This window comes from Ranitomeya variabilis, chromosome 1 (assembly GCF_051348905.1).
Source record: "Ranitomeya variabilis isolate aRanVar5 chromosome 1, aRanVar5.hap1, whole genome shotgun sequence".
Lineage (NCBI taxonomy): Eukaryota > Metazoa > Chordata > Amphibia > Anura > Dendrobatidae > Ranitomeya > Ranitomeya variabilis.
Window position 1 is genome coordinate 971,210,156 of NC_135232.1, and position 72,089 is coordinate 971,282,244.

The 72,089-nt window shown below is 44.7% G+C and overlaps 1 protein-coding gene across 1 annotated transcript; it reads left to right on the forward strand.

Annotated features, from left to right (window-relative positions):
• The first annotated feature begins 697 nt into the window (after positions 1-697).
• TLR2 (toll like receptor 2) lies at positions 698-31,340 on the forward strand. Its single transcript, XM_077279364.1, has 3 exons — positions 698-831; positions 1,384-1,501; positions 27,075-31,340. Exon 3 carries the CDS (start codon positions 27,082-27,084, stop codon positions 29,449-29,451), a length of 2,370 nt encoding a protein of 789 aa, XP_077135479.1. The 5' UTR covers positions 698-831; positions 1,384-1,501; positions 27,075-27,081; the 3' UTR covers positions 29,452-31,340.
• Positions 31,341-72,089: the final 40,749 nt, after the last annotated feature.

Genomic DNA, 72,089 nt, shown 5'->3' on the forward strand with positions numbered 1-72,089 from the left:
AAGACGTTTTCCACTCAAAACAAGTTATTACCTATTTTCACTTTTTCTTTCTTTTTTGAGTTTAACATATACCTAAAAATGACATGGTGACACCAAATATGTGTGATATGTGCAGATGCCCACTGTGTCACATAGCGGGCATCCGCCTGGTATGATGAGGTCTCAGCTTCTTCAGCACCATACACCCACTCCGACCACATGCCATAAATTTACGATGTGTGGTCGTCATCAAGTTAATGAATTTAGTATATCCAACTCCAGCTGACTTTACATCAAAACTTGTGTGTAAGTAAAATGCTAGTCTTGATTAATTCTGCCAACATAAGAAGGTCCTAAAAACTGTTGGTAGGCACCATATTTATTCTGCAGCAGCATTAGTTATTGCAGACAATTTTCAGTTTAGCAGCCGTTTGGGGTTTTTACGCAGGCCGGTATCACAAAGGCTTTTTGTGTCGTCTTGTACAGGCGTTTTTGAAGTTCTTCAGTTTTTCTTATAGTATGGGAACATCTGGCTGCAGCATCTAATCTAGCCTAAGACATATCTACCAGGAGCTGAGAGATATTCTAAACATGTCTCACACTTGGCTCAGCATCAAAACCCAGAGTTGTGTCAGCACCACCAAGCGTTACACCCGCCTTCCTCTTATACAGCATTGCTCTAACTGGGATTTCCCAGTAATAAGTAGAAATCAGCTCTGTCCCGCCCCAGTGAAGTGTGGGCTGTGCTGTGGTGCAGGCTCCACACAACTCCAGAGCTGTCTGACACAACACGTAAGCAGCTGTTCCTACAGAGAATGGGGCAATCACCCCTGCACCTGCCCCTGGCCTGTGGTAAGTAAGGACTAGGCGACATTCTTAGGATTGGCCGACTCTGTCCTCTGTGTGCACTGTCGCTGCAGTGTGTACAGGGGGCAGATCACATCAGCACATGCTTTACCCTGCCCTCCCCACATAAAAGCTTGGATTCTCAGCGTGACTGTAGTGTAAACTGATTTTCAGCACAAGACATGCAAAATTTGGGAGTGTATTAAAGCAGATCTTACGGACATCGACAACAGTCGGCATTGTCTGTTATGATCCCGAGAAGACAGTGAACTTAATGGGATCTGGTCATTTAAATGTCGCTGTCAGTGATTGACATCTAAATGGGCATCTAAATAATGGTGAGCAGTGATCGGAGCTACAAAGAGCTTGTTGTCTAAACTAAAAGTGAAAGCAGCAGACTTCTTGAAGTTCTGTGACTGTTTATCTAGATTAAGACACTCCATGATCTAGATTATTCGACAATCTGGCATCTAACAAGCAATATTCACATCAGAATAATGAATAATACTGTATTTATGCATGAAAAAGCAGATTTACATCACAGTATTTTTTTTATAGGACATCTGTAAAAATAACTGGATTACTCGAACAATCATATTTTCTGGAGACAATTTCTTAATAGGGTTAATACCTGCAGCACAGACTGGAGAATAATACTGCGCTTGAATTTTAAAAGGTAAGAGATCCAAGTTTAAGAATTCTTTTATTGCTTTGATTTCACTGGATGAAGAAAATGTTTTATTTTGACATTTCTAGATAATTATTCAATCACTAGGAACCTTAAAGTCAGTCAAAACAAGGGTGCTCTTTCATTGTTTCCTGAGCTGAAGTGACTCCTTATGTGCAGTCACAACTTTTCTGGATCTTCCATATACTTGACTGCACATTTTTTTTTTTAATTTGTTTATTAACCACAAAATAAATTGTACAATATACACATTTATATTCGTTATTGTGAATACAATACAATGTAGAGTACACATATTTGTGTGCATTATTAGACACGGAGGAAGATGCGTACTCTTATTTATGTCCAAAATAATACTTGTAAGGCTACTTTCACACTTCCGTCGGTACGGGGCTGTCGCAAACCGTCGGCCTGACGTACCGACGGACGTTGTGCTAAATTTAGCACAACGGGGGCAGCGGATGCAGTTTTGCAACGCATCCGCTGCCAATTGTGATGAGCGGGGAGGAGGGGGCAGAGTTTCGGCCGCGCATGCGCGGTCGAAAATGGCGGACACATCGCACAAAAAACGTTACATTGAACGCTTTTTTGTGCGTCGCGTCCTCCTTTTTGTGCCCATCCGTCGCGATCCGTCGCTAATACAAGGCTATGGGCAAAAAACGCATCCTGCAAGCACATTTGCAGGATCCGTTTTTTGCCCATAACGACGGATTGCGGCGGAGGAAAAAAGACGGAAGTGTGAAAGTAGCCTATAAAGTATTATAAAAAAGGACAACCAATTGTGCATATCAGATCCTTTACCCCATTCATATAAGCTATATAAGTAGAAACATGAAACCATGAATATACAAAGTTCCTAAACTACAACCATGATAACTACTATTTCGTCCAGGGGCGTAACAACCGTGGTCGCAGGGGTCGCAGCTGCGACCGGGCCCGGAGTGCTTAGGGGCCCGCCCAGTGGCGTATCCAGGGGTTTTCAGGGCCAGGGAGCGGGGGCTGTCTAATTATACTCACCTACTCCTGGCGCGGTCCCTGCAGGTCCCTGGCTGCCCGGCGCCCCAGCTTCTTCCTGTACTGAGCGGTCACATGGTACCGCTCATTACAGTAATGAATATGCGGCTCCACCTCCCATAGGGGTGGAGCCGCATATTCATTACTGTAATGAGCGGTAACGGTGACCACTCAGTACATAGTTACATAGTTATTAAGGCTGAAGGAAGACTTTAAGTCCATCTAGTTCAACCCATAGCCTAACCTAACATGCCCTAACATGTTGATCCAGGGGAAGGCAAAAAAACCCCATGTGGCAAACAGTAAGCTCCACCATGGGGAAAAAATTCCTTCCCGACCCCACATACGGCAATCAGACTAGTTCCCTGGATCAACGCCTTATCAAGGAATCTAATATATATACCCTGTAACATTATACTTTTCCAGAAACGTATCCAGTCCCCTCTTAAATTTAAGTAATGAATCACTCATTACAACATCATACGACAGAAAGTTCCATAGTCTCACTGCTCTTACAGTAAAGAATCCGCGTCTGTTATTATGCTTAAACCTTTTTTCCTCCAGACGTAGAGGATGCCCCCTTGTCCCTGTCACCGGTCTATGATTAAAAAGATCATCAGAAAGGTCTTTGTACTGTCCCCTCATATATTTATACATTAACATAAGATCACCCCTTAGCCTTCGTTTTTCCAAGCTAAATAGCCCAAAGTGTAATAACCTATCTTGGTATTGCAGACCCCCCAGTCCTCTAATAACCTTGGTCGCTCTTCTCTGCACCCGCTCCAGTTCAGCTATGTCTTTCTTATACACCGGAGACCAGAACTGTGCACAGTATTCTAAGTGTGGTCAAACTAGTGACTTGTATAGAGGTAAAATTGTGTTCTCCTCATGAGCATCTATGCCTCTTTTAATGCCTCCCATTATTTTATTTGCCTTAGTAGCAGCTGCCTGACACTGGCCACTGAATATGAGTTTGTCATCCACCCATACACCCAGGTCTTTTTCATTGACGGTTTTGCCCAAAATTTTAGAATTAAGCACATAGTTATACATCTTATTACTTCTACCCAAGTGCATGACCTTACATTTATCCCCATTAAAGCTCATTTGCCATTTATCAGCCCAAGCTTCTAGTTTACTCAAATCATCCTGTAATATAAAATTGTCCTCCTCTGTATTGATTACCCTGCAGAGTTTAGTGTCATCTGCAAATATTGAAATTCTACTCTGAATGCCCCCTACAAGGTCATTAATAAATATGTTAAAAAGAAGAGGGCCCAATACTGACCCCTGTGGTACCCCACTACTAACCACGACCCAGTCCGAGTGTACGCCATTAATAACCACCCTTTGTTTCCTATCCCTGAGCCAGCTCTCAACCCACTTGCACATATTTTCCCCTATCCCCATTATTCTCATTTTATGTATCAACCTTTTGTGTGGCACCTTATCAAAAGCTTTTGAAAAGTCCATATACACTACATCTTCTGGGTTCCCTTGGTCCAGTCCGGAACTTACCTCTTCATAGAAGCTGATCAAATTAGTCTGACATGATCGGTCCCTAGTAAACCCATGCTGATACTGGGTCATGAGGTTATTCCTCTTCAGATACTCCAGTATAGCATCCCTTAGAATGCCCTCCAGGATTTTACCCACAGTAGAGGTTAAGCTTACTGGCCTATAATTTCCGAGTTCAGTTTTTGTCCCCTTTTTGAATATTGGCACCACATTTGCTATACGCCAGTCCTGTGGTACAGACCCTGTTATTATGGACTCTTTAAAGATTAAAAATAATGGTCTATCAATGACTGTACTTAGTTCCTGCAGTACTCGGGGGTGTATCCCATCCGGGCCCGGAGATTTGTCAATTTTTGTGATTTTTAGACGCCGCCGTACTTCCTGCTGGGTTAAGCAGGTAACATTTAATTGGGAATTTTTATCACTAGTCATATTGGCTGCCATGGGATTTTCTTTTGTAAATACTGATGAAAAAAAGTCATTTAGCATATTGGCTTTTTCCTCATCCTCATCTACCATTTCACCCAGACTATTTTTAAGGGGGCCAACACTATCATTTTTTAGTTTCTTACTATTTATGTAGTTAAAGAATATTTTGGGGTTATTTTTGCTCTCTCTAGCAATGAGTCTCTCTGTCTCAATCTTTGCTGCCTTGATTTGCTTTTTACAGAATTTATTTAATTTTTTGTATTTATTTAATGCCTCCTCACTACCTACTTCCTTTAATTCTCTAAATGCTTTTTTTTGTCACTTACTGCACCCCTTACAGCTCTATTTAGCCATATTGGTTTCCTCCTATTTCTAGTATGTTTATTCCCATACGGTATATACTGTGCACAGGTCCTATCCAGGATGCTAATAGTACAGGGAGAAGCTGCAGCGCCGGGAAACCAGGGACTGCATCGCGCCAGGAGCAGGTGAGTATAACGGGGAGGGGGAGCGCTGCGCGATATTCACCTCTCCTTGTTCCAGCTGCCGCTCTTCTGCAGTGACGCTGAGGTCAGAGGGCGCAGTGACGTAGTTAGTGCGCGCCTCTGCCTGAGCGTCAGTGCAGAGGAGGCGGAAGATGGAGTGGCGGCTGGAATGAGGAGCAGCCTGCAGGTGAATATTGAAAGTGTCGGGGGCCTGAGCGACGGAGAGGTGAGTATGTGTTTTTTTTTATCGCAGCAACAGCAAATGGGGCAAATATCTGTGTGGAGCATCTTATGGGGCCATAACATTTATGCAGCATTATATGGGGCAAGTGCCTGTATGGATCATCTTATGGGGCCATAACATTTGTGCAGCACTATAATGGGGCAAGTGTCTGTATGGAGCATCTATGGGGCCCTAACGTTTGTGCAGCACTATAATGGGGCAAGTGTCTGTATGGAGCATCTATGGGGCCCTAACGTTTGTGCAGCACTATAATGGGGCAAGTGTCTGTATGGAGCATATATGGGGCCATAACATTTGTGCAGCATTATATGGGGCAAGTGTCTGTATGGGGCATCTATGGGGCCCTAACGTTTGTGCAGCACTATAATGGGGCAAGTGTCTGTATGGAGCATCTATGGGGCCATAACGTTTGTGCAGCATTATATGGGGCAAGTGTTGTGAATTCCGCTCTTGGGCTCCCTTCGGTGTTTGTAAGTGGCATTTTTTTTGTGCAGTCCTGTGGGACTTGTGCCCGGGCTAAGCCTTGCTGTTCCCGCGCTAGTGGGTTGCTTTTGCCTTTGCCTGTCCCGGAGAGGCCTTGGACGCATATTTCCATGGATTTTATTTCGGACCTTCCTGTGTCCCAGAGGATGTCTGTTATCTGGGTGGTTTGTGACCGGTTCTCTAAAATGGTCCATTTGGTGCCTTTGCCTAAATTGCCTTCCTCCTCTGATTTGGTTCCATTGTTTTTTCAGCATGTGGTTCATTTGCATGGCATTCCGGAGAATATTGTGTCTGACAGAGGTTCCCAGTTTGTTTCCAGGTTTTGGCGGGCCTTTTGTGCTAAGATGGGCATTAATTTGTCTTTTTCTTCGGCGTTCCATCCTCAGACAAATGGCCAAACTGAGCGAACTAATCAAACCTTGGAAACCTATTTGAGATGCTTTGTGTTGTGAATTAGACTTTTTTGGCTCCCTCTTGTGGTCACTAGTGATATGACTCTGGGATTGTCTTTCCTCAGTTTGGCACCCACCTGGGTCGTTAGTCCAGGGGTGTTGCTATATAAACTTCCTGGATCCTCAGTCCAGTGCCTGGCATCGTAGTAATCAGTTCCTTTCTGTTTGCTCCTGTCTGCTGGTCCTGGTTCTTGCAAAACTAAGCTAAGTCCTGCTTCTTTGTTTTTTGGTTATTTGCATTGCTCTAATTTTTTGTCCAGCTTGTACTAAATGTGATTCCTGATTTTGCTGGAAGCTCTAGGGGGCTGGTGTTCTCCCCCCGGGCCGTTAGACGGTTCGGGGGTTCTTGAATATCCAGCGTGGAAATTTCGATAGGGTTTTTGCTGACCGTATAAGTCATCTTACTATATTCTGCTATTAGTCAGTGGGCCTCTCTTTGCTAAATATCTAGTTCATTCTTACGTTTGTCTTTTCTCCTTACCTCACCGTTATTATTTGTTGGGGGCTTGTATCCAACTTTTGGGGTCTTTTCTCTGGAGGCAAGAAAGGTCTATCTTTTCCCTTTTAGGGTTAGTTAGTTCTCCGGCTGGCGCGAGACGTCTAGAACCAACGTAGGCACGTTCCCCGGCTGCTGCTATTTGTGGTGCTAGGATTAGATATATGGTCAGCCCAGTTACCACTGCCCTATGAGCTGTTTTTTTGTGTTTGCAGACTTGGTATGTACTTTTGAGACCCTCTGCCATTGGGGTCATAACAGTATGCCAGGCCAAAGTTGAATATTTAATGCATTGCAGAAGTGGGATTATAAGAAAGGAAAGTCTGAGTTTTTTTTTTTTCCTCTCTTTTTTTCCTCCCCTTTACCTCTGAGTGGCTTGTGCTTGCTGCAGACATGAATGTCCAGACCTTGATTACAAGTGTGGATCAGCTTGCTGCTCGTGTGCAGGGCATACAAGATTTTGTTACCAGTAGTCCAATGTCTGAACCTAAAATACCTATTCCTGAACTGTTCTCTGGAGACCGATTTAAGTTTAGGAATTTCAGGAATAATTGTAAATTGTTTCTATCTCTGAGACCCCGTTCATCTGGAGACTCAGCTCAGCAAGTTAAAATTGTTATCTCTTTCTTACGGGGCGACCCTCAGGATTGGGCCTTCTCGCTAGCGCCAGGAGATCCGGCATTGGCAAATATTGATGCGTTTTTACTGGCGCTCGGATTGCTTTACGAGGAACCCAATCTTGAAATTCAGGCAGAAAAAGCCTTGCTGGCTATTTCTCAGGGTCAGGATGAAGCTGAAGTGTATTGCCAAAAATTTCGGAAATGGTCCGTGCTTACTCAGTGGAATGAGTGTGCTCTGGCCGCAAATTTCAGAAATGGCCTTTCTGAAGCCATTAAGAATGTGATGGTGGGCTTCTCCATTCCTACAAGTCTGAATGATTCCATGGCGCTGGCTATTCAAATTGACCGGCGTTTGTGGGAGCGCAAAGCCGCGAATCCTCTGGTGGTGTTGTCTGAACAAACACCTGATTTAATGCAATATGGTAGAATTCAGACTAGAAATGAACGGAAAAATCATAGACGTCAGAATGGGTTGTGTTTTTACTGTGGTGATTCTACACATGTTATATCAGCATGCTCTAAACGTCTAACTAGGGTTGTTAGTCCTGTCGCCATTGGTAATTTGCAACCTAAATTTATATTGTCTGTAACTTTAATTTGCTCATTGTCCTCCTACCCTGTTATGGCGTTTGTGGACTCAGGTGCTGCCCTGAGTCTTATGGATCTGTCATTTGCCAAGCGCTGTGGTTTTGTTCTTGAGCCGTTGGTAAATCCTATTCCTCTTAGAGGTATTGATGCTACGCCATTGGCGGAAAATAAACCGCAGTTTTGGACACAGGTAACCATGTGCATGACTCCTGAACATCGGGAGGTGATTCGTTTTCTTGTTCTGCATAAAATGCATGATTTGGTCGTTTTGGGTCTGACATGGTTACAGACCCATAATCCAGTCTTAGATTGGAAGGCAATGTCTGTCAAGTTGGGGCTGTCAGGGAATTCATGGTGATGCTCCGCCGGTGTCTATTGCTTCCTTTACTCCTTCGGAAGTTCCTGAGTATTTGTCTGATTATCAGGATGTATTCAGCGAGTCCAGGTCCAGTGCTCTTCCTCCTCATAGGGACTGCGACTGCGCTATAGATTTGATTCCAGGTAGTAAATTTCCTAAGGGAAGATTATTTAATCTGTCTGTACCTGAGCATACCGCAATGCGTTCGTATATCAAGGAATCTCTGGAGAAGGGGCATATCCGTCCATCCTCTTCCCCTCTTGGTGCGGGATTCTTTTTTGTGGCCAAGAAGGACGGATCTTTGAGACCTTGTATTGACTATCGGCTTCTGAATAAAATCACTGTTAAATTTCAGTATCCTTTGCCTCTGTTGTCGGACTTGTTTGCCCGGATTAAAGGTGCCAAGTGGTTCACCAAGATAGATCTTCGTGGTGCGTACAACCTTGTGCGCATTAAGCAAGGAGATGAATGGAAAACTGCATTTAATACGCCCGAAGGCCATTTTGAGTACTTGGTGATGCCTTTTGGGCTATCTAATGCTCCTTCAGTGTTTCAGTCCTTTATGCATGATATTTTCCGGAAGTATCTGGATAAATTTATGATTGTTTATCTGGATGATATTCTGTTTTTTTTCTGATGATTGGGACTCGCATGTGGAGCAGGTCAGGATGGTGTTTCAGGTTTTGCGTGAGAATGCCTTGTTTGTTAAGGGCTCAAAGTGTCTCTTTGGAGTACAGAAGGTTCCCTTTTTGGCTTTTATTTTTTCCCCTTCTGCGGTGGAGATGGACCCAGTCAAGGTCCGAGCTATTCATGACTGGACTCAACCCACGTCAGTTAAGAGTCTTCAGAAGTTCTTGGGTTTTGCTAACTTCTACCGTCGTTTTATCGCTAATTTTTCTAGCGTTGTTAAACCTTTGACGGATATGACCAAGAAAGGTTCTGATGTTGCTAACTGGGCTCCTGCAGCCGTGGAAGCTTTCCAAGAGTTGAAGCGCCGGTTTACTTCGGCGCCTGTTTTGTGCCAGCCTGATGTCTCACTTCCCTTTCAGGTTGAAGTGGATGCTTCTGAGATTGGGGCAGGGGCCGTTTTGTCGCTGAGAGGCCCTGGTTGCTCTGTAATGAGACCATGTGCTTTTTTCTCTAGGAAGTTTTCGCCTGCTGAGCGGAATTATGATGTTGGCAATCGGGAGTTGTTGGCCATGAAGTGGGCATTTGAGGAGTGGCGTCATTGGCTCGAGGGTGCTAAGCATCGTGTGGTGGTCTTGACTGATCACAAAAATCTGATGTATCTCGAGTCTGCTAAACGCCTGAATCCTAGACAGGCCCGCTGGTCATTGTTTTTCTCCCGTTTTGACTTTGTGGTCTCGTATTTACCAGGTTCAAAGAATGTGAAGGCTGATGCTCTTTCAAGGAGCTTTGTGCCTGACTCTCCTGGAGTCGCAGAACCAGTTGGTATTCTTAAAGAGGGAGTTATCTTGTCAGCCATTTCTCCGGATTTGCGACGTGTGTTGCAGAGATTTCAGGCTGGTAGACCTGACTCTTGTCCACCTGACAGACTGTTTGTTCCTGATAAGTGGACCAGCAGAGTCATTTCCGAGGTTCATTCCTCGGTGTTGGCGGGGCATCCGGGAATTTTTGGCACCAGAGATCTGGTGGCTAGGTCCTTTTGGTGGCCTTCCTTGTCACGGGATGTGTGGTCATTTGTGCAGTCCTGTGGGACTTGTGCTCGAGCTAAGCCTTGCTGTTCTCGTGCCAGCGGGTTGCTCTTGCCCTTGCCTGTCCTGAAGAGGCCTTGGACACACATTTCCATGGATTTCATTTCAGATCTTCCGGTGTCTCAGGGCATGTCTGTCATCTGGGTGGTATGTGATCGCTTTTCCAAGATGGTCCATTTGGTATCTTTGCCTAAACTGCCTTCCTCTTCCGATCTGGTTCCTTTGTTCTTTCAGAATGTGGTTCGTTTGCACGGCATTCCTGAGAATATTGTGTCTGACAGAGGATCCCAGTTTGTTTCCAGGTTCTGGCGATCCTTTTGTGCTAAGATGGGCATTGATTTGTCGTTTTCGTCTGCCTTTCATCCTCAGACTAATGGACAAACGGAGCGAACTAATCAGACTCTGGAGGCTTATTTGAGGTGTTTTGTTTCTGCAGATCAGGATGATTGGGTGACCTTCTTGCCGTTGGCTGAGTTTGCCCTTAATAATCGGGCTAGTTCCGCTACTTTGGTTTCGCCATTTTTTTGCAACTCTGGTTTCCATCCTCGGTTTTCCTCGGGACATGTGGAGCCTTCTGACTGTCCTGGGGTAGATTCCGTGGTGGATAGGTTGCAGCAGATCTGGAATCATGTGGTGGACAACTTAAAGTTGTCACAGGAGAAGGCTCAGCGTTTTGCCAACCGCCGCCGCGGTGTGGGTCCCCGACTTCGTGTTGGGGATTTGGTATGGCTGTCTTCTCGATTTGTTCCTATGAAGGTCTCCTCTCCTAAATTTAAGCCTCGCTTCATCGGTCCTTACAAGATATTGGAAATCCTTAATCCTGTGTCCTTTCGCTTGGATCTTCCGGTGTCGTTTGCCATTCACAACGTGTTCCATAGGTCTTTGTTGCGGCGGTACGTTGTGCCTGTGGTTCCTTCTGTTGAGCCTCCTGCTCCGGTGTTGGTTGAGGGCGAGTTGGAGTACGTGGTGGAGAAGATCTTGGATTCTCGTCTCTCCAGACGGAGGCTTCAGTATCTGGTCAAGTGGAAGGGCTATGGCCAGGAGGATAATTCCTGGGTGGTTGCTTCTGATGTGCATGCGGCCGATTTAGTTCGTGCCTTTCACGCTGCTCATCCTGATCGCCCTGGTGGTCCTGGTGAGGGTTCGGTGACCCCTCCTTAAAGGGGGGGTACTGTTGTGAATTAGACTTTTTTGGCTCCCTCTTGTGGTCACTAGTGATATGACTCTGGGATTGTCTTTCCTCAGTTTGGCACCCACCTGGGTCGTTAGTCCAGGGGTGTTGCTATATAAACTTCCTGGATCCTCAGTCCAGTGCCTGGCATCGTTGTAATCAGTTCCTTTCTGTTTGCTCCTGTCTGCTGGTCCTGGTTCTTGCAAAACTAAGCTAAGTCCTGCTTCTTTGTTTTTTGGTTATTTGCATTGCTCTAATTTTTTGTCCAGCTAGTACTAAATGTGATTCCTGATTTTGCTGGAAGCTCTGGGGGGCTGGTGTTCTCCCCCCGGGCCGTTAGACGGTTCGGGGGTTCTTGAATATCCAGCGTGGAAATTTTGATAGGGTTTTTGCTGACCGTATAAGTCATCTTACTATATTCTGCTATTAGTCAGTGGGCCTCTCTTTGCTAAATATCTAGTTCATTCTTACGTTTGTCTTTTCTCCTTACCTCACCGTTATTATTTGTTGGGGGCTTGTATCCAACTTTTGGGGTCTTTTCTCTGGAGGCAAGAAAGGTCTATCTTTTCCCTTTTAGGGTTAGTTAGTTCTCCGGCTGGCGCGAGACGTCTAGAACCAACGTAGGCACGTTCCCCGGCTGCTGCTATTTGTGGTGCTAGGATTAGATATATGGTCAGCCCAGTTACCACTGCCCTATGAGCTGGTTTTTTGTGTTTGCAGACTTGGTATGTACTTTTGAGACCCTCTGCCATTGGGGTCATAACAGCTTTGTGTCTGCTGATCAGGATGATTGGGTGGCTTTCTTGCCGTTGGCCGAGTTTGCCCTTAATAATCGGGCCAGTTCGGCTACTTTGGTCTCGCCTTTCTTTTGTAATTTTGGTTTCCATCCTCGTTTTTCTTCAGGGCAGGTTGAGCCTTCTGATTGTCCTGGTGTAGATTTCGTGATGGAAAGGTTACAGCAGATTTGGACTCATGTGGTAGACAATTTGACGTTGTCTCAGGAAAAGGCTCAGCGTTTTGCTAACCGCCGTCGGTGTGTTGGTCCTCGGCTTCATGTGGGGGATTTGGTCTGGTTATCCTCTCGTCATGTTCCTATGAAGGTTTCTTCCCCTAAGTTCAAGCCTCGGTTTATTGGTCCTTATAAGATTTCTGAGATTATCAATCCAGTGTCTTTTCGTTTGGCCCTTCCAGCCTCTTTTGCCATCCACAATGTTTTCCATAGATCTTTGTTGCGGAGATATGTGGTACCCGTTGTTCCATCTGTTGATCCTCCTGCCCCGGTGTTGGTTGAGGGGGAGTTGGAATATGTGGTTGAGAAAATTTTGGATTCTCGTTTTTCGAGGCGGAGGCTTCAGTATCTTGTCAAGTGGAAGGGTTATGGCCAAGAGGATAATTCTTGGGTGGTTGCCTCCGATGTCCATGCCGCCGATTTGGTTCGTGCTTTTCATTTGGCTCGTCCTGATCGGCCTGGGGGCTCTGGTGAGGGTTCGGTGACCCCTCCTCAAGGGCGGGGTACTGTTGTGAATTCCGCTCTTGGGCTCCCTCCGGTGGTTGTAAGTGGCATTTTTGTGAATTCTGTTCTTGGGCTCCCTCCTGTTGTTTTGAGTGGTATGGCTGCTTCTGGGATTTAGCATCAGCAGCTGTTTTCACTGATCGTCTTTCTGGCTCGGCTATATTAGTCTGCCTGTTCCCTCATTCAATGCCAGTTGACAATTGTTCCAGCCTGGAGTCATGGCTCTTTGGATTTCCCTGACACTCTGACCAGTTCAGCAAAGCTAAGTCCTTGCTTGTTCTTTTGCAGTTCACTTGTTGTGGACTTTGTTGTTCAGCACTTTCTATGTTTTGCTCATTTGTCCAGCTTATCAGTATGAACCTATTCAGCTAAGCTGGAAGCTCTGGGCAGCAGAGTTTGCCCTCCACACCTTTAGTCAGGTGTGGAGATTTTTGCATTTCTCTGCGGTGGACTTTTTCTAGTTTTTATTACTGACCGCACAGTGTTCTGTTCTGTACTAATTCTATCTAGCTAGTAGTGGCCTCCTTTGCTAAATCTTGTTTCATACTACGTATGTCATTTCCTTCTCCTCTCACAGTCATTATTTGTGGGGGGGCTGTCCTATCCTTTGGGGATTTTCTCTGAGGCAAGATAGCTTTCCTGTTTCTACCTTTAGGGGTAGCTAGTTCTCCGGCTGTGACGAGGTGTCCAGGGAGTGACAGGAACATCCCACGGCTACTGCTAGTGTCTGTGTTAAGATCAGTAACTGCGGTCTGTATAGTTACCACCTGCTCAGAGCTAGTCGCATGTCGCTCCTTAATCACCAGTCCATAACAGGCAAGTGCCTGTATGGAGCATCTATGGGGATATAACATTTGTGCAGCATTATATGGGGCAAGTGTCTGTATGGAGCATCTTATGGGGCCATAACATCTGTGCAGCATTATATGGGGCAAGTGCCTGTATGGAGCATCTATGGGGCCATAACGTTTGTGCAGCACTATAATGGGGCAAGTGTCTGTATGGAGCATCTATGGGGCCATAACTTTGTGCAGCATTATATGGGGAAAGTGTCTGTATAGAGCATCTTATGGGGCCATAACGTTTGTGCAGCACTATATGGGGCAAATGTCTCTATGGAGCATCTTATGGGGCCATAATCAATGTTTCTGCAGCACTATATTGGGCAAATGTGTCTACGGAGCATCTTATGGGGCCATTATTAACCTTTATGCAGGATTATATGGGGCTCCTGATTCAATATGGATATTCAAAAACACTTAACCTACTGATGTCTCAATTAATTGTATGCAGGACTCTGCTGTGCTGATTGTCATGGTGCTGAATGAGGGGAAGTTTATGTGTGGGGTCAGGAGGGGTTTATAGTGTGGATGTAGCAGAGCCGTTTGTGTACAAGGTGTACAGAGCAGAGCTGTGTATGTGTGTAGTAGAGCAATGTGTACGAGGTGTACAGAGCGGAGTCAGGTGTGTACGAGGTGTACAAAGCTGAGCCGAGTGTGAAAGAGGTGAGCGGAGTCGTGTATGTATGGGGTGTATGGAGTGGTGCTGTGTGTTTACGAGGTGTATGGAGCGGAGCCGCTTGTGTACGAGGTGTGCGGAGCCGCATGTGTACGGGGTGGACGGAGCGGAGCCGTGTGTGTATGGAGTGTACGAAGCGGAGCCGCGTGTGTATGGAGCGGAGCTGTGTGTGTGAGGTGTACGGAGTGGATCCGCATGTGTATGAGGTGTACGGAGCAGATCCGCGGGTGTAAGGAGCGGAGCCGCGTGTGTACAAAGTGTACGGAGCAGAGCCGTGTGTGTACGGGGTTCACGGAGCGAAGCCGCGTGTGTAGGGGCTGTAAATTTCCGAGTCGGGAAGAATGGTACACGGCTGTGGACAGAGCCCAGCATGTGCACTGTGGGGGAGTATTGGGTGTACTCGCCAGCGTCAGAATGTGCAGTGCGTATGCTCCGGAGCCATCCAGTACACTCAATACCCCCCCACACTGCACAGGTCCGGAAATGACGCACTGCAGCGTCATACCAGGAAGAAACAGCACACTGATTTCAAATGCTGGGAGTTCGCTTGGAATTAGAGCGAGGAAGGACATGAACGCCCAGAGTCTGCACTTCCGAAGACATCACCATAATTAGTATAGGGACTTGTTAGTTATAAAATCATTTTTCTCAGCGATTACAGGGCAGTATTAGGTCAGACTATACAACAAAGCAACAAACCTATAGTGTGCGAAATGAATAGGGAAAATGTGAATTTCGGTGGGAAATATTTTGGCGCGGGGGGGCCCCATTTGAAAGTTTGCATCGGGGCCCCTCACTTTGTAGTTACGCCACTGATTTTGTCGCTTAATACTTTACATTGTACTTTTCTCTGTGCAATGCCTCTAAAACAAAAAAGAAAAACCCTATCTCCCTGTACTGATACCAAATCATTGAGTTTATAGAGTACGATGGGAAGAGTTCCATCTGTCCCAAATTTTATCAAATTTACTCAGACATCCTCTGTTCTGATACAATGTACGTTTGTATGGGATAACCGAGTTCACCAACTCAATCCAAGCTCTAAGGGAGGGACCTGAACCCCCCCATCCACCGTAACGCCAATACTTTCCGTGCCATAAAAAGTGTTTCCCGTAGAAAGATCCCGACATAATGATCCCAAGTCTCCTCATCCCATGCCCCAAATAAACAAATCAACGGTTCAAGAGAAACAGGAGTAGATAGTAAGGATGTTAATAATGATGTCACCTCTTTCCAGTAGTGGAGAATAATAGGGCACTTCCATATCATATGGATAAAATCAGCATCTAATGAGTGACATCTCATACATTCTGATGATTGGAATCGACCCATCCTAAAAAATCGTGACGGAGTCAAATATGATTGATACACTATATACAACTGGGTCATCCTGTTGTTAATCGATGGGGACACCCTGATTGGAGATTCTAGAATCTCTTCCCAGTCCTCTTCTTGCACATCAGGGATAAGTCCCTCCCACTTCCCCTTGATAGATCTTACTGCAGACTCAACTCCCACTGACAGCATATAAGTATGCAAAGAGGAAATAAGGCCCTGAGGACCCTGCGAGTTAAGAATTCCTATCAAAGGCAGAGATGAGATTGCTCAGCCTGCACCTACACCTCTCATATAAGATTGAAAAGCTGATCTTAGCTATAGGTAACGAAAAAAATGGGATCTCGGGATTGTGTATTTAGCCTGTAATTGTTCAAAAGACATGAAGGTCCCGTGGTCTTATAAATCGTCCACCAAGGAAACACCATGTGAAATCCAAAAATCAGTGGATGGGTGGTTCAGCAACGCCGGAAAATAATTGTTTTTCCAGAGGGGCATTTCAGCTATACTATCTTTAAATTTAAATCTTTTTAATTTGTTTCCAAATTGAACGTGCGAGTCAAAGCATAGGCAACAAACGGGAACGTTAATTTTTCTAATTCCAGGAAGCTCAGCGGACAGTCAATCCGGGCAGAGTAAAGCAAATGGCTTTCAGAATTAGGACGATAATTATTAGGCATCCATTTACATATCGCTCTAGCCTGTCCTGCCAGATAGTACAAAAAAAAATCCGGTAACGCCGCACCACCCCCCTGTTTAGGTCTCTGTAGAACAGACAACTTAAGTTTAGGCCTAGCTTTCCCCCATATAAAAGACGTGATTTGGGAGTTCAAATTTGCGAAAAAGGACTTGGGTATTAATACTGCACTGTGTTAAAGGCAATAGCTGAGCTTAGGGAGCAATATAATTTTAATTAGATTAATGCGACCGGCAACGGACAGTGGGAGTTTACTCCAAATTGTAAATTTAGATTTGGCGAAGTCTAGCTGTGGGTAAACATTAAGTTGTAGGTCGGATTCACTATATTCATAAGGATGAATGACCTCGGGGAGATCAAAACATCCAACACCGCGGAGACACCATCACGAGTTTCTCAACACAGTGATCCAGAACACTGCCCCCATCCCTTAAGGGAAATATGCAAATGCATGTAGAAAAGCCGCGGAGACACCATCACGTGTTTCTCAACGCAAGCAATGAATAGCCAGGTCTTTCACCGGGAAGGAACAACCACGGGAAGGGCAGCATCCAATAAAGGAAAACCACCTATACCAAAACATGGTATCCATCCACAGACAACTGTTTCGGGGTATATGCCCCTCATCAGTGTGGAGTAGGAAACTGGCTATTAGGAGCAGTGCCTAGTGAAAGGACTATAAACATAAGGATAAATGACCTTGGGGAGATCAAAACATCCAACACCGCGGAGACACCATCACGAGTTTCTCAACACAGTGATCCAGAACACTGCCCCCATCCCTTAAGGGAAATATGCAAATGCATGTAGAAAAGCCGCGGAGACACCATCACGTGTTTCTCAACGCAAGCAATGAATAGCCAGGTTTTTCACCGGGAAGGAACAACCACGGGAAGGGCAGCATCCAATAAAGGAAAACCACCTATAACAAAACATGGTATCCATCCACAGACAACTGTTTCGGGGTATATGCCCCTCATCAGTGTGGAGTAGGAAACTGGCTATTAGGAGCAGTGCCTAGTGAAAGGACTATAAACATAAGGGTGAATGACCTCGGGGAGATCAAAACATCCAACACCGCGGAGACAACATCACGTGTTTCTCAACGCAGTGATCCAGAACACTGCCCCCATCCCTTAAGGGAAATTTGCAAATGCATGTAAAAAACATGGTATCCATCCACAGACAGCTGTTTCGGGGTATACCAAAACATAGTATGCATCCATTGCGTTGAGAAACACGTGATGGTGTCTCCGCGGCTTTTCTATATGGATTCACTATATTGAGACATGCAGATACCTAAATATTTAAAATGAGATACAATAGGTAATAAGGATAGGGTTTCAAGGCGAGGCATTAGGGTAACAGAGCAGATTTATTGACGGCACATTTTAGTTTCTGCGTATTCAGTTGTTGGGATTAATGCTGGATCCTTCTTGATGTCATTATGCTGTAAAGGTCCTTCATTGCAAACCCCTTTAAGTGTCATGTTTATAATTTGCAATAGGTGCACAAAAGATTAAAAGGATTGTCCAGCCTTGGGGTACACAGAGTGACTGCAGACTTGTGAATCCTAGCACTTGTGATTATTCGATGTCAGGAGTAATGTGACTGCAAGTATGTGACACATTCCGACTAGACGTGTCTGACCTCACTCAATCCACTTCCATTAAGCAAGGCCACTCACTTCTAGTCAGCACGTGACCGCATGTATGCAAATATTATATTTGTGGTCATGCGCACCAGAGAATCCCCATAGCGCAGAGTGCGCGCGATTTGAGGATTCACAAGTCTGCAGTCACATAGAGTTTTTGGTCTACTTGTTGTTGTTTTAATTTTTTGTTTTGTTTTGAGCCAAATTCTTCTTTTAAGTTGTGCCTATTTTGAAATCTAGGTCCGAATTGTTTGTCTGTTATTTTCTCTGTTCGCCGTTGTGACAGTTTTTTTTTGTAATCCTAATGTGTGGCTGATTGAAATTTTGTTAATAATGAATCAAAAAGTGACAACATTTTTGGACAAATGTGCTTCAGTTCCCTCCTTCTCCTCCGGGGGTATGTGATACTTTGTAAAACAGGTTTTTTTTGCATAACTGTTAGAGCTCCATGTGACATTTTGGTGGATCATGTGACTTTTTGCTCTAGAAAGGTGCAAAAAACTTAAAATAATAAAATAAAGAACATTTTTTATTTTATGTAAAATTCATAAATTCACATGCATCATATTGAAAAATGTTGCACTAAAAGCCACAATGAATACTACAAGAAAAATGACTTAAAGGGTACTGGTCATAAGTGATTAGTTTTTGCTCTTATTTATAACTTGCTGTCAACATTTTTTCTTTTTTTTTTTTTTAATTCGCCGAATGATTCCAGAGATATTGGTTATTTTTTGTCTTTACAAGGGGGTGTGGCTCACAGGATTATATTTGGGCGTGTTTTAAGACTGCTCTGCAAAATCACCCTGTGAACCACACCCCCTTAGTAGAGATAACAAAAATAGCACTAACTAAAAAAAGGGAATAAAGTAAGAACAAAATCTGGTTACTTTTTACCTGGTGACAGATTCTCTTTAAAAAAACAGCAAAAAAATACTGAAAATGAATGAAGAATTGATCTATTTTCCAGATATAATAGTGTATGCAATCCTACGTGATAAGAACTTATTCCAACCTGTCTTAAGCTAGATTCACATGTCATGTTTATGTGTGTTTCTAAGGCTGGTTTCACATTTGCGGTTGTGTCCGCAGCGTTTGTACCGCATGTATCCGCATGCGTTGTGTATTCCTATATTTAACATTAAGGACTCATGCGTTTTTATTTGTTCGCGTTTTGCGGCGGTTGACGATGCATGCGTCGTCTCGTCGCTTGCGGCTTGGCACGGAAATGCAGCATGTAGTAATTTTTAGAGGCGTCATTTTGCCGCCGGGAAACGCATGCGGTCAATTGCGCAAGGATTGCGGCAAAAAAACACATTGCTGTCTATATGAACGCATGCGTTTATAAGTACATGCGTTTGGTTGCGTTCGTGAACGCATGCGTTTCAATAGAGAAAAACATGTCTAGACACTGATCAGCCACCCCCCACCATCAAGGTGATAAAGGGAGGGTGTGGACAGTTGCTGGTCACTTCTCAGCAGACAGCCGAGCAGACGGACCACAGCGGACAGCCAAGCAGAGCAGACAGACCCCAGCACCTTGGAGCAAACAAGCCTCTGAACAATGTGAGTATATCCTAGCCAATGCCTTTATTTTCTATTTTCTTTCTCTACATGTCCTAATTTCTGCCATTTCTTTCTTTCTACATGCATCAGAATGTCTTCTTCTTCGGAATCATCGCATGAGGAGTTTCGTCCAGGACAGTCAGAAGTGGAGCATGTCAGTGAGGTGAGTACTTGCCTCGTCAGATTGGTAAGTATTCACTGTCACATCGACACATGTGACAATTTGATTTTTCCTTTTTTTTAGAGCTCTTCTACTGCGGCAGAGACAGGGCAGGAGCAGCGGAGTCAAGGTCCGGTGGAAAGACGGCAGCGGGTACGTATACAAGGCTGACTGTTTACCGTATCCTCAGTTGAATATTCTTGAATCTTTCTTTCTTTCTATTCGTATTTCTTTACTTTTTTTCTTCTGGAATCCTTTTGTATGTTGACTTTCCTATTCATGACATTTCTCATCATCTTTTTTCTTTCTTTTCCTTATGTTAATTGAGCAAACTTTAATGACTTTATTTAATTTGTAGGTTTCACAATGGGAGGAGGATCTAATCGAGAATGACCTCCTCATCTCCCTCGTCCAGGAGCGAGTCCCGTTGTGGGACACCCGGGATCCACTGCACTCAAACAACGTCACGATCCGGCGCTTATGGATTGAGGTGGCCCAAGCGATGTGGGATGGCTGGGACAACGCCCCGACACGGGTCCGAAATGCATTTGGTAAGTATTGCACTGCAGTGTGAAGCAGCAGAGACCTTGGCCGTGCTCACTCGACTGTGTGTGATGAAAGAAACTCTCTGGAGTTTCTCTCATCACACACAGTTGTGTGAGCACGGCCAAAAGTCCTTTTTCTGACCACATTTTTTTTTTTAACAGTATCCAAAGTCAAAACACGTTGGCGTTCGATGAAGGACCGCTTCAACAAGGACCTGCGTCAAGAGAGCCATGTTCCCAGTGGTTCAGGACAAGGATCAGACGATACAAATACCATCGAGTTCTGGCATTTTTAAGACCGGTCCTTGCCCAGAGAACGTAAGTATTTATCACGTGCATCAGGTTGTATTGTATTGCCATAATCTGTATTTTTATATTCCACAGGATTTTGCGTCTGGTAAATATTTGATATTAATTTTCTTTTTCATTTTTTCACAGCACATACAGCCCTACTGTTGGCCCAGGTTCTGGAGCGGTCCTTCATCCGACAGCCACGGACCCGTCCCAGTCATCCAGCAGCACAGCAGCAAGTGGGCCTTCCACACTAACTGGAGACCAGGGAGCTGGTCCATCAGGTCTTCCCCTTTCGCAGTCCTCTTCCACTGCTCCTTTTTTTGGGGGCTCCTCGGCAGAGGGCTACGGACAGGTCACTCATGCCCGAGTTTTTGCACTTGAGCTCGGTTTTACACAAAGTAATCAAGGCTTTGGGTGACCGAATGGATGTTTCACATAACCTCTTGAATGCACTTATCCAGGAGGTCAGCAAAAGCCTTGATCAAGTGAAAGCCGACCTCCAGAGGCCAGCACATCATTTTTTTAACCAAATTGAGCAGGGCATGTCGGAACACCTTACTCCTGATCTCCAGCTGAGTGTCATGCAGGCCTGCAATGCTGCTTACGTGCAGGCTATGCAGCAGAGTCGGTATTTCCAGCAGACAGTGGCGGCATATCCACCACTGTCACGCTTGATGTCCACCTCTGCTGCACCCCACTGCAGGGCCACCTCAATTCCTTCCACAGCCGGACACCACTGCAGCACCACCACCATGCCGAGTGCAGTTGGACATCCCACCGCCACCACCATGACATCCGCTGCTCCTGTTTGGACATCCTCCGCCACCACCACGATGCAGCAGGACCCTGGCATGACCTTCCGTACCGCCACCACCACAATGCAGCAGGACCCTGGCATGGCCTTCCGTCCCGCCACCACCACGATGCAGCAGGACCCTGGCATGGCCTTCCGGACCGCCACCACCACGATGCAGCAGGACCCTGGCATGGCCTTCCGTACTGCCACCACCACGATGCAGCAGGACCCTGGCATGGCCTTCCGGACCGCCACCACCACGATGCAGCAGGACCCTGGCATGGCCTTCCATACCGCCACCACCACGATGCAGCAGGACCCTGGCATGGCCTTCCGCTCTACAAGCGCTATGGACTCTGGCATGGCTGCACGCTCTACGAGCACTATGGACTCTGGCATCGCTGCACGCTCTATGAGCACTATGGACTCTGGCATGGCTGCACGCTCTATGAGCACTATGGACTCTGGCATGGCTGCACGCTCTACGAGCACTATGGACTTTGGCATGGCTGCACGATCTACGAGCACTATGGACTCTGACACGGTGCAGCCGGACCCTGACAGGTCACCCACCACCACGCCACGCCATATGAGCCCACCAAGACCTCCCACAACCAGGCAAAGCAAAAAAAAACACAAAAAAAAACAACAGAGGACTCTTAGCATTCCTCCCCCTTCACCTCCCAATGTGTCTGTAATGTCAGGTTTGTCTCACCCTTCCAGTGCGTCTCAAGCCTCTCATGTGTCAAGCCCCATCCCCGAACTTCCAGACCCTTCTACACTGTGTTCCAAATTATTATGCAAATTGGATTTAAGTGTCATAAAGATTTAATTGTTTTGTTTTTCAAATAAACTCGTGGATGGTATTGTGTCTCAGGGCTCAATGAATCACTGAAATCAATCTTAAACACATGTGATAATTAGTTTTCCAGGTGATTCTAATTAAAGGAAAACTACTCAAAAATGATGTTCCACATTATTATGCAGGTCACAGGTTTCAAGCAATAAGAGAAATAAAAAGGATCTCTCTGCTGCTGAAAAGCGTTAAATAGTGCAATGCCTTGGACAAGGTATGAAAAAATTAGATATTTCACGTAAACTTAAGAGTGATCATCATACTCTGATGAGATTTGTGACTGAAACAGAGCACAGACAGAGTTCATGCAAATAAAGGCATAATGAGGAAGTTTTCTGCCAGACAAATTCATTGGATTAAGAGAGCAGCTGCCAAAATACCATTACAAAGCAGCAAACAGTTATTTGAAGCTGCTGGTGCGTCTGGAGTCCCTCGAACCTCAAGGTGTAGGATCCTTCAAAGGCTTGCTGTGGTGCATAAACCTACTATTCGGCCACTCCTAAACAGTGTTCACAAGCAGAAACGGTTGCAGTGGGCCCAGACATACATGAAGACTAATTTTCAAACAGTCTTGTTTACTGATGAGTGTCGAGCAACCCTGGACGGTCCAGATGGATGGAGTAATGGATGGTTGGTGGATGGCCACCATGTCCCAACAAGGCTGCGATGTCAGCAAGGAGGTGGAGGAGTCATGTTTTGGGCTGGAGTCATGGGGAACCAGCTGGTAGGGCCCTTTAAGGTTCCTGAAGGTGTGAAAATCACCTCAGCAAAGTAAATAGAGTTTCTGACTGACAACTTTCTTCCATGGTCTAAAAAGCAGAAACGTGCCTTCAGGAACAAAATCATCTTCATGCATGACAATGAATACCTCTGAGTCATTGGCTGCTATGGGCATAAAAGGAGATAAACTCATGGTGTGGCCACCATCTTCCCCTGACCTCAACCCTATAGAGAACCTTTGGAGTATCATCAAGCAAAAGATCTATGAGGGTGGGAGGCAGTTCACATCAAAACTGCAGCTCTGGGAGGCTATTCTGACTTCATGCAAAGAAATACAAGCAGAAACTCTCCATAAACTCACAAGTTCAATGGATGCAAGAATTGTGAAGGTGATATCAATGAAGGGCTCCTATGTTAACATGTAACTTGGCCTGTTAGGATGTTTTGGAGTTAAATAGCTTTTTTGTTCAGTGACTGTGACCTCCTAATGCTGCAAATTCCACAAATGAGCATTTTCAGTTCTTTAAAACATATCAAATGTTTAGAAATACTACTGTGCCTAATAATTTGGAACAGTGCATTTTGAGTTTTTATTCATTTTGGAGATTATACTGTTATCATTGGGAGGTTTCTTCAATAAAATTCGATGTATACTCTAATGGGTGATGACTTTTATTAGACTGACTGTCATTTGCACTGACCATTTAGGAAAATCCGAGAAAAATGTCATTTGCATAATAATTTGGAACATAGTGTAGTTTCATTGCCCCTTCTCCTGCCACCTCTGCGTCGTCCACGGTTAGCCAGGCCTCAGTGCTTCACACCCCCCATTTACATCACTCTACCCCAAGCCGGCGCAGTAAATACATTTTTGGGTTGTTAAAAAATAAAAATTTGATTTGCCACAATTATGTTTGGTTTATTGTGTCTTCCGCCACCGGCAACACACACCGTGCGCCACGAAACTTCGCCACACACTTACTTTTTGGCCCACATCATATCTCCAGTAGTTATAAATAAAAAAAAGATGGCAGGTTTGTGTGTCTTTAGTATACAGATATGAGGTGGGCCCAAAAATATTAGATGTGTTATCTCCATAATCTCTTCTTGTCTGTTACTAGTGTGGCAGTCTGAAGAGAAAATGGTGGAAATACAGTGCAGACCTCTACTGAACAGGTCAGGTGTCAAAAAAACTCATTAGTTATGACACCTGACCTGGTGAGTAGAGAGCTGCCTTGTATAACCACCATTTTCCCTTCTTTATACATAATCTATTACACACAAATTGAGGGACAATGGTGGTCACACACTGTATATCTATGCTCACCTGCACAGGTGTCAGAAACATTGAATTCATGAGGCTGTTATATGTGCATCATGAATTAATTATTTCTGACACCTGACTTGATGAGTATAGATCTCTTTAGTGTGACAGTCATTGTCTCTTCGGTCTGTGTCCAATGGATACAGCAGAACAGAATCAGGACGCAATGACGTCAACAAGCTTACCAATAAAGCAACATGGCTGCCATAACACTAGCAGTATGTGGCCAGTGTTTTATATCAGAATTTGTAAGCCAAAACAAGGAGTGGAACAATTAGAGGTAAATTATGATATTAACATAATAACTAGCACCTCTGCCTTTATCACCCACTCCTGGTTTTGGATTACAAAAACTGATATTAAATACAGACCAAATACTGCCAGTTTTAGGACAGCCTTGGTTTGTAGAGGAAAAACATAGGAGACACGGTCAACACAAACAAAACTAAAGTTTATTAATGAGAAATATTATTTTCATATCAGAAAATTAATGGTACAGATGTAATTACAACAGGACATTTACACAACATCGTCCTGCCATGTCACACGTCCAATATCTGAATAAAAAAAGGCAGCAAATTGGTCCCGCATGTGACCAACTGCCGCAGTTGACCGCAGTGGGTGATGCTGGAAATCGGGCAGTGGGTGTGCAACTGGTTCATCCAGTTCAATGTTGGGTTGCTCCTTAGCCATTATATAATTATGCAGAACCACACAGGCTTTGACCACCTCGTCGACTGTTTCCACTTTTAGATTTATGGCTGATGCAAGAATGCGCCATTTAGCGACCAGAATGCCAAAGGTACACTCTACTGTTCTTTGGGCCCTGGTCAGTCTGTAGTTAAAGATCCTTCTAGTGTGGTTCAAGTCCCGACTGGAATAGGGCTTCAGTAGGTTTTCACACATCTGAAAGGCCTCATCCCCAACCATAACAAATGGCATCGGTGGACCTTGAGTGTTGGGGAGAGGTTGTGGCGGGGGAAAATTGAAATTTTTGCCATACACACGGCGGCCCATATCCGAGTTCTTGAAAGTTTGTGAATCATTGCCACTACCAAAAGCTCCAATGTCCACGGCGATGAAGCGACAGTTCGCATCAGCTATTGCCATGAGCACAACATAAAAATATTTTTTATAGTTGAAATACTCCGATCCTGTTCTGGCAGGTTTGATAATGCGGATGTGCTTTCCATCCACCGCTCCTAAACAGTTGGGGAAATCACAAACACTCCAGAATTTTTCCACAATTTCAAGCCACATGTCAACGGTGGGTAGGGGTATAAACTCATCCCGGAGTACATTCCACAAAGCCTGACAGGTGTCTGCAACTATTCCGGACAGGGTGGATATTCCAAGCCGGTATTGGAAGTGGAGGGATGATAAACTCTCTCCGGTTGCCAGAAATCTGTAAAACAAACCCAAGAAACATTACAATCTATTCTACTTATGGTGTGTTTACGCTAAAGAAAGAAAGGAAAATACCCAAAAAATACATGTCAGAAAACAAAACATTTGGACTTTCATTGGTTTATTTGGAACGTACCTTAATGTAACCAGCAGACGTTCCTCCGGTGGAATCGCTCTACGGAGCTGGGTGTCCTGTCGCCGTATGGCTCCTTGGACACGAGCAAGCAAATCCCGGAATGAGTCTTGCGACATCCTTGTGTATTCCTGGAATTTCTCCGGGTTGGCATTAAGCTCGGCATAGAGCGTGTGATAGGCTCCACGGCTCTCACGTAGTTCGATAATGGGGTGTCTCCAAAAACGCCTACGTTGTCTCCTTCTCCATCTTTCGCGATTTCTGTCTTGCTCCCAAGCAAAAGCACAGGCAAGAAACAGCTTGATGCTTAAATCCAGGTTGAAATTAAAGGCTCTCCTTGCGAAGATCCATCATGACTCAGGATACAGTAGCAAACTGTTAAGATTTCAGTAGCCCTAGGGTCTATATATAGAGGTTCCATAATACACGCCCTCTGTAGTCCCATTGGTGGTGTCTGGTTATCTTGATTTTTCTCTTGTGAAATTTCTGCGCACCAAAAACGCAAACCTAGAAAAAAACGCATATAAACGCGTACAAACGCGGCGTTTTTTTAACCGCATGCGATCCCACATGCGTCTAAAAAACGCCGCATTTGTACGCGTTTATATGCGGTTTTTCCACCACTTGCGGATGCGTTTTAAACGCTGCGGATTTAAACGCTAATGTGAAACTAGCCTAACAGCACTTTTTAGGGAGTTTTTCTGAACAAAAAAACAGTGGCCTTGTTCTAAAAATATGTGATTTGTAATGTTTTAAGATGTTGGTTTAAGAGAAAGAAAAAAGTAAAACCCTGTTAAATGTGCTACATTTTACTGTAGTGATCTCGTGCACATATCAGTTGCTGTATGGTGGCACACAGAGTGCCTATTGCTTTATCTTATGGAGCTGTAGACATTCTGTTTCCACCATATGGCACTTCTGAGAAGCATTGTATTCTCAACGGATTTACTCCTTGGGTAATGTTGCCATACAACATGGCAAGCTATAAAACATACCACCATTTCTTTCTCATGGAATCTTGAGGGAAAAAAACATTCCTTCATATAAAGTTGATCACATGCAGAGTTGCAATATGGACAAATACAGGCTATGGGCTCGCTCTGGAGCAGACACAGCGAGAAGAGGGCAACTGTGTAATTACAATACATGGTCCATTTGCAGTCCAATAGCTCATCATAATGCACAATTCCACCTGCTTTAGAGGTGGAAATTGACCCCCTTACCTCTTGGGCCCTTGTACGGCTGCGAAGGTTGCACCAATGGTATGTTTGTCCCTGGGCTCACTGTACTAGAGCCACGGAACACCTGTAATACAGAAGTGTCCACAAAGACTATTTTGTGGTCAACTTGTACTTTTAGGACCCATTTATGAAAAATATGTTTGATGTGTTTTAGACTAATATGTTTTCTCATATATATGGGACTATAACAACTCTAACGATGTATATATATTTTTTTGTTTGTCTTTAGAAAAAAGATGAAGCATTACCTATTGAATTTCTACTTAATCTACTCTTTCATGAGGGCATCGTATTCAAAAGATGGAACGGACTGTCACTGTGACCACATGGATTTTTGTGACTGCTCCTCACTCCAGTTGACTTCTATTCCTTCTACATTGCCAAGACAAATGAAGGGCTTGGACTTGTCTAACAATTTAATTCAAACTATATCAGATGATGAGCTGAAGCCATATGAAAACCTCAGAGTACTTTGTCTATATGGAAATGAAATTCATAGTATAAGCAATAACTCTTTTCAGTCACTACAAAACCTTGAGGAATTGGATCTGTCCTATAACAAGTTACCCATCTTGTCGTCAGATTGGTTTGTAGGTCTTCACAAGTTAAGACAATTGAACTTGCTAGGCAATCACTACACTTTACTTGGTGAAAAGCCTTTGTTCTCCACTCTGCCCTCATTAAGGAATCTGAAATTTGGAAATCTAGAATTTTTTGCTCTCTATAAACAAGACTTTGATGGTGTGTTGAGCTTGGACGAACTCTACTTAAATATGTCTCACCTCACACAATACACTAAGGGTACCATACAATCTATACAACACATAGGGCATGCTACTGTTGCTTCAAATTTAACTTTCCTTCCAGAAATAATAAGTGAGCTTACACTTTCGGCTACCTGGTTAGAAATTAGGAATACGATTTTCAAAAATAGTCAGGATTCAAATGCTTTTGCTTTGCTCAATGATACCACAGTGAGGACGTTAATGATTAAAAAGTGTGTATTGAACGATGATAGTTTACCAAAGCTAATAGAAATTATACATACCTACAAAAATGTTACCACTCTTGCTTTGGAAGACAGTACGCTTTCGGGAACAGGACGAACTGTTCCAGTTCTCAAAGATGAGAACTCATCCCTATCAACTATTATTATAAAGAACCTGCAAATACCAGATTTTTATCTTTTTACAGACTTCCGTTCTGTCTATAAGGTAGTACATACAATTAAAAGTGTCACCTGCACAGACAGCAAAGTTTTTCTCATGCCTTGTGATTTTTCACGATCCTTTAAGATGATGACATTTCTTGATCTGAGTGGGAACGTGCTAACGGACATGTTTTTGGAAAGTACAACCTGTTATTTGGATGGTTTTGGGGCCTGGCCTTCTGTACAAACTTTAAACGTGAGCAGAAATCTCTTATCTTCATTAACCAGAGTGTCAAAAGCACTTTCAAAAATTCCATCCTTGACTTACATTGATTTAAGTCAAAATATGTTTGGTGACACCACTATTTCTTCCTGCATCTGGCCTAAGAGCCTGTTATACTTAAATATTTCAGATTGCAAGTTAAAACTGATCGACAATTGCATTCCGGTCACTTTGGAGATTTTGGATGTAAGTGCCAATCATCTAGAAAAATTTACATCTAATTTAACAAATTTGAAGGAACTCTATATATCAGATAATAGATTGACCATGCTGCCTGGAAATGCTTATTTACCAAGCCTAACCTTACTGGTTATCAGGACAAATAGTCTTCATGAGTTTTTCCAATCAGATTTGGGGCACTTCCCAAATTTGACAAGATTGGATGCAGGTGACAACATTTATTTTTGTTCATGTCAGTTTGTGGATTTGGCAAAACAACATAACCAAATATTACTTGGTTGGCCGGAAAACTATATATGTGATTCTCCTCCTTCAGTACGGGGTTACCAGATTAAAGATGCACATCTCCCTATATTAATGTGCCACAGAACATTAGTTGTTACTGTCTCCTGCATTGTATCAATATTAGTTTTAGCCATTATTGTATGGCTTTGTCACTGTCTTCATTGTATTTGGTATGCAAAGATGACCTGGGCCTGGTTAAAAACTAAAAGGAAGCCTTTAAGAGTATCAAAGACAGTGATGTCATTTGATGCATTCATATCCTACAGTGAAATGGACTCTGAGTGGGTTGAGAATATGATGATACCACAACTAGAAAATGGTGCTCATCCACTAAGAGTATGTATTCATAAACGGGATTTTGTTCCAGGCAAATGGATAATTGACAATATCATTGATGCCATGGAGAGGAGCCATAAAACCCTGTTCATCTTATCAGAGCATTTTGTCCAAAGTGAGTGGTGCAAATATGAGCTGGAGTTCTCCCACTTTCGTCTTTTTGATGAAAACAATGACACTGCCATTTTGGTTGTTCTGGAACCCATTGAAAAGGCAACTATTCCAAAAAGATTCTGCAAACTGAGGAAACTCATGAACACAAAAACCTACCTTGAGTGGCCATCAGAAGAAGAAGAACAACATATGTTTTGGGATAAACTCAAAGCAGCAGTGCAACAAGAGGGAAACCCAGAAATAGAGCCAACTATTTAATGTTAGGGACACATCCAATGCATACCAAAAATGTAATCCGTACATGTTATTTACCAAGAACGAAGACTTTGTCCTCAAACAAGTGGCAGAGACAGAAATGTGCTTTTGTATGAAGCTGTTTGTATAAAGTTAGTTTTTAGGGAATATATTGTAGATCTTCTAAATGAAGAATGTACCAAATATGTTGTTGTTATACTTCCAAGAAGAAGACAACACTATCTAAGTAGAAACGTTACAGAGTGAAAGCTAATGGGGAATTTTACAAAAAAAACAACGTGAAGTTTTTGAATACTACATGTACATAGTTACATAGGCTGCAAAAATTACAGATATCCATTCAGTACAGCTAGGAGATGGCAAAGGTTGTGGATAAAATAAAGGGTAAGTGGTAAATTTAACAAAACCCATGATGAATGAGACATTGTGGCCTAATGGGAGGAATTTCTGCTTGACTCTTAAGTGGCCGAGTTTCTGCATTTTACTGCAGTTTTGCAGTGCGGTAAATATATGCATAGGTTTTACGGATAAAACATGAAAAAATGCAGTTCACCAGTAAAAACATCATGGACAAGTATTGAATTGCAAAACTATGACAACAAACGAGAGACCATAACCATTGACTTTAACTACTTGGTTTGTCCTGGTGTAAGATGGCCATATAATATGTCTAATTTTTCTATTGTTAAAGATTGCATCACAAAGATCAGAAACTGATGGCATATCCTGGTGATATCCTTTGAATATCCTTGTTATATACACATATTATAGCCAACTTGGTTCATAGATCTTGAAATTCTACTATGTTATTTGTATGTTTTGCATTTAATTTTCAGGAAGTTCAGGTTCAGAATACAAATAGCTTTTTACCTGCACGACAAGTTCTTTCATAGTTTGCTCAAGTTTCTGCACTCAGACTTTAGTAACATATTAACTTATAGTATCTTTGTTCTCTATTCCTGCATTACAGGCGCTTCACTAAATGACGTAGAATTTTCTTGGTCCCTCATCAAAGATGTTTTTTCTAGTCAACAATTAAACAAGACATTAAATGTGAGATAAAAAGTCTGTAATAAAAGTGTCAAAATATCCATCTTCACTAACATGAAACTGAGCAAGAGATGAAAGTATCTTTACCTTGGAGATGGGGTGCTTTATATCTCTTGAGGATGAAATTACCAAGAAATATGATGCTTCTTTATCAGTTCATTAGCCACATAATTACCATAGTTCTCTTCAGTGGGTCTGTATTTGAAATATTCTCCTTGCTAGATGGCAATTAATAAAGATTAATTAAAATACTGAAGATAATTGATATCTTTTTCGTAAAATGAGCAGAACTACAACGTGATACAAGTATGAGAAAAATGTTGGTTGTGACCATGCTTGCTTTATTTGCTCTCACCTAAACATTCCATCTAAGCCTCTGATGTACATGCAGGGTGTGACTGGCCTACCGGAGTATTCTCCGATAAATCTAAGTTTAGACATAAAAATGAGCCTTTAAAGGGAACCTGTCCAATCTGTGTGGATACCAACTAACCCCATGGTAGCGTTTATATAATTTATAAAAGGGGGAAATTGATATAGAAGGGTTAATATTTTCTTCAATATTCTATATTTGTTTAGTATTAACTAGTCTGTTATTCTGATATTATCTTTAATACTTTTCTTAAGGTTTCATATTTGGTCTAAAATGTTCCTATCTCATGCAAAGGTTCTAAGAAACTGTGGGTTATGGTTAGTACACTGATAAAGACGTACCGTAATAGCTAAACAGATCATAAGACGTTTATGAGAAGGAGGCGGCAGATGGACATTTACAATGGGAACTACATTTCTCTGTAAAAGGTATAAGACAACTGCTCACAGGGGAATAAATAGAAGTGTTTATGCTCACGACTTGTGTGCATTCTTTTCTCCATGTGCTCATACCAATCTCACAGTTTGGCCTTACTGGTCATCCCGTAATCTGACTTTGGGTCAGAACAAAACAAAACAGCTACAACACTGTCAATCACTGATAGGACTGCCCACTGGACCAAAAATCCCAGAAAGAGCAGAGGTTTTAATGGTGGTTAAAACACATGTTATACTGCATCTTTTCTTACAAAACTATATACAGTATCAATTTGCCCAGATACCCCTACTCTATAACCTGATGCTTGCAGATCGCACATTTTCATGGTGACAGGTTCCCCTTAAGCTACATAGTTGCACCGCCACCCCTTGCAGAAGACATATGCGTCAACTGTAGTTATGATTAAGTTTCTTTTTCAGCAGCACCGGCAGGGCTTCTGTCGGGAGCCCTGAAAACCGTGATTCAGGTGGATCTACAGATGGAACCATTAACTATAATGAAGCAGAAGGAGTCACTGTGTGCTCTGTCTGACCTAATTTTCAACAGTGCCCCCCCGTTTTGAGGAGCGCACAGAAATGCAGTTGATTACTATGGCCTGCAGTGGGAGCCCCATTCTGATTTAGAGTATGCTTCTGTAAGAACTGTGTTCTGCATCAAAATCTAAGCACAATACAGATGGTTTCCCAAAATATGATCTGCCTATAGGGGTGCTGCCTTATACTTCAGGATCTGCCTATAGGGGGGCTGCCTTATACTTCAGGATCTGCCTATATGGGTGCTGCCTTGTACTTCAGAATCTGCCTATGGGGGTACTGCCTTTTACTACAGGGTCTACCTATGGGGTGCTGTCTTATACTACAGGGTCTGCCTATGGGGGTGCTGTCTTGTGCTATAGAGTCTGCCTATGGGTGCTGCCTTATGCTATAGAGTAGGCCTATGGGGAGTGCATTATACTATATGGAGGCTTATGGGGAGTGCATTATACTATATGGAGACCTATGGGGAGTGCATTATACTATATTTAGGATGATCTGGTGCATTATACTATATGGAGGCCATCTAGTGGGCCATCATACAGTGTGGAGATTACAGTGAAGGGGCCATCATACAGTGTTGGACCCATCAAACAGTTTGGGGGCTACTAAGGGGTCAGTATACTGTGTGGATGGTACTATACAGGGAGGGGGCATTATACTGTATAGGGGAGCAGACTCGGGACATTATTAACTGTAAAGTGGGCACTTCTTGTTATAGGGGATCTCAGGTTACTGTAACTATCAAAGGGGCACACATGGCAATATTACTTTCTAGCGAGCAAAGTTGGGCACTGTTTCCTAAAGCACTTGCACCCGGCATTACTATATTATAGAGGGGTGCTTTAGAATTTAGAAGGCACAGAGAACCGCACAGCAGGTGCAGTAACAGGGTCACATACGGCAGCAGCGGGTCAGTATTGGGGTATCAGGTGCAGTAATAGGGACACATACGGCAGCAGCGGCTCAGTATTGGGGTATCAGGTGCAGTAATAGGGACACATACGGCAGCAGCAGCTCATTATTGGGGTACCAGGGGCAGTAATAAGGACACATACGGCAGCAGCGGCTCAGTATTGGGGTATCAGCAGGATGAGGAGTTTGTGCAGGTTGGGAATAGATGTTGATGGGGCTGGAATATGAGAAGTGAAACGTGTGTTTGTTGTATTCTCTGCACAGTACTGGCTGGAAGAAGTTGTCATGTCGGTCTGTGCCAGATGGAAAAGATGGGAAAAGTGAATGATTCCATCAGGGAACATCAGCGGTAAGACATTATCTGTAACTGTGCTGTGATCTCCTATATGTTCTGAAGGGCTGGTATCTACCACTGACCATATGGCGGTAATATCCATGTTGGTCGTTATATAGAGATTATCTTCAGCAATAGCGCGGTCATCTGCTCAGGTTCTCCTCCACTATTAGGGCACGTCACCGAGTTGTAATGAAGGTTATCTGGTTAGGGGCACACTCAGAAGCTTCGCCCCTCCTGAACCAAAACCCTAGCTATGCCTCTGAAATAGTATTTGTGAAGATAATAAACTTTGCAATATCTTAACAAAGAAATCTACTCTTTTCTTTCTTCTTGACTAATCATTCATTCTCACTCAATTTACTGCTCAAATCTGTCTTCAGTGATTACATGTTATCAGACCTCTGAGATGACAGCTGTTGCTTGTAAAAGTCTATGGAGAGAGAAGGGAGGAGCTGGGACAAGACACAGACATTCTGCTGCAAGTTCTCCTGAAATTACCGTTAGGCCGGAGTCACACTACCGTAGAATACGGCCTAGTATGATGTGAGAAAACATCGCATAACACTCGACCCAGTGTTATTCTATGGGGCAGCTCACATCAGCGTTTATTTTCTCAGCCGTATTCGGCGTGCGTGCAAAATCGCAGCATGCTACCATTGTAGACTCGAGACTTGGTCAACACGTCGGGCTGCATTCCTGCTTGCACCAGTGTGACCATATAGGTAACGGCACACTACATTTGTTATTAGGCATATCGCCCACTGAGGCTATGCCAGTCATTTTGTTTATCCCCGTTACCTTGTCATTGCACTGTGTCTAGGTTCCAGGGGCTGGCTGGCCCTTTTCAGCCTGGGGGGCAATCACAAGGCAGTGGCCCTCAAGTTGCAGTCGCCCACCTTTCCCCTACTTATCGCTGGCTGCTCCATTAAAGAAACCGAAATAACAGGCTTTAAAAACAGGCTTGTACATAGATATATTAATAGAATGGAGCTTGCTGCAGATATGGGAGCAGAACCAAGCTTATTGCCTACATAGATACTGTAACAGAATCAAGTTGACTACATAGACACGAGAAAGATGGATTACTACATAGATAAGGAAGCAGAACCGACCTTACTAGAGAGATATAGGAGCAGAACCAAGCTTACTACAGAGATATGGGAGCAGAACTGAGCTTACTACAGAGACATGGGAGCAGAACCGAGCTTACTACAGAGATGCAGCGCCCCAGAGTCCTTGTCGTTGCAGTAATGTCGCTCTTCCACCAGGGGGAGTGATATTACATCTGATGGTACTAAAGGAGTTCACCTTGCCAGGTATCACAAGTCACACACCACACTTCACACTCCAGTCCACCAGGGCGAGCCTTGCTTCTATCTATTAGGGCACTCCTCACACACGGGTAAAACTGGTCGGTTGGATAGGAAGTTAGTCAGAAGCTGCCTGGGTTTGACCCAGAGAGGACCTGTCAGGCAGATAGGGGCAAAAGGAGGAACATCTGAGCTGCAGACAGAGGGTCCCTGTCAGGGGTGGGATCCTGGCAGAGGCCTAGCACGAGATAGAAAGCTACGGAGCTGCGCCTGCCCCACGTGCAGCAGCATCCTAAGAAAGGACACAAAGAGAAGTGTATTGTGGAGAGTGAGAAACGAAGTCACAGCACAAGGAGATAATACCGGGAGGAGTTCTGCCCCAAGATCGGCAGCCTCCTTCTGAGGCGTGTAGCCGGTTGCCGGAACACCGAGGGAGTAATAGGCTCTACGCATTACTTCAGAGACCAGCAGGACAGTCAATTCCAAGTTGGCTGCCCGACCTTAATACCTAAGAAGACACGGCAAATTGTGGGGGTCGGGGCGTCTCTAGGGTCCCTACAAACAAGCCCCAGGCTATCCCAGTCATACGGGTTGTCCTATCCATACCATCTGGGGGACAGAGAGAGAGAGAACATCAGAAACATCTACGAAAGTTGTGAGGACTATCCCGTGGTGCTCAGCAGGGAGGTACTACAACACACAGGCGCTAGTAGGAAGGCTACTGATTTCCACCTGGTTAAGAGAACTCTGGATATGCCTTCGGACCAGCTGGACTCTGCCTGCCCTGTGAACGGTACTCTGGACTGTGGACGCTGAAGTCTTCAGTAAAAGGTAAAGGGACTGCAACCTTTATGTCCTTGTTATTCATTGTGCCTTACATCGTCCACCATCACCACCTACACATCTGGGAAGCCCTGGGGACATACTTCATCTGTGGGAAGGTATACCATCTAGCTGCCATTCCATCACCCCAGCGGACCCCTAAGCAGCGTTGGTGACCCTGACCGAATACCACAGGTGGCGTCACGAACACCAGACAAACTTCACCTTTAATTAGACGCCCCTCAGAAGGGCCACGGACCGGGTCGGGCCACCGTGACATCCCCAGAACCGAGAGAGATAGACCCGATACCGAGTACCCCATTGCCCTTAACGTGGGGGGGGGGGGCGCTCCAGAGAAATGGGAGCAGAACAGAGCTTACTACAGTGATTTTGGAAAGGAACTGAGCTTACTACTACAGAGATAAGGGAGCAGAACTGAGCTTACTATAGAGATATGGGAGCAGAACTGAGCTTACTACAGAGATAAGGGAGCAGAACCAAGCTTGCTACAGAGATAATGGAGCAGAATGGAGTTTACTACAGAGAAAAGGGAGCAGAACAGAGCTTACTACAGAGATATGGGAGAAGAACCAAGCTTACTACAGAGATAAGGGAGCAGAACAGCGCTTACTACAAAGCTGTAGGAGAAGAACCGAGCTTACTAGAGAGATAATGGAGCAGAACGGAGTTTAATACAGAAATAATGGAGCAGAATGAAGTTTACTACAGCAAAAAGGGAGCAGAACAGAGCTTACTACAGATGTAAGGGAGCAGAACAGAGCTTTCTACAGAGATACGGGAGCAAAAACTGAGCTTACTACCCAGATAATGGAGCAGAATGAAGTTTACCACAGCAAAATGGGAGCAGAACAGAGCTTACTACAGATGTAAGGGAGCAGAACAGAGCTTACTACAGAGATATGGGAGAAGAACCATGCTTACTACAGAGATAAGGGAGCAGAACAGCGCTTACTACAAAGCTGTAGGAGAAGAACCGAGCTTACTAGAGAGATAATGGAGCAGAACGGAGTTTACTACAGAAATAATGGAGCAGAATGAAGTTTACTACAGCGAAAAGGGAGCAGAACAGAGCTTACTACAGATGTAAGGGAGCAGAACAGAGCTTTCTACAGAGATACGGGAGCAAAAACTGAGCTTACTACCCAGATAATGCAGCAGAATGAAGTTTACCACAGCGACATGGGAGCAGAACAGAGCTTACTACAGATGTAAGGGAGCAGAACAGAGCTTTCTACAGAGATACGGGAGCAAAAACTGAGCTTACTACCCAGATAATGCAGCAGAATGAAGTTTACCACAGCGACATGGGAGCAGAACAGAGCTTACTACAGATGTAAGGGAGCAGAACAGAGCTTTCTACAGAGATACGGGAGCAAAAACTGAGCTTACTACCCAGATAATGCAGCAGAATGAAGTTTACCACAGCGACATGGGAGCAGAACAGAGCTTACTACAGATGTAAGGGAGCAGAACAGAGCTTACTACAGAGATATGGGAGAAGAACCATGCTTACTACAGAGATAAGGGAGCAGAACAGCGCTTAGTACAGAGCTGTAGGAGAAGAACCGAGCTTACTAGAGAGATAATGAAGCAGAACGGAGTTTACTACAGAGATAAATGAGCAGAACGGAGTTTACTACAGAAATAATGGAGCAGAATGAAGTTTACTACAGCGACAAGGGAGCAGAACAGAGCTTATTACAGATGTAAGGGAGCAGAACAGAGCTTACTACAGAGATATGGGAGAAGAACCAAGCTTACTACAGAGATAAGGGAACAGAACAGCGCTTACTATAGAACTGTAGGAGAAGAACCGAGCTTTCTAGAGAGATAATGGAGCAGAACTGAGTTTACTACAGAGATAAAGGAGCAGAACGGAGTTTACTACAGAAATAATGGAGCAGAATGAAGTTTACTACAGCGACAAGGGAGCAGAACAGAGCTTACTACAGATGTAAGGGAGCAGAACAGAGCTTACTACAGAGATACGGGAGCAAAACTGAGCTTACTACCCAGATAATGGAGCAGAATGAAGTTTACCACAGCGACAAGGGAGCAGAACAGAGCTTACTACAGATGTAAGGGAGCAGAACAGAGCTTACTACAGAGATATGGGAGAAGAACCAAGCTTACTACAGAGATAAGGGAGCAGAACAGCTCTTACTACAGAGCTGTAGGAGAAGAACCGAGCTTACTAGAGAGATAATGGAGCAGAACGGAGTTTACTACAGAGATAAATGAGCAGAACGGAGTTTACTACAGAAATAATGGAGCAGAATGAAGTTTACTACAGCGACAAGGGAGCAGAACAGAGCTTACTACAGATGTAAGGGAGCAGAACAGAGCTTACTACAGAGATATGGGAGAAGAATCAAGCTTACTACAGAGATAAGGGAACAGAACAGCGCTTACTACAGAACTGTAGGAGAAGAACCAAGCTTTCTAAAGAGATAATGGAGCAGAACCGAGTTTACTACAGAGATAAAGGAGCAGAACGGAGTTTACTACAGAGATAATGGAGCAGAACTGAGTTTACTACAGCGATAAGGCAGCAGAACAGAGCTTACTACAGATGTAAGGGAGCAGAACTGAGCTTACTACAAAGATATGGGAGCAGAATCGAGCTTACTACAGAAACATGGGAGCAGAACAGAGCTTACTACAGAGCTGTGGGAGAAGAACCGAGCTAACTACAGAGATATGGGAGCAGAACTTCGCTTACTACAGAGATAAGGGAGCAGAACCAAGCTAACTACAGAGATAATGGAGCAGAATGGAGTTTACTACCACGATAAGGGAGCAGAACAGAGCTTACTACAGATGTAAGGGAGCAGAACAGAGCTTACTACAGAGATATGGGAGCAGAACCGAGCTTACTACAGAAACATGGAAGCTGAACCAAGCTTACTACAGGGCCGTGGGAGAAGAACCGAGCTTACTACAGAGATATGGGAGCAGAACCGAGCTTACTACAGAGATATGGGAGCAGAACCGAGCTTACTACAGAGATATGGGAGCATAACTGTGCTTACTACAGAGATAATGGAGCAGAATGGAGTTTACTACAGCGATAAGGGAGCAGAACAGAGCTTTCTACAGATGTAAGGGAGCAGAACTGAGCTTACTACAGAGATATGGGAGCAGAACTGAGCTTACTACAGAAACATGGAAGCAGAACAAAGCTTACTACAGAGCTGTGGGAGAAGAACCGAGCTTACTACAGAGATATGGGAACAGAACCAAGCTTACTACAGAGATATGGGAGCAGAACCGAGCTTACTACAGAGATATGGGAGCAGAACCGAGCTTACTACAGAAATAAGGGAGCAGAACCAAGCTTTCTAAGTCTACTACATAGATACGGAACAGAACCAAGCTTACGACATGCATATGGTACCAGAATCTAGATTACTACATCGATACAGTACTAGAACCAAGCTTACTGCTTAGATATGGTACCATAACTGAGCTTACTTACAAACATACATATATCTCTAGAAACACTGATAAGTAAACACACAGTACGGCAGGGACATTGCTAAGGTTCTAAAAGATCAGGGGTCCAAGACCCCAAAGTGTATGTCTCCCCATCTAACCCCCTATAGCCATTTAAAATAGCATCTATACATATATAATTACAGTATACCACTGTGGCTAACCAAAAACAATGAAAAGACCAGTATTATCAAAATTACTAATATAACAGACCAAAACAATAAAACTACCCAATGTCCACCTCCATCACCACTACACAGTGAATGAATAATAAAATGTAATATGACCATTACCTTTACATAACAAAACACTATACAGAGACCAATGACACCACCATTCTATATAATGACTGAAACAAATTCAGCTATTATTAACTAAAAAAAAAACGACTAAAAAGTAGTGATGAGCGAATATGCTCGTTACTCGAGATTTCCCGAGCACGCTCGGGGGTCCTCCAAGTATTTTTTAGTGCTTGGAGTTTTAGTTTTTAGCGCCGCAGCTGAATGATTTACATCTGTTAGAAAGCATAAGGACTTGTGGGGATTGCCTGGTTGCTAGGGAATCCCCACATGTACTTATGCTGGCTAACAGATGTAAATCATTCAGCTGCGGCAATAAAAACTAAATTTCAGAGCACTAAAAAATACTCGGAGGATACCCGAGCATGCTCGATAAATCTCGAGTAACGAGTATATTCGCTCATCACTACTAAAAAGAGCAATATTACCACCTTACTGTAACCGTATATTGGTAGGTACCAGTCCCGCAGAACACGTGAGTACAGTACAGTTATATATAGTATCTTACAGCTGATGATCTTTCTGATTTGGGTCGCTCACTTTTCCTGTCTTTTCCATCTCGAACAGACCTCCATTACCACTTCTCCAACCACATCTCATCTGCAGAGATTACAACAAAAACACATTTGACTTCTCACATTTCTAGTGATGTCTCCATCTATCCCCAACCTACAAAAATTCCCCACTCTGTATGAACTTGAGGTATAGAATACTGACCTCAATATTTAAAAAACTGTGTCATTACTATGATTACTCCCCCCAAAAAAAATTAAAGTGTCCCACAGAAAGTGTTAATACCCCACTGTGCAAAGACCTGTATGCTCCTTTGAAGGATGATGGCCCCACAATCAGTCATGGTTTGGGGAGCTATGTCATCTGCTGGTATAGGTAAACTGTGTTTTATCAAGACCAAAGTCAGCGCAGCCCTCTACCAGTTAATTCATGATTCCGTCTGCCGACAAGATTTTTGGAGATGGAAATTTAATTCTCCAGCAGGACTTGGCAGCTGTTCACACTGACAAAAGTACCAATACCTGGTTTAAAAACAACAGTATCAGTGTGCTTGATTGGCCAGCAAACTCGCCTGACCTTAATCCCATAGAGAATCTATGTAGCATTGTCAAGAGGAAGATGAGGGACACCAGACCCAACAATGCAGACGAGCTGAAGGCTGCTATGAAAGCAACCTGAGCTTCCATAACACATAAGCAGTGCAACAGGCTGATTGCCTCCATGCCACACCACATTGATGGAGTAAAGGTACCGTCACACTAGGCGATATCGCCAGCGATCCGTGACGTTGCAGCGACCTGGATAGCGATATCGCTGTATTTGACACGCAGCAGCGATCTGGATCCCGCTGTGAAATTGCTGGTCGCTGCTAGAAGGTCTGCACTTTATTTGGTCGCTAGGTCGCCGTGTATCGCCGTGTTTGACAGCAAAAGCAAGGATACCAGCGATATTTTACACTGGTAACCAGGGTAAACATCGGGTTACTAAGCGCAGGGCCGCGCTTAGTAACCCGATGTTTACCCTGGTTACCAGCGTAAAAGTTAAAAAAACAAACAGCACATACTCACCAGCGCGTCCCCCAGCCTCTGTTTCCTGACACTGACTGAGCGCCGGCCCTAAACTGAAAGTGAAAGCACAGCGGTGACGTCACCGCTGTGCTGTTAGGGCCGGAGCTCAGTCAGTGTCAGGAAGCAGAGGCTGGGGGACGCGCTGGTGAGTATGTGCTGTTTGTTTTTTTAACTTTTACGCTGGTAACCAGGGTAAACATCGGGTTACTAAGCGCGGCCCTGCGCTTAGCAACCCGATGCTTACCCTGGTTACCCGGGGACCTCGGCCTCGTTGGTCGCTGGAGAGCGGTCTGTGTGACAGCTCTCCAGCGACCAAACAGCGACGCTGCAGCGATCGGGATCGCTGTCGCTATTGCTGCAGCGTCGCTTAATGTGACGGTACCTTAATTGATGCAAAAGGAGCATGGACCAAGTATTGAGTGCACTTACTGAACATACATTTCGGATGTGAAAATAATTTTTTCAAGCTGGTGTTATAAAGTATTCTAATTTACTGAGATAATGACTTTTGGGTTTTCATTGGCTGTAAGCCATAATCATCATTAACAGAAATAAACACTTGAAATACATCACTCTATTTGTAGTTACTCTATCTAATATACAATTTTCACTTTTTGTATTGAAGAAGTGAAATAAATTAACTTTTTGATGATATTCTAATTTTGTGAGATGCACCTGTATATAGTATGATGGCTCCAGTTCCCCCATGTATAGTATGATGGCCCCAGCCCCCATATACAGTGCCTTGCGAAAGTATTCGGCTCCCTTGAACTTTTCAACCTTTTCCCACATATCATGCTTCAAACATAAAGATACCAACTGTAAATTTTTGGTGAAGAATCAACAAGTGGAACACAATTGTGAAGTTGAACGAAATTTATTGGTTATTTTAAATTTTTGTGGAAATTCAAAAACTGAAAAGTGGGGCATCCAATATTATTCGGCCCCTTTAACTTAATACTTTGTTGTGGCACCTTTTGCTGCGATTACAGCTGCAAGTCGCTTGGGGTATGTCTCTATCAGTTTTGTACATCGAGAGACTGAAATTCTTTCCCATTCTTCCTTAGCAAAAAGCTCGAGCTCAGTGAGGTTTGATGGAGATTGTTTGTGAACAGTAGTTTTCAGCTCTTTCCACAGATTCTCGATTGGATTGAGGTCTGGACTTTGACTTGGCCATTCTAACACCTGGATACGTTTATTTGTGAACCATTCCATTTTAGATTTTGCTTTATGTTTGGAATCATTGTCTTGTTGGAAGATAAATCTCCGTCCCAGTCTCAGGTCTTTTGCAGACTCCAACAGGTTTTCTTCAAGAATGGTCCTGTATTTGGCTCATCCATCTTCCCATCAATCATCAATCTTCCCTGTCCCTGCTGAAGAAAAGCAGGCCCAAACCATGATGCTGCTGCCACCACCATGTTTGACAGTGGGGATGGTGTGTTCAGGTTGATGAGCTGTGTTGCCTTTACGCCAAACATATCGTTTAGCATTGTTGCCAAAAAGTTCGATTTTGGTTTCATCTGACCAGAGCACCTTATTCCACATGTTTGGTGTGTCTTCCAGGTGGCTTGTTGCAAACTTTAAACAACACTTTTTATGGATATCTTTGAGAAATGGCTTTCTTCTTGCCACTCTTCCATAAAGGCCAGATTTGTGCAGTGTACGACTGATTGTTGTCCTATGGACAGACTGTCCCACCTCAGCTGTAGATCTCTGCAGTTCATCCAGAGTGATCATGGGCCTCTTGGCTGCATCTCTGATCAGTCTTCTCCCCTTATTTGAGATGAAAGTTTAGAGGGACGGCCGGGTCTTGGTAGATTTGCAGTGGTATGATACTCCTTCCATTTCAATATGATCGCTTGCACAGTGCTCCTTGGGATGTTTAAAGATTTGGAAATCATTTTGTATCCAAATCCGGCTTTAAACTTCTCCACAACAGTATCACAGACCTGCCTGTTGTGTTCCTTGGTCTTCATGATGTTCTCTGTGCTTCAGAGCCCTGAGACTATCACAGAGCAGGTGCATTTATACGGAGACTTGATTACACACAGGTGGATTATATTTATCATCATTAGGCATTTAGGACAACATTGGATCATTCAGAGATCCACAATGAACTTCTGGAGTGAGTTTGCTGCACTGAAAGTAAAGGGGCCGAATAATATTGCACGCCCCACTTTTCAGTTTTTGAATTTCCACAAAAATTTTAAATAACCAATAAATTTCATTCAACTTCATAATTATGTTCCACTTGTTGTTGATTCTTCACAGAAAATTTACATTTGGTATCTTTATGTTTGAAGCATGATATGTGGGAAAAGGTTGAAAAGTTCAAGGGAGCGGAATACTTTTGCAAGGCACTGTATATGATGGCCCCAGTTCCTCCATATATATAGTGTGATGTCCCCAGCCCCCATATATATAGTATGATGGTTCCAGTTCCTCCATATATACAGTATGATTGCCCCAGTTCCTCCATATATACTGTATGATGGCCACATCCCCCATATATACAGTATGATGGCTCCAGTTCCTCCATATATAAAGTATGATAGCCCCAGCCCCCATATATATAGTAGGATAGCCCCACAACCCGTTCATATAACAAATGAAGTTTATACTCACCTCATCCTGATTTCCGGCACCGCAGCCTCCGTCTTCTCTTCTGGCCTGTAGAGCGGCACGAGACAATGACATCATGGCACCCTCTGCATGAGCACGCTGAGGTCTCACAAGCCGCAGTCTGCCGCTTATGAGACAGACTGATGCATGTGGCCATGTCTGCTGCTGGCTGCATCATAGCAGACACGGACGCGCGCAGTTTGCTGTGCGCGGCCATCAGGCGGCTGACCCTGCACAGCTGCTGGCGTAGCGGCCCGGGGGGCATTTGCCTCCCTGCCACCTGGCCCAGTCAGCCCCTACTAGGTTCCCATGTGTTATTGCTTTGTCTTTGCTGATAGATCACCAATTGTGGCTCTACCATTAATTACATCTCTTGCACTTGCACTTTTTCATACAGGCTGTGCAATATTATGCTGACATTTCACCATTTTTTTATTTTTTAAAGGAGCACACACACACTTTATTTTTATGGCTGTATTACATCCGTTTGTGTATATTTGTCATCAGTTCGGCACTTTTTATTAATTGCATGCATGTATGCATCTTAGTTTCTATATACTTTTACTCACAGGTATACTTTATATTTGTGCTATTCTCATGTTTACACCCTCATGTTAAATAATTTAACAATATTGCCATTCTTTAAAGCTGTGTCCTTGTATTCAAGTTTTTTTTTCCTATTTTTTCATAATATTTGTAATTTTTATTCCTTTGTCAGCATTATTTGGTCACCTGTGTACTCTGCAGGTACACTTGTCATCAGCACCGTGTAAGGAGTTAAAAGCACCAGAAGAATCTGGGGGCGGTTACCTTCTCGGCTCTGTGCCCGGAACCTTTGAGCTGTGCCGCAGGTTCCCTAGGGGAGAGACTTGTAGACTGGGACAGGAGGGAAGCAGCCAGGGAGCGGGAAAGAGACGCATGCAGGAGAGAGAGCAGCTTGCAGAGCAGCGTGCAGAGCCGGGTGCAGCTGCGCTCCAGAAGAGAGAGAGAAAGAGACGGCCCAGAAAGACTGCATCTTGTAGAGACTGCTCAGAAAGACTGCATCTTGTAGAGACTGCCCAGAAAGACTGCATCCAGTGAGTACTTAAAGCGGACTCTGCTGTGACTTTAGGGGGGCGCTTTGAGACCCGTTGAGAGACTACTACACCCTGGCCCCTGACTCCTGGTACAGAGACTTAACAGTGCAGAGCCCCTGTTTTCCTGGTACAGAGACTTAACAGTGCAGAGCCCCTTGTTTTCCTGGTACAGAGACAACCGTGCGGAGCCCTGATTTTCTGGCTGTGCTATAAAAGTTAAAGACTCAGAGCCTGTGCATACCACATTAACTCCCGAAACCCCAGGCAGCAGGCTCTCAGAGACTACTCTGCTCACGGACCACAGAGGGACGACAAGTGCCACTGATTCTCGGCGCCTACGTTGGAGAAGACGACCCTCCAAGCAAGTCCTCATGAGACTGATAAGTGTTCTTTTCTCAAGAAATCCTGCTTAATTCTGTTTTATTGTTTAACTCCCGTATTCTTGCATTGTTTTATTGCTAGTTATTTTCCATTGCTTCCTCCCTGCGAGGAGAACCTAATTCCTGTTATTAAACCCCTCAACTGTTGGTCTGCCTGTTCCGTGGTGACATACTCAGTACCTGCACGTTATTACATTTGGCGTAGTCGGCAGGATGTCACACGGTAGTGCGGATAGGGCAGACCAAGCAGCGGGGGAAGTTCCCAGGTCTAGCATTTCCCTGGGAGCCATGTTGAATAATTTGCCAAGGTTCACTGGGAACAATGTAATGTTGTGGAGCTGGACAGAGCGTATCCGGGGAATGATGCGGATGCACCCCATGACACCAGCCCTGGAGGCAGAAATTGCATTGATGGCTCTGGAGGGGGAGGCGCGGGATTCTGTCATGCATAGGTCCCCCCGGGAGAGAGATACCCTGGACAAAGTGCTGCGCATACTTGAGGAAACGCATGGGGACCCCACTGACGTAGGGGAACTTCGCATGCGACTGTTTCACCGGGTACAACGGGAGGTGGAGACCGTGACCCAATTCATGAACGCCCTACAAGAGCTTCACACTGCTATCAGACGAAAGGACGGTGTAGGGGTAGGGTCAGTTGATGTGGTGCTCAGAGATCAGCTAGTGACAGGACTGCATGACGCAATGATGAAACAGGCACTGCGAGAGCGCATGCGAGTAAAGCCAGACATGACTTTCTCTGAGGTTGGCAGTGAGGCGCGTGTGCGAGAACAAGAACAGGGAGTGACGGGGCTGGTAGGAAGGGTGCAGAGCGGGGAGGTAACCACCACCGCAGGCAATATTCCCCAGTGGGTGGAGGACCTGAGAATGGAGATTAGACAGGTCCGTGAAGAAATGGCGGCCTCCAGAAGAACTCTGGCAGAGGGGCCCGGCCCTCTGGTGCGAGACAGAGAAGCTGCCCCCCGAAGGGAGGGTGAAACTACCAGGAGGAGAAGCCCTCTTACATGCTACACTTGTGGAGAGTCCGGCCACATTGCTCGATGGTGTCCCCGGCGGAGCCGACCATCCCCGCATCCTCCTTTAAACTAGGTGGCTCTGAGCTTGAGGGGCGCCGCTCAGAGCGTGAAGAACAGAGGAGGAGGAGTAAAAGTCCCCACAGCCTTGTTTCCACATGCCCTCTGGTCTGGGCAGAAATCAATGGAAGAGCAGTGCGATGCTTGATAGACACCGGCTCACAAGTGACCACCATGCCTGAGAGATATTTCCGCCATCACTTCACAGAGGCGCTACGGCCCGAATGGGGTCCTGTGATCAAACTTATGGCGGCCAATCACTTGCCCATCCCGGTCGCAGGGGTGGTATGGATGAACATAGAGGTCTGCGGAAAAGACCTCGTGAGGAGAGGAGTGGTATTGGTGGATGGAGAGGTAGCTAAAGACCATACCGTGACCCTGGGCATGAATGTGTTAAAAGACCTCGGAAGCCTCGTTTTCAACGAGTCCCCGGAACAGTTCCTACAACAATGGAGCGACCAAACTCCCCAGAGAAGGGTCTTCCAACAACTGATACGGACCGCCCAGGTCCGGGAAGCATACAGCGACGGAAAGGAACTCGGCAAAGTCGTTGTCCCCGCCTCAGTCAATCGAGTGTTGCCCCCTGGGCAGACAGTGCTTCCCCTGCCTGTATGAGCTGGCATCCCGCTGGAGGGAGTCGAAGTCCAAATTGAGCCCAGCAGAGCCGACCAGCTGCCGTCAGGAATATTGGTCGCACGGTCCCTGGCTACCGTGCGGGATGGAACTGTCCTTGTGCGCTGCATCAATTTGGGGGAGACAGATATAACTTTGCCCCCTAGAAGCAAAGCCGCTCAAGTCCTGGGCCTTCCAGACGAATTGGTCCCCACTGAGGCGGTACAGCTGACAGCAAGGCCAGAAGATCCGTGGCTGGTGACCGTCAAGGCGGAGGCAGCTCCGGACCCCAGGTTAATGCAAGAAGGGCGCCAGATACTGGAACGCCTGAGGGCAGAGCTCTCGGAACTTACTCCGCAGCAGGTACCTCAGGTAGAAGCTGTATTGGGGAAATTTCAGGATGCGTTCGCCAAAGATGAAGATGACTTTGGACGTAACACGGCCATTACCCACGAGATACCCACCGGGGATGCGGCGCCAATCCGGGAACGGTACCGCCAAATACCTCCACAGATGTACCAGGAGGTGAAGGGAATGCTGTCACACATGCTGAAGAAGGGAGTTATACGTGAGAGTCAGAGCCCGTGGGCTGCCCCTATCGTCTTGGTGAGAAAGAAAGACGGGTCCCTGCGGTTCTGTGTGGACTATCGGCGGCTCAATGCTTGCACAGTGCGGGACTCGTACCCACTGCCCAGGATAGAGGAGTCCCTGACGGCACTAGGGAATGCCAGATATTTCTCCACGTTAGACTTGGCCAGCGGCTACTGGCAGGTGCCCATGTCTGAGCAAGACCGAGCCAAGACGGCCTTCATCCTTCCGATGGGACTGTATGAGTTTGACCAGATGCCCTTCGGCCTAGCAAACGCACCAGGAACATTTCAGCGACTCATGGAGAGATGTCTGGGAGACCTGAACTTTGAAGCCACTTTGATCTACTTGGATGATATCATCGTCTTTGCCCCCACCTTTGAGGAGCATCTGCAGAGATTAGAGCAAGTTCTGAGTCGGCTACAGAAGTATGGCTTGAAAGTGAAACCCCAGAAATGTCACCTCTTCCGTACCGAGATTGAATACTTGGGACATGTTGTCTCCGCTGAAGGGGTGAGGCCTTCCCAGGAGAAGATTGCTGCGGTACAAGAGTGGCCAACTCCAAAAACGGTGAAAGATGTGCGTGCATTCCTGGGACTCACGGGATACTTCAGACGCTTTGTAAAAGACTTTACCCGCCTTGCTAATCCACTCCAGGAGTTGTTGAGGGGAGTGCCCTCTTGCGCCAAAAACAGGAACATACAGTGGGGGAAGCATCAGGAGGAGGCATTCTTGGCTTTGAAGAAGGCATTGACGGAGGCCCCCGTGCTGGCCTACGCTGACTTCACACAACCGTTCATCTTGCACACTGACGGGAGCTTGCAGGGCCTCGGGGCTGTACTGTCGCAGATGCAGGACGGGAAAGAGCGCGTCATCGCATACGCCAGTCGGTCTCTGCATGACTCAGAAAGGAATCCAGAAAATTACAGTTCATTCAAGCTGGAGTTGTTGGCGCTGGTGTGGGCAATGACTGAGAAGTTCGCGGAATATCTGGCTGGCTCAGAAGTTCATGTACGCACCGATAACAATCCGTTGGCCCATCTCGAGAATGCCAAGTTAGGCGCCCTAGAACAACGTTAGGTAGCCCGAATGGCCAAGTTCCGATACAGAATTTCATATAAAAGAGGAGCTGAGAATGTACATGCGGATGCCCTCTCTCGAGTAAACTATTGCAAACCAGCACCCAGCCAGGATGAAGAACTGGAAGATGTAGAGGTTCCAGGTTTTGGAAAGACTGCCAGGACGGTGGCAGCGGCGCGGGAAATTGAACAGGAAGAGGCCTGTGTGAATTTGCTGGAGCAGCCCCGCGATGAGTGGGTCCGAGTACAACAGGAGGATCCGGAGCTAGCTCAGTTGAGAAGGTGGGTCGTGTCTGAACAAATGCCCAATCGACGTGAGAGGAGGTCCATGTCACCTGAAGTACTGAAGATGCTACGCCAGTGGGAGAGGCTCAAGTTGCGGGATGGTATCCTGTATCGGAAGGTATTCCTGCAAACAGAACTCAGTCTTGTATGGCAGACAGTGATTCCGTCGTCCATGATAGACCAGGTGGCTAAGGAAGCACATGAGAAAGGAGCACACTTTGGGCCAGAAAAGACTTTCCAGTGGTTACAGCGCCTATTTTATCACCCCCACTTAAGGAACACTGTGGATAAAGTATGTCGGCAATGCAGAAGTTGTGAGCTGGTCAAACCACCAGAACAAAGAGCTCCCACAGAGACGGTGAGGTCTTCTGGCCCCATGGACCTACTGGCAATAGATTACTTGACAATTGGACCAGCACATCAAGGTTATGAGCATTGTTTAGTGATGATAGACCACTTTACTAAATTTGCCGTAGTGACGCCCACGCGGGACCAAACTGCCGAGTCTGCGGCTCACGCAATCTGCAAACACTTCATTCAGGTGTACGGGTGTCCCAAGCGCATCCATTCTGATCAAGGGGCCTGCTTCCTTGGAAGAGTGATGGAGGAGCTGCACCAGCTGTACAAAATAGATAAGTCCCGGACCACCCCTTATCATCCACAGGGGAATGGGGCTTGTGAAAGATTTAACCGCACTCTGATTCAAATGCTGAGGACTCTGGAGGAGGACCAGAAGGCGAAGTGGACTGAGTCCGTCCCTGAATTGGTGTGGGCATATAACAATCGTAAACACAGCACTACCGGATTCACCCCCTACTCTCTGTTCTTTGGCCGAACCGGGAAGGGACTGGCAGAGCTGGCGCTGGAACCCGAGGAGGACTACCCACGGACGGGGGTGTACTCCTGGGTTCAAGAACATCGTCGTCGGCTGCGGACAATTCAACGTCTAGTGCAGGACCGGCTACAAGAATTGGAGCATCCCCAGGTAGCTCCTAAAAAGGGGACAGCCCTGTGGCCTGGAGACTGAGTCTTAGTGAGGGAAAAGCGCCCACACAACAAACTGGAGTACCGATGGGAGAAAAGGCCGTACCGAGTGAAGCGGCGGCTCGGCAACGGGGGTCCCGTTTATGAGGTCCAGCCCGAAACGGAAGAAGGGACTCCCACCCGCACGCTGCACAGGAATATGTTGCGTCCATGTTTGTCTCGAGATCCTGAATCAGTCCAATTGGCTCCAGCACCCCCACCGGCTGCGCCAGTGATCAATGTAGATGTGGAAGATGAGGAAGACTTCGAATCTCCTCCAGTGAACCCAGGAACAGGGCTGGTGCCAGATTCTACCAACGTATCGGAGGAAGCCTCGACTCCTCTCACAGCAGCTGACACCACCGCCCCTGCTGGTTTTAGACGCTCTGAACGTTCAACGGCTGGTGTACCCCCTGTTCGCTACAATCAGGATGAGTTCATCTGGCAGCAGATTGTGCAAGGACTAGAAGATTGCCAACAGGAGCTCCTGAAGATCTCGCCCGTGGAATGGCGAGCAGAAAGAGGGGGGGAATGTAAGGAGTTAAAAGCACCAGAAGAGTCTGGGGGCGGTTACCTTCTCGGCTCTGTGCCCGGAACCTTTGAGCTGTGCCGCAGGTTCCCTAGGGGAGAGACTTGTAGACTGGGACAGGAGGGAAGCAGCCAGGGAGCGGGAAAGAGACGCATGCAGGAGAGAGAGCAGCTTGGAGAGCAGCGTGCAGAGCCGGGTGCAGCTGCGCTCCAGAAGAGAGAGAGAAAGAGACTGCCCAGAAAGACTGCATCTTGTAGAGACTGCTCAGAAAGACTGCATCTTGTAGAGACTGCCCAGAAAGACTGCATCCAGTGAGTACTTAAAGCGGACTCTGCTGTGACTTTAGGGGGGCGCTTTGAGACCCGTTGAGAGACTACTACACCCTGGCCCCTGACTCCTGGTACAGAGACTTAACAGTGCAGAGCCCCTGTTTTCCTGGTACAGAGACTTAACAGTGCAGAGCCCCTTGTTTTCCTGGTACAGAGACAACCGTGCGGAGCCCTGATTTTCTGGCTGTGCTATAAAAGTTAAAGACTCAGAGCCTGTGCATACCACATTAACTCCCGAAACCCCAGGCAGCAGGCTCTCAGAGATTACTCTGCTCACGGACCACAGAGGGACGACAAGTGCCACTGATTCTCGGTGCCTACGTTGGAGAAGACGACCCTCCAAGCAAGTCCTCATGAGACTGATAAGTGTTCTTTTCTCAAGAAATCCTGCTTAATTCTGTTTTATTGTTTAACTCCCGTATTCTTGCATTGTTTTATTGCTAGTTATTTTCCATTGCTTCCTCCCTGCGAGGAGAACCTAATTCCTGTTATTAAACCCCTCAACTGTTGGTCTGCCTGTTCCGTGGTGACATACTCAGTACCTGCACGTTATTACAACCGCATTTTATCTCCTTTTTTGTCTCAATAAAATTTGTATTCTATTTTTCTAACAATTTATTTGATCACGTAGTTCGGTTTTTCTCCAGCTTTTACATTCATGCATCCGAATGGTCTGCCATTTACGCCATAAGCAAGCATATTTTTCCTTTTACAATATTGGACATTCCGCATAACATACATTAACACTCTTGATTGCTTTGCGCAGTATGTAATTTCTATAATATACGGTAATATAATAATATCTCCAGTTAGGTGGTTATTTCAAGCTGATCTGTCACCAGATTTTGCAATACAAACTACGTTTTTAAACATCTCTTAGCCCAAGAGCAGCTACCTTGGTGCTCACTGGAGCCTCTAGTGGTGAGATCAGGCTTGTGCGGCAGGTAGCTGCCAGGTACCACTCCAGGTGCAGGCGAGTACTGTAGATAGCGGAAGTTCAGACTGGCAAGTACTGGCGGGCACGTATGATGTACAGGCAGGCACGGCTGGCACTCTGGGAGGCAGGCACAGTTCAGACTGGAGGGACAGGAACTGTTTCGGGAAGGACAGGAACATGGACTGGTACGAGTGGGATAAAAGAACCGATGCACAACGGGAGCGAAGCAGAGCCCCAGTGTGCGGAACGGTAGCTGAGCAGAGCCGCAGGGTGCGGAACAGGAGCAGAGCAGGACCAGATAAACATAAGTACTTACAGTGAAGTACCAAGTGAACACCAGGAGCACTAATGTTGTGTAGCGACAACCAGATAGGAACAGGTGCTGGTACTGGTTCTGCGAGCAAAAGGAGTAGACACAAGGATAGACACAGCAGGGTAGGGAAGGCTACATACAAGGATACAAACAGGTTCAGGTAAAGGACTTAGTTCAGACAAGGTCAGACACAGGAACAAGTTCAGGATGAAGGATTCAGGCTTGGGTATACAGCCCCCAGGGTAGCAGAAAAAAGACACATAGGATACAGGTACAGACTTGGGACTACAGCCCCCAGGGTGGCGGAAACAAAAGCAGAAACAGGACAGGACTTGGCAACTCAGTAGCAGAACACAGATTGAGAGCATATGTTGCTCAGGCATCTTCTTATTGGGGGAGATGCCTTAAGTACCCGGTACCTCTTGGCAATAGGCTGGGGACACATTAGAAATGTGTACACTGTCTCTTTAAGACTCAGTAAAAGCAGGCACCACCACCCTAAGCACACAGCCAGGAAGTATGCACACAGCAAGCAGAGGACATGAGGTTTACAGCATGGAGCAGGCAGAGGGCAGAACTCACACCATGGGCCGAAGTGGTGAGTAAATTGGTGTATCAGCCTGATGGGAGATGGGAAGCCACGCAATGATGCCAGTTGGGATGTTACATATACAGGCATCTTTATGCGACTAACCTGCATGAAAGTCTATATTTGTTTTATACAAAAATGCATAAAAAAATTATATTAGTGGGTTAAAACTGTTACCAAAACAAAAAATTATATACACCGCACCACAAAATTCAAGTTTGTCTGCCTGGGAAAAAAGCATGGCAGATAAAGTTTAAAGGAAATCAGTTAAATGCTACTTAGGGTACTGTCACACAGTGGCATTTTCATCGCTACGACGGCACGATTCGTGACGTTCTAGCGATATAGTTACGATCTCGCAGTGTCTGACACGCAGCAGCGATCAGGGACCCCGCTGAGAATCGTACGTCGTAGCAGATCGTTTGAAACTTTCTTTCGTCGCTGGATCTCCCGCTGTCATCGCTGGATCGTTGTGTATGACAGCGATCCAGCGATGCGTTCGCTGGTAACCAGGGTAAACATCGGGTTACTAAGCGCAGGGCCGCGCTTAGTAACCCGATGTTTACCGTGGTTACCAGCGTAAAAGGAAAAAAAAAAAAACCGTACATACTCACCATCTGATGTCCTTCAGGTCCCTAGCCGTCTGCTTCCCGCTCTGACTGACTGCTGGCCGGAAAGTGAGAGCAGATCACAGCGGTGACGTCACCGCTGCACTCTGCTCTCACTGTACGGCGGCACTCAGTCAGAGCGGGAAGCAGACGGCAAGGGACCTGACGGACATCAGATGGTGAGTATGTACTGTTTGTTTTTTTTTCCTTTTACGCTGGTAACCACGGTAAACATCGGGTTACTAAGCGCGGCCCTGCGCTTAGTAACCCGATGTTTACCCTGGTTACCAGCGAACCTCGGCATCGTTGGTCGCTGGTGAGCGGTCTGTGTGACAGCTCCCCAGCGACCACACAACGACTTACCAACGATCACGGCCAGGTCGTATCGCAGGTCGTGATCGTTGGTAAGTCGTATAGTGAGACGGTATCCTTAGGCAAGTGCCTACATTTCATCTATCTTTATAAAACCATCATCTGCATAACATCACAGAACGATCTAGATAAGATATCTGCCTGAATAAATCAGGGACTGGGTGCACAAATTCAGCCAGATACATTTCCTGAAATGCTGGATCACAGTTTAAAGATCCAGCGCCACACCAGATGAATGACAGGTCTCTCGAGATGGGAGACATCTTGCAACACTGTGAGAAGCTGACCAGGGGTAGAGACAGACTACATTCATGTGACTGCAGACTTTTCAGTTCTTAAAACCCCTTTACAACAGAGATAAAGCAAAAAGTACTTAATAATTAACATTTCCCATATGTTTACTTTATGTTGGCTTTTTTTTTTAACCCCTTAGTGACGGACCTAATTTGGTTCAAATTTAGAAATGAAAGTTCGGGGGTTCGTACTGCACTTCTAGTGTCCAGTACCGGACTCCGAAAATAAACTAAAGTTTATTGAAAGGCTGCAGCCCAGCCACACAACAAGCTTTAGGCTGCCGTCACACTATCAGTATTTGGTCAGTATTTTACATCAGTATTTGTTAGCCAAAACCAGGAGTGGAACAATTAGAGGAAAAGTATAATAGAAACATATGCACACCTTCTGCATTTATCACACACTCCTGGTTTTGGCTTACAAATACTGATGTAAAATACTGACCAAATACTGATGGTGTGATGGCAGCCTTAAGGCTGTTTGCACTTTCGGCTCCATAACTGCCATGTCAAGTAATGGTATGGCTGTAATTGGCCGAACACTCAAAATAAAATAATAATAAAAAATAAAAACGTGATATCCCTTCCTTTTTAAACCAACCGTGGGCTGGTATTTTTAGAATTGGAAAAGACCAATATCTATGAGTTGCCTTAACTGGTTATTAAAAATAGGACCTTAAAAAAATGATGTAAGGTTCCCCTTATTTTTAATAACCAGCTAAGGCAAAGCAGACAGCTGGAGGCTGATATTAATAGGCTGATAAGGGGCAATATATATTGGCCCCCTCCCAGTCTAATAATACCAGCCCTCAGCCACCCCAGAAATGATGCATACATTACATGCACCAATTCTGGTGCTTAGCCTCAGCTCTTCCCACTTGTCCTGGTGCATTGGCAAGCAGGGTAAAGGTACCTTCACACGAAGCGACGCTGCAGCGATAGCGACAACGATGCCTATCGCTGCAGCGTCGCTGTTTGATCGCTGGGGAGCTGTCACACAGACCGCTCTCCAGCGACCAACGATGCCGAGGTCCCCGGGTAACCAGGGTAAACATCGGGTTGCTAAGTGCGGGGCCGCGATTAGTAACCCGATGTTTACCCTGGTTACCAGCGTAAAAGTAAAAAAAACAAACAGTACATACTCACCTGCGCGTCCCCCGGCGTCTGCTTCCTGACACTGACTGAGCTCCGGCCCTAACAGCACAGCGGTGACGTCACCGCTGTGCTTTCACTTTAGGGCCGGCGCTCAGTAAGTGTCAGGAAGCAGACGCTGGGGGACGCGCAGGTGAGTATGTACTGTTTGTTTTTTTTACTTTTACGCTGGTAACCAGGGTAAACATCGGGTTACTAAGCGCGGCCCTGCGCTTAGCAACCCGATGTTTACCCTGGTTACCAGTGTAAAACATCGCTGGTATCGTTGCTTTTGCTTTCAAACACAACGATACACGGTGATCGGACGACCAAATAAAGTTCTGGACTTTATTCAGCGACCAGCGACATCACAGCAGGATCCTGATCGCTGCTGCGTGTCAAACTAAACGATATCGCTAGCGAGGACGCTGCAACGTCACAGATCGCTAGCGATATCGTTACAAAGTCGTTTCGTGTGAAGGTACCTTAATAGTTTATGTGTTTGATGTCAGCTGTGTTATGTCCACTGACATCAAGCCTAGAGGTTAGTAATGGAGAGCCATCTATAACACACCCCCATTACTATCCTCGTAGTCAAAAGTAATAAAGACAGACTGAGAAAAGTCCATTAATTGTACAAATCACTTCCCAACAATTACCCTATTTTACCCATTTAATAACAGAAAAATAAAAATAAAAAATCAAAGTAATCCTCACGTCTGCCGTTAATCCATTATGATGAGGTCCCACAACGATCCCCGACTCTGCTACAGCCGGATGCAGTGCTGAGCGGTGACTTAAGTAATGTGACCGCTCAGCATGACAGTTAGATTATAATATGAGAGTATCATGAGAACCAGGCTGCAGTGAATAACGGTGACATAATTAGGGGTTACAGCAGGTCACAGGCGGTGGTTCTCACGTTAAGCTCTGTGTGAGCTGGCCTGTGAACTGCGGTAACCTTACTGTAAGGTCATCTGAGTTCATAGCTGCTAGTTCTTACGCTGTTCAGTGTCAGTTGCCGGACTGATCAGGACCGTGAGTCCAGCACTCAGCACTCAACAGTCTGACTACCTTGAGACCCAATGGCTGTGAACTCAGGTACCATAAAGGTTATCAGGGTTCAAAGCCACCGGGGCTCCCGGCAGCTGTGAGGCCTGGAAAGTTTATGGGAACCTTTGAGGGAAATTTTAAGGCTACTGGAGTTTCCAGCTGCTGGAACACCTGGAGGTTGTGAACTAAGGTTACTTTGGGGTGTATTTTACTGTACTTGTTAATAAATAAATAAATAAAAAAAATGACGTGGGGTCCCCCTTATTTTTAATAAAGAGCTGAGGGAAAGCAGACAGCTGGGGGCTGGCGTTATTATTCTGGGAAACGGCCAATATCCATAAAGGTTCCCGGCCTATTAATATCAGCTCACAGCTGTCTGTTTAGCCTTTACTGCTTATTAACCCCTGATGTTAATAGGCTGGTAACCTTTAACCCCTTTCTACCATTGGACGTACTATTCCGTCCATGTGGGGTGGGCCCTACTTCCCAAGGACGGAATAGTACATCCAGAGCGATCAGCCGCGCTCACGGGGATAGCGCGGCTGATCGTGGCCGGTGGTCAGCTGACTATCGCAGCTGACATCCGGCACTATGAGACAAGAGCGGTCACGGACCGCCCCCGGCACATTAACCTTCGGCACTCTGTGATCAAACATGATCACAGTGTTCTGGTGGTATAGGGAAGCATCATGCAGGGAGGGGGCTCCCTGTGGGCTTCCCTGAGACCCTCGGAGCAACGCGATGTGATCGCGTTGCTCCGAGGGTCTCCTACCTTCTTCTCCCTGCAGGCCCCAGATCCAAAATGGCCGTGGGGCTTCATCCAGGTCCTGCAGGGAGGTGGCTTACCAGGGAAGCCTCCAGGAGTGCACGTCAGATCGCTGATCTGACACAGTGCACAGCAAAGTGTCAGATCAGCCATCTTACACTATAACACGATGCCCCCTCCCGGAGAAATGCTATAGTGTAAACAAAAATATTCAGATATGCAAAAAAAATTTTAAAAATTCCAAAAATAAAAATAAAATAAAAATATTGTTCCCATAAATACATTTCTTTATCTAAATAAAAAAACAACAATAAAAGTACACATACTGTATTTAGTATCGCCGCGTCTGTAACGACCCGACCTATAAAACTGTCCCACTAGTTAACCCCTTCAGTGAACACCGTAATAAAAAAAAAAAATGAGGCAAAAAACAACGCTTTATTATTTTTATCGTATAAAAGCGCCAAAACATAAAAAATGATATAAATGAGGTATCGCTGTAATCGTACTGACCCGAAGAATAAAACTGCTTTATCAATTTTACCAAACGCGGAACGGTATAAACGCCCCCCCCAAAAGAAATTCATGAATAGCTGGTTTTCAGTCATTCTGCCTCACAAAACTCGAAATAAAAAGCGATCAAAAAATGTGATGTGCCCAAAAATAGTTCCAATAAAAACGTCAACTTGTCCTGCAAAAAAAAGACCTCACAAGACTCTGTGGACCAAAATATGGAAAAATTATAGCTCTCAAAATGTGGAAATAATAGCAAAAAAGTGAGAGCAGCACAGAAAAGAAAAACAAAAATCAGGGTGCAGGGCCCCTCAGGCATGAACCAAACCTTGTCATAGAAGTCCAAAAATCAGAGGCAGCACACCATTCTGGATAAAGTTATGAAGGTATTCAAATTTAATAGCCCATAATGGCAACGTTTCGGCCCGTGGAGAGCCTTTCTCAAGCAAAGTAACAGTGTACAGACATGGTATTTATGTTATACAACCAATTAAACATACTTAATCTCATTTGTGCAAAAAAGATGTAACAAATCTTGAGAAGCAATATATATAAAGTGCATGTAGTGAACAGTATAAGTGCAAGTGTAATAAAGTGCAATACAGTGACATATATAAATGAAAACAACATGCAATAGCTGTGTAAGGAGGTTGCTTTCCCTGCTCCTTGCCTGGAACCACTTAGCCAGACAGCTGGGTTGCTGGGGGGAAGACTTTCTGCCCTGGACAGAGGGGACGTGGTGACTGCTGGGAAAAGAGAGGGGAGTGGTGAGAAAAGAGCGGGAGAGCAGAGAGAAGGCAGCGCGCCAAAGAGAGGGCAGGCTGCAGCGCTGTGCTCCCCTAAAAGTAGTGCTCCCCGTGAGGGCACTGAGGCTGAGGTACCCACCAGAGTGAAGGCTGGATGTGGGGGTGTAGATTTGGAAGCCTCCTGAATCAGAGACTGTGACCGTGCTGCCCTGATGACCGCAGTGACAAGCAAAGATCCCTGAGTGTGATAAGTAACTGCCCAGTGTGTGTGTGACAGCGTTATTACAGAGAGACTGTCAGCCTGGTGCACAGAGGCTCCTGCAGCAGCGACGACAGAGACTGTGCTTTTTCCTGGTTTCAGTTTCACTTTGAGAAGAACAGGCTGCAGAGGCTTAACCCCGGACTTTCCAGGAGACACAGAAGAGACTTCAGGATCTCAAGCCCTGCTGGTGACTGTATCCATATTGGGAAATAAGCATAGCTCCCAACCGTCCCTCATTGTGCGGGATTGTCCCGGTTTTCAGCCTCTGCCCCGCACTCCCGCACGGGGCACTCTAATCCCGCGGCGCAGACAGCAGGACCGACACGCCCCCTTGTATAGTTAAGCCATGCCCCGGGCCCTTACCCTTCTGTATGGCTGCCTGCTTTCTGCGCACAGGACCTGTGATGAGGTCACAGGAGGGGAGGAGTCAGCGGTCACATGATCGGCAGATCGGGACCTCCGTGGATTGCAGGACTTGCTGGTTGCTGCCACCTTGCCACATGGTCCTGCAGGAGGTAAGCATACCTCCCAACTTTTGAAGATGGTAAAGAGGGACAAAGTTAGCGAGTCATCATGATGACTGTTATTTATGGTAAACACAGGTACAGGCACATCTTCACAATGAGGGACAGGCCTTCTTGCAGATTCCATGTTACTCCCATTTTCGTTTCTTATGCTTATTGAATCCTTGCACTTGCACTGCACAGAAATAACAGTCATCATGATGATTTTTTGGCTCTCTCCACACCATTGGAACACCAAATTTGAAGCTTTTTCTTTGTCCTTTGCTCCATTTTCGTAATAATTCGATACATGCTTTGCACACTATGTGTGGTGCCCAAAACTTGTCTTGGTCCCCAAGCATAACCCCAAAATAGGCAAAATACACTTTTTTTACGAAGTCTGTTATGTTTCTTCTATGTTTTGGCAGTGTGTATTCACCACAAATGTAACAGAATGAGTCTGGATCATTAAGACAACTTCTTCTTGATGAGTTCATGCTTTTCACTGGAAAACAGACAACAACATAAAGTTAGTGCAAAAATCAAGCTATGAACAAACTTTTAGAACACTAATTAACACAAAACTATATTGAGAACTGCTCAGTTCAAGTACTAATCCAAAGAAATTAATGAGAGGATGCGTCGCATTTACCAACAAGTGCTATAAATAAGATACCAAAAATGTCAAAAACTTGAGCCAATCTGGCAAAACTGATAGCATATTCAGAATCAGCACCCCAAAAATACCGCAAATTCATTAAAATATTTTGGACACCAGAAAAAAAAATTTTTTTTGTTGACCTGTGTAATCTACACACAGCTGGATTTCATAAATCATTTCATGGCTCACCCCATTCTGTAATCATGTGTACACACGAAAAAAATGTAGTACAGGAAATCACCGTCAGTCCGCGCATGCGTGGAAGACAGTTTGCAGAGCCAGCACCATATTGGTTGCTGGTGTTAAGGGGAGAATGTATGGCATATGAAGATATACTGGAATCAAACTTATATGGACGCTTTGCTGAACATTAGATTCATGTCACTTTAAGGTTTTCTAATTCACTGTTATAAGACTAAATTCTGTTTGTTACTTTGTACCAGGATGTACCAAGATCCGTGTAAATCCCCTAGTCTTATCGAGAGTAAATGTACCTGCACGTAGGTGAATTGATCCCCAATAAACCAAAGATAAGTAGAATGCGTGCATTGACAGATGTCAGCTTGACCCAAAACAGCCATTAGGGCGATAGCGGTACAGAATTAGACTAAAAGCAATAATCATTAGAATAATGATATTATAGTAATAAAGATAATAACATAGAACATGTAAGATCAAAAGAGTTTTGTAATAATTGACAAGTTGGAAAAACACATGATGTAATGTGCTGAGACTGCCCGATTTCTCTTATAAAAAGAGCGGTCCGACCATTAAAAGACCAGGAAATCTTTAGAGACAATTGCTTGCATTTGTGTCCTGATTCCTCCGGCCGTAACATCTCACATTCAATTTGGCAGCAGACAACTAAGATGAGAACACACGCATCCCGTGTGCCCTAACATTTGGCGCCCAACGTGGGGCTAGGACGAAAGTTCGAACCTGACCAGCCGCAAGGAAGACCTCCAATCTTGGACCGGACCACTCGAGGGTGGAGAAGTGCACCTCCTACTAGGTAAGAAAATCATTCATCTTACCTATAACCCTCCAGTGTTTCCGTGCTGAGATAAAGGTCAGTCGGCTGTCAGACTCGGACATAGTGACCGTTCTGACAAGTCCTAGCACCAAAAAACCCACCCTGGTCACGATTTCCTTAATTGTCTGCCTTATCTGTTTTTGCTTTTGCCTCTCTGCTTTGCTGTTTTGGTTGTTTGCATTTTGTTTGCATATGTAGTGCTACCTCAGCCAGCCTGAAAAAGATAGGGAGATGTACTGAGCAATTTCACTGTCACTCTGGTTCCGGTCCTGCTCTCAGGCTTGACCGATGGTCGCAGAAGTCTGAACTGTGTCTCTCCCAGTGGACCAGTGGAAGTGGGAGTAGCGGCTTGATTACTCTGAGTGATTTTACAACCTCTAAGTGGTTGGTAACTTCTTGCGGATGCCCACCGGAGATCACCTGGCTATGGTGATGATGTTTTGGCTGCAGCGTAAGTTCATAGGTTTTATTCTATAAGGGTGGAAGGGTAATTACAATTACCGTATTGATGTGACTGAGTGATTGCTCTCTCCCTGTCTACCTAAAGTGTTTTCTGCCCAGGTATAGACTTTTTATCTCTACAGATCAGGCTGGCATATAGATTGGTAGATTGTGAAGTGGTTTGTTGTCAGGGATTCGCAGTATCTGACATCAGTGCTAGTTTAAGCTGTCTTTTGTCTGTTTGTATAGTGCATGGTTTGCCGGCAGGAGGCGTACTAGCATATGGTTAAAGTTTTGAATTCATTCTGTATATATATATGTTGTGAGATTAGAGAATTAGTTAACCGGTTTTGTTTTGTATACTTTAGAACTGTAACGTTAGTTGTTAGAATGTGTTCATGTAGGAAGAGAATTCCTTGAATGGTAATTGCTTTTACTTGTACAGATATCTCTGGTAGTGTGAGATCCAAAGTCCATTGTTACTCTTTAGTTAATGTTTGACTAACGTCACTGCATTTTTCTGTGAAATGATTGTTTTGTTACAGTGAAAGTGTTGTGGAAGCAGATATTCTAGCAATTTATCTGGTGTTTTTAGACTACGCAGGTTCTGGGTATACAAGAATTGTTAAACACCCTGGTGGTAATTGTTAGCTAACTTCCTATATCACTGTGTTCAAAATACTAGACATCACAATATCACTAAAGACCCCTTTCCTTTGATGTAAGGAGTACATACAGCTTTCACAGTCGCATATATCCAACTGTTAAAAACCTCGTGGGAACTTGTCTCAAGAGATAGACACACATGTCCCTCAGACGCACTCAGAATGCAGATGATAGAATGGGTGGGAGTAGTCAGTCAACACACATAAGACAGACACGACCCATAGGGGAGCAAGGAAAGAAAACGCATGTTAAGAAGAACCCTCTGACCCCAAAGGGGGGAGGATTAGATAGGAAGGTATGGAAGAATGTGTTAATGAGTAGAGAGCAGGGTCTTAGGCTTAGGTACTATGAAATCCTACAGAACCCTGAAGAATTTTATAAGATGGTAAAGGAAGTTAGAAGACAGGTATGGAGAGAGGAATATGACAAGGATACTGAATTTTATGCCAAACAGGTGCCTACGGAAAATGTGTCAGTTACAACATCTGCATTACAGTCATTGATACCGCCCATATACATTCCTGACGACTGGACATGTACCATCTGTCAGACACAGAATGCAGAATACCGTGAGACTTGTTCTGACTGTCAGATGACCAACCCAAATAGCCCTACTTTCTATCCAACTATATATGTAGACGGAGTATCTTATGCTACATCCTGTCCAGCATCCACTATAGCTCCATTAATTAATGCAGTCTATAAAAAGAATAATGAAGGAGATGAACATGACATGGAGGTACATAATCAAGCAGAAGAGGGAAGACAGGAATCAACAGCTCAGACTGATAATCCACAGCATCCACCAATATATGGTGAGAGTACATCATCATCTTCTAAACCTCAAAGCTTACACTCTCGCACACAGCCTACTCCACACAAGGACCCCTGGAAATACCAGGAGACAGACACCCTAGTGAGCAGCTTGCCAGACCCAGTGCAACATCCCATGCCATTTTATAAAAGGATGCGTCAAATACAGAAGGCACACTCTGCCTCATGGGCAGATTTAGAAAGGCTCACTCAAATTACAGCAGGATATTCCCTTTGGCCAAGGATACGACTAGCCCTTGAGCCTGACAACTTCCATGTAGAATGGCTTGAGTCATGTGTATCCGGAGAATATTTCCTCCGTAAGCTTTACGTCTGGGCTAAGAACCGCCTGCCAACCCAGACCCCCATTCTCCAGGATGTCATGCAGGGGAAAGGAGAACCTGTGGATAGTTTCTTCCATCGATGTAATCAAAAGTTTCAGAATCTCAGATTTGAAATGCAAGTTAGTCAATTAGAAGAAACTTTGACACCCACCACTACCGAGCTCCAGACCCTAATAGGGTATTGGCATACTGAACCTGCAACCCATGAAAGTACGTATACTCTTACAGTCCACAAAAATACCCGAGAGAAGCAACACCTCTCACCCATATAGAGGTTGAGGGTATACCATCCAATTTCCAGGTGAGGACCTGAAGCAGCTAGAAGCGTAATCAGGAACATTGACTTACCTGACCCAGACTTTCTCACGGATGAAGTAGTGCCTTTTGAAGGGGTGAATGGTAACACACGGTACACTCCAAGGATCAGACCCCTACACAAAGGCCTACAACCTACAGAGTATGCTGTCTCAATTAGTTGTCTCATCTACCTACCCTGTCAGTTTACTAGGATCAGATCCACTACCAAAACTCCAAGCCAGCAGTCTGTTTCATAAGGATGAACTGTCACTTTCACAGGAGCAGTCTGCAGAAGTGTACGGTCTCTTCTTTCTACAGGACACACCTGTAGATCATGTGGACTTTGAACTGATGGCATTGATCCCAGACTCACTGCGGGCACGAGGCCCAGAAGAAATTGGCAGGCTCAAAGTCCAGTCTATAAGGATGGAACTGGAGTCAGGAGCCCTGCTGCCATAGAAACTGCAGCCATCACCGGAAAGATGACACATCCCACTGCCACTCTTCAGACAGGAAAACAGGAAAGCAGCATACCTCTGACAGCCAAGCCACAGGTACTACTATTAAACCAGTGGCCCGGGGAGTCCAAACCTTCATGAAAGCCAGTCACAAGTTGAAGCTGTCCTATGTCTGCAATGCCCTATTCTGCTCCCGGACAACGTCACCATCTCCAGATGTGCTGTCCCTAACCTAGCTACTCTCCTACCTCTGCCAAGGGGGGAGAGGGTGAAGATCACATCTCTTACACATCAGTGGAAGAGGTAGTCGACTCTGACATGGCTCAATGCGATTGTCTCACTGTCATGAGACAAGAAAACCTCTGGAAGATCCTGACCTGAAGCTCTTTGTGGTTTGACCAAGGTATGCAGACCAAGAAGGCCGTTCGCACACTGGTATAGCAGTAGCTACAGAAGATACCTGCTGCTAGCAAAACCGCTGCCTCCACCCAAAAGGCAGGACTGCGGGCCTTGACAGAAGCATGCAAGAGGTCTACTCAACCCGAAGCTATGACCAATCTGGAGGGAAAGAGACTTCATCATGGCTAAAAGAATGCCGGTCAGACGACCCCACAAAGCCATACAAGAGTTAATGGAGTCCTTGTTGATGCCAGGAAGAGTTGCGGTGGTAAAAGGTGAAGACACACACACACTGGAGACACCTCAAGGGAAGCAGTGGGCAGCAGACTAACTGAAGCAACAGCAAAAGAAGCAGCAATGATACTATTTGACACAGAAACATCTCATCTGTACGCTAATATGGATCCAGAAACAGAAGGACTAACCCTGGAAAAAGATGTTCCAACATTCCAGAAGCAAGCATCCAAAGAAGAGAAGAAGAAAAGGAACCAAGATGGAGCCACACCGAAGAAAAACACGCCTATGGATGAACAAGGGAAATTGAAGGCCTTGAACAAAAGACCCTACATACTTAATGCTAGACAGGAAATAGTGGAGCTATAGCATAAGGAGTTTTAGTTTTTCCCTTGGGTCTCACATACGCATGTACACACACACACGCTAGCAGGTCCTACAAACTCAGCACTATAGGATCCTACTAATATTCCCAGTTTAGGGTTATACCTTTTCTAACTACAGCTGTCTATATGCAGACTAAGTTTATTGTTAAATAAGGCATTTGACTAAATTTGTTCTCAAGTTCTATCCATCCCAGATCCTGAGGACCTAGAAGGTGCCCACCAGATCCTGCCCGATGACTGATTCCTCATCACCAAGAGGTTCAACAGACGTACCCTCAAACCTAGAGATGACAGCCCGTTCCAAGTCCTGTCTACTACCACAGCAGTCCATGGGTCCACGCTTCCCACTGCAAGGAGATGCCAGATCCAGAGTCCAGTGGCGGCTGCCACTCTTCATCCGTCTGACACTTATCCTTCACATAGTCCAAGGGGTAGCCAGTCACCAAGGGGTAGTCACTCATGAGGAGGGTATAGTGACATTTTGGTATAATATCTCCTCCCCAAGAGTAACATATCAATTTGACTATTGCCTCATAGTAGAATGCCCAGGCCCCATGGCACAGTTTGACATATGGCTAAATACACAATTCATCTGTGTCACCATTGCTGAAACAGGGGAAGGTTCAAACTGTGAGGATTGGTCACTTGCTGGGTGGCAAACTGGTGAAAGTGACTGGGGATATCAACCAGTCCAGGCCCTGGAACGCAGAGACAAATGGGGAATCAGCCTATTAACCCGCATGACCCTGTCCAAAGCCCCATTTCCAGTTTCAATACTCCACATCCCTGCAACTCATTGCCCCAAGGAGGGATGCATAGTCCTGTACCTCACCATTGACAACCCCTCAGAGAATGACCAAGGGTTATATGTACTAGGCTCAAGTACTAAACTTGGGACGGAGAATGGTGGCACAAAAGGTAAATTTTGGCTAAGAAGCATAGATACCAGTGGGGGCACACAGGGGGTACCTGATACATTCAAAGCGAGGAACGAGACAGCAGTTGGGCTTAAACCTATCATTCCCATAACTAAGAACACACAGTGGATAAACTACCTATACTATAACCAACAACGGTTTATAGAATACACTGGTGATGCCATAAAGACACTTATTGACCCATTAAGTTTTCAATAACTATTCTATCTGTTTTAACTGTATTAGCCTTAATTCTTTACCAGCATAACTACATGCCTTAAGAAAATGATGATGAGGACCATGGAAACCAAAGTGATGATGACCATACATGCTGATTTCAAAGATCCCCTAGATGAAAGATGCTGCTGTGAAACCACGAGAGGAATGTCATATCCACATCCCCCGGAATATGTCTGCCTGAAACACACCGATGAGGGAAAGAACAGGATCTGACTTCCTCCTGTGCAAAGTCCATTAGGAGGGGGTCCATCTACTAGAGATGGGTCGTCTCGTCTATACGGTGAAGGTTAGCTAGTTAGATAGGCTTCAGATTAGGCCAGGAGGACAGATCGATACGCTCGACGAGATCAGAGTTTGATTTTGCATATCTCCAAAGGGGGGACTGTTAAGGGGAGAATGTATGGCATATGAAGATATACTGGAATCAAACTTATATGGACGCTTTGCTGAACATTAGATTCATGTCACTTTAAGGTTTTCTAATTCACTGTTATAAGACTAAATTCTGTTTGTTACTTTGTACCAGGATGTACCAAGATCCGTGTAAATCCCCTAGTCTTATCGAGAGTAAATGTACCTGCACGTAGGTGAATTGATCCCCAATAAACCAAAGATAAGTAGAATGCGTGCATAGACAGATGTCAGCTTGACCCAAAACAGCCATTAGGGCGATAGCGGTACAGAATTAGACTAAAAGCAATAATCATTAGAATAATGATATTATAGTAATAAAGATAATAACATAGAACATGTAAGATCAAAAGAGTTTTGTAATAATTGACAAGTTGGAAAAACCCATGATGTAATGTGCTGAGACCGCCCGATTTCTCTTATAAAAAGAGCGGTCCGACCATTAAAAGACCAGGAAATCTTTAGAGACAATTGCTTGCATTTGTGTCCTGATTCCTCCGGCCGTAACATCTCACATTCAATTTGGCAGCAGACAACTAAGATGAGAACACACGCATCCCGTGTGCCCTAACACTGGAAAGCTCGCACTGAGAGATCTCACACCGTCAGAGTAAACAACAACCCATATATGGGTAATGGAGCATAGATTGTAACAGCGCCATCTGCTGGGCAATGGAGTAAATAACCAAAGGAATCAAATACATTTTTAAAGGAGCATAAACACTCTCATTACAACTAAATGTGTATATTCCTATTGGATAACTCCCACAGGATAGGTTCAGAACCCAACATTAAAGGAGATGGTCATAGTTAACCCATAATCGAACGTACACCCCCCATTAGCTGGGGCTGGTTACACACCATAAAGGGATCCAAGGGAGACCAGTGCCCTGTGACAGACACGATCGCATCCTAGGTAACCCCAGGGAACCACCAACCAGAGCTCCATAAAAATGTGGGAGAAGAGAACCACCATAAAAGCCCATTCAGATATAGTTTTTACTCTTGTACAAAATAACTAAAGAACCAAAAGAAAAAAATAAGAAAACATTTTTTTGGGAAAAAAGCATTCCAATAGTTGACTCCATGAATAGGGTAAGTCATGATTTATGATCTTCAGAAGAAATTATTTTCATATTTCATAATATATCTAAAAAACAAGAAAAAAGGTTTCATCAATACCATCAACTAGCTACAGTCATAAGAGAGGCAAGATCCCAAGTTGAAATATAAGGAAATATATACTGCAATTCATTATAATGTCACTTGCAACTTAAAATCAACATTCAAACCATGTGGTTTTAATGTATTCAATTTTCGAATCCACTTAAGTTCTCTAATCATTAGGAGTTTAACCCTATCCCCTCCCCGCCTCAGTGGGGGTATATGATCAATGATCCTGAACTTCAAATTTTTTTCTGTATGTCCATATTCTGTAAAATGTTTAGAAACTGGCAAATCGATTTTTTTCTTTCGTATGGTATATCTATGGTGATTTATACGGGTTTTAAAATCCCACGTAGTTTCACCTACGTACCATAATTTGCATGGGCATTCCAAGAGATAGATTACGTAATCACTAGAACATGTCAAAAAATAATTAATAAAGAATTTTTCATTGGTAACCGGATGAAAAAAATGATCTCCTTTTAACATATTGTTACAATTAATACAACTGAGACAAGGATAACATCCTACTCGATTTTTTCTAGTAAGGGAGGGTTGAAATGAGGATCTTCTAGGGCCCATATCTGAACGAACAAGTCTATCCTTTATATTTTTAGACCGTTTATAAGATATGAGTGGTGGATTTTTATATTCAGCTATCTCAGGAAGACAACGACCTATCATGGGCCAATGTTTTTTAACAATACTTACTACTGCATTACTTTCGTCACAATACATTGTGACTAATGGAATTCTTTTCATGGTTTGTTCTTTTTTGTCTCTACATAAAAGGGTGTCTCTATCCATATCCTTTACTTTATTTTGCCATTTTTTTTACATTTTATGGGGATAACCCCTTTGTCTAAATTTTTTGGGTCATCATCCCAAGGGAATCAGCGACATCACTTACTATTCTTCTGACTCGCAGATATTGACTGTAAGGTAATGCTTTTATTAATCTGCGAGGATGATGACTATCATATTTTAATAGACTGTTTCTATCAGTAGACTTTATAAAAACTTCAGTAGATAATTTCATGCCTTCACATCTTACCAACACATCCAAAAATTGTATTTCTTTTTCAGAGTGTACTAGTGTGAATTTGATGTCTTCATTCAAACCATTAAGAAAAGTCTTGAACTCCTCCAATTCAACAATTGTTCCCTTCCATAGGAGGAAGACATCGTCTATGTATCTCCACCACTCCACAACATTGCGGAAGTGGTGGGACACATAGACAGGGTCCTCCTCCATGGCTGCCATGACTAAATTTGCATACGCGGGTGCCATATTGGCACCCATGGCCGTCCCTCTCATTTGCATAAAATATTCATCTCTAAACAGGAAGTAATTATTTCTAAGTACCACCTCCAAAAGTTTTAGGATAAATTCAATCGTGTCTGTATTATACTCAGTCCCAGCAAGCTTCCTACGTACTGCTGTCAAGCCTACATCATGACTAATAGATGTGTACAAAGAAACTACATCAAAAGATGCCATTATCATCCTTTGTTCAATCTTGATTCTTTGAAGTTTACCCAAAAAATCAGTTGTGTCTTCCACAAAAGATGGTGTCTGTCTGGATAAAGGTCCTAAAATTTTATCAAGGAAAATACCTATATGACTGAATATCGAATCATTACCTGACACAATAGGTCTTCCTGGTGGATTAATTAAAGATTTATGAATTTTAGGCAATATGTATATTACCGGAGTAACCGGGTTCTCCACCATCAAAAATGTATAAAGATCATCATCTATGATATTCTGGTGTTTTGCTTCATCCAGAATCATTTTAATTTTACTTATAATCATAAATTTAGGGTCACCCGACAACCTCCTATATACATCCAGATCCGTTAGCTGACGTACAATTTCTGCCTCATATTTACATGTGTCCATGACGACGACAGCACCACCCTTGTCTGCTGACTTGATGGTGATGTCGCCGTCATGGACCAATTCACATAAAGCCATGTTCTCCTCACGTGTCATATTAGGGTTTTTGAAGCTTGTCTTATAAGTTTTCTTCAGAACATCTATATCTCTGTTAACGGCCGAGATAAATGCATCAATGACAGGGACATTAATAACAGGTACAAATTCACTCTTATTAAATAACATAAGTTGTTTAGATCTAAATACGGCTCCTGCTGGATTATCAATACCTGGATTTTGTAAATGCCAATATTTCAACTTAATGGTTCTGAAGAATCTAAAAAGTTCCATTTCCAATGTAAACCAATCAATATGTCTATTAAGACTAAAAGAAAAGCCCTTACTTAATACTGATAATTCACATGTATTTAATGACCTAGAAGAGAGATTTACCACAATATTTAATCCTTCTTCTTCACCGCGGTCTGTCTCTGTGGAAGCACCCGACCTTTCTGCTTCTTGTCTCTTTTTTCCACGCCGGTGTTTTCTGCCACCTCTTCTGGTCCTCTTGCACTGTCTTCCATCTGATCCTCTAAAAAAAAAGCATTATCAGAACATGAATGAATAGTGGCTGACCCCCTTGGTTGAGAACTAGTTGGATAAACACCTCTATCCAATTGGTATTTTTTAGATTTTGGAGTCTGAGAACCCTCTTTTTGCCAATTATAAACTTTCCCAAGACGATAATCCTCAGAGTCCCTGTTCCACTTCCTCCTTTTAATATCTTCCAACTCTTCCCTACTTTTTTTCAAGCGAGAGTCAGTCATGTCCTTGAATTGTTTCCATGTATCCTCATCCATTATTTCCTTTAATGAAGTCTCTATTGTCAGAATATTTTTACACAAATCCTGGATCTCCCCCTGCAGATATTCCATATTAAGCAATAATAAATCCATGGCATATTTGTTTGACAGAGAAAAAAAGCGTTCACAAAAAACATGGTCTGTTGCAAACAAATTTGCGGGTAAATATATTTTTTTTAAAGAGAAGAGAATTTTACAAGAAAAACAGTAGTTGAAAACTACGACAATGATCAAAGTACTTTTTCTTATAATATACAATTCGAGAAGAGTAACACAAAAAACACTCGTTCACAAACCTTGCATAAATCTTACATAAAAGAAAAAAAAAAAAAAATTAGAGGGAGTAAACCCTCTAGAATGACTACGGTAACTTTAACATATAAGCAATAACTCCTTGCCCCCGCAACAGGCGAGGACTTTCATTACCGTGAATAAAAGAAAGCATACCTAAAATCAGTTCGCCCATGTCCCCTAGAGCGAGACATGCACGCAAATAGTATCATTATATAAGTAACTGGTAAATCATGGTACAGACCTATCACACCGAGCAGGTGGAAGGTGAACAGCTCACCCAGGGGGGAGATAGAAAGAGGAGGAAATAGAGGGGGGAGCCCAAGTAGGTGGGGCTCAAGAAAAGAAATATAAAATGAGAAAACAAAAAGAAGAGTAGCTTAGTAATCGACTGTAGAATAGACAGGTGTATTCAGGTAAACAGGTCAGGGAAATGAGCAGAATCTTTAAATAGAATCCATTCAGTCCAGATACCTAAAAAGGAGACCCTTGTCTGTGAAAGGTCTGCATCAATTTCCTCCATCCTAAAGATGGTTTCAAATTCTGAAAACCACTCCACAACATCGGGGGGAACCGGGTCTCGCCATCGGCGGGGGATCACCGTCCTAGCAGCCGCTAGGCAAAATTTAAGGATGTCCTTTTTTGGGGATCCCACCGAACCGGGAATCATGGAGAGCAATGCAATCTCCGGAGAACCAGTGATGTGCTTGCCTGTGATCAAACCATAATTTCGGAACACTTGGTCCCAGAATGTTCTAATCAAGGGGCAGCCCCACCAGATATGCAAAAGGGAGCCAATGCCATTTCCACACCTCCAGCAGCAGTTTGAAATTGAGGGTGAAAATTTGTGTAACCTGTCAGGTGTGAGGTACCACCTATATTGCAGTTTATACCCCTTCTCCGAGGACTCACTGGAACTCGGGAGTTTATGGTTGATCAGGAAGCAACGCTCCCATTCCTCATCCGACAAAGTCTGCCCTAAATCCTTCTCCCAAGCAGACTGGAAATAGAGCCTTGCGTCAGAGTCAGGTGTTGAAAAAATTGAGTAGAGGGAAGAGATTCCCCTGCTCGGGGCGTCTCCACCGGCAAACAACAGTTCCAAGGGAGAGAGTCTACAGTTCGAACCCCTTGGCAAATTCAAAGAGGCCAGGAAGGACCGGACCTGCAAGTACTCCCACCAAAGAAGTTTAGTGGAGGGAGATTGGGTTTGGAGGGAACAGAGGGTGGGAATCTCGCCACGCTGTAAGATATCACCAACCCTTATGTCATCCTCGTATTTCCATCCCATGAAGGCTTTCCTGTGAATGCCCGGAGGAAATGCCGGGTTGCAAAAAATAGGTGTAAGAAGGCTGGCCCCAGGAGGAGCGGACCCCTTCACACCACTGCAGTGCCATGCCCTCATAGCCTCTGAGGTTAAGAAGGAAAATCTCCCCCGTTGAAGAGCATATTGCTTTGGGATCCACTGAAGATAATGAAGAGGCAAATCGGACCATTCTTGTTCCAACTCTACCCATTTTTTAAAATTTAATTTTATATTTCCAGTCCAAGAGGCGAACTAATATGGCCGCCCTGCAATAGTTTCGGAGGTTGGGTAGACCCACCCCACCAAACTGGCGTGGCCTAGATAAAACCTTGTAACTCACCCTCTGTGTTTTCCCCTTCCAGATAAAATGGGAAATCAAGGACTGAATTTTAATAAAAAACGATTTATGTGGCCAAATGGGAATCGCCTGAAAGATATAAAGAAATCTCGGCAGGATATCCATCTTAACCACCTGAATCCTACCGAGCCACGACAGCCTCAATGGGCCGTAAGACTCCAGAAGGGATCCCACCCTGTTCAAAATGACCTGATGGTTCAAAGAAAATAATTGAAGAGGATCCGAGGTGAGGTTCACCCCGAGATATGAAATCTGATCCTGTTGCCCTCTAAAGGGGAAGGCCCGCTTCAAGGAAGCCACCACGGAAGAAGATAGAGAAATGTTTAGGACCTCAGTTTTGGAGTAATTAATCTTGAAGTTACTTAAATCCCCGAAGGATTCGAACTCCTTCATAAGCACTGGAAAAGAGACGACTGGGTTAGAGACGAAGAGGAGGATGTCATCGGCAAATAGGGCCATTTTATGGTTAGAGTTTCCAACCTGAATCCCTGAGATACTGTCATTAACTCGGATAGCCTTAGCCAAATGCTCAATAACTAAAACATATAATAGGGGCGACAACGGGCAGCCTTGTCTAGTACCGTTCTGAATATAAAAACGATCGGAC

Coding starts and splice junctions, on each gene's coding strand:
- TLR2 (XM_077279364.1), top strand. CDS start 27,082: ATGAAGCATTACCTATTGAATTTCTACTTAATCTACTCTTTCATGAGG.